Source organism: Mobula hypostoma, chromosome 7 (genome assembly GCF_963921235.1).
Source record: "Mobula hypostoma chromosome 7, sMobHyp1.1, whole genome shotgun sequence".
NCBI lineage: Eukaryota > Metazoa > Chordata > Chondrichthyes > Myliobatiformes > Myliobatidae > Mobula > Mobula hypostoma.
In genome coordinates this window covers 13503911-13575999 of record NC_086103.1, presented here as the reverse complement: position 1 = coordinate 13575999, position 72089 = coordinate 13503911, and the positions used below count along the sequence as shown (strand labels likewise).

The 72089-nt window shown below is 46.0% G+C and overlaps 1 protein-coding gene across 1 annotated transcript; it reads right to left on the bottom strand.

Annotated features, from left to right (window-relative positions):
- Positions 1–16670: 16670 nt before the first annotated feature.
- Positions 16671–46516, bottom strand: cd74b (CD74 molecule, major histocompatibility complex, class II invariant chain b). Its single transcript, XM_063053053.1, has 9 exons — positions 46344–46516; positions 35633–35811; positions 34764–34846; positions 33304–33363; positions 32131–32226; positions 29555–29657; positions 24763–24870; positions 20166–20363; positions 16671–17184 (listed from the first exon to the last, which is right to left on the bottom strand). Exons 1-9 carry the CDS (start codon positions 46454–46456, stop codon positions 17171–17173), a joined length of 954 nt encoding a protein of 317 aa, XP_062909123.1. The 5' UTR covers positions 46457–46516; the 3' UTR covers positions 16671–17170.
- Between the last annotated feature and the right edge of the window lie 25573 nt (positions 46517–72089).

Sequence of the window (72089 nt, the reverse complement as noted above, 5' to 3'; positions counted from 1 at the left end):
TTCCTCTGTCCACCATGGTACCAGTTTTCTATTCATTCTATTTTTACTCCTAGGTATAGATCCTTCTGCTGCCATGATAATTGCTGAAGTCACCTGACTGTTTAATTCATCTACATTTCCAGAAATATCAATCTTTGTCAACCCTTCTTCACTCAACTTCTGGAACTTACCCCAATCAGCTTTTTCAAACACCCACTTTGGGGTTCCGCCACCTGGTCTTACTTCAATTCTTTCACCCACTGAACACAAAACTGGGTAGTGATCACTGCCTACTGTTGAAGCAGTCCAAACTCCCCAGTTACTAATGCCAGCCAAGGTATTAGACACTAACGTAATATCTAACACTGACTCAGTTCCTGTTGTTATATCTATCCTTGTGCTGCTACCATCATTCATACACGCCAAATCCCTTTCTTCCATCAAATCTTCAATTACCTTTCCATTTGGATCTGTAATCTGATCCCCCCATATTGTGCTATGAGCATTGAAATCTGCACACCACACTACTTTATGTCTGTTTTGTCCTTGTATCGTTAATAGGCTGTCCAAATCCAAACTTTTACATGGATTGTAGTAGTTAATTATAACCACTCCCTCCCCTCTTTCCCACACTTCCACCACTATGTATTCCTGATCATCTCCTTTTTCCAGTACCCTATATGGTATACCTTGCTTGATTAACATAGCACAACCCCCTCCTCCCCCTAGATTTCTATCTTTCCTTATCATTGTATACCCATATACCACAAAGTCTAAAGTTGGTTTCAACCAAGTTTCCTGAATACACACTACATCCGGTTTTACAACCATTTCTTTAATAAAGTGCTTGAATTCCTGGCTATTGGCCAGTAAGCTCCTTGCATTCCATTGTAAAAGAATCACCATAATTTGTATTAACCAACACATGACACTTCCTGGCTTGACCTGATTACTGAGGTTCTCCCTCACTTCCTCCCATGTCAGTCCTACTAACCCTAAATGGTTTACTGCTGCTTTTACCACCAGCTGAATTTTGTCACTTTTTGACTTTACCTCAGCAGTACTATTAATCACTCCTGCAATGAATGTTACTAGAGCCTTTTTGTCTACATAAATCCTGTCATTTGTTCTTTGTTGCATCTCTCGTATCCCTATTGCTCCCTGTTCATTAGGAACATTATTCTGTTCTCTTGACATTCTTACAGCTTCTGCATAAGTGATCTTTCTTTTCACTCTTATTTCTTGAATTTTAGTCTCCCGTCTGAAAACCTCACACCCACCATATGCAACATTATGAGCTCCTCCACAATTGCAGCATTTTGGTTGAACTCCTGTTCCGCACCTTCCATATTCATGATCACCCCCACATCTAGCACATCTCCTCTGCCTTTTACAGTTTTTAGCCACGTGTCCAAACCTTTGACAATTATAGCACCTCAGTGGCTTTGGCACATACGCCCTTACTGGGTAACTAATGAAACCCAGGAACACCTTCCTTGGCACTCTTTCTTCTTCAAATTCAATCAATACTGATTCACTTTCCTTTTTCACTCCCTCCTTTGTTGTTTTCAGTGTTTGAACATTCATTACTTTCCCTCCTTTGATATTCCTCTTTATCTCCTCCATATTTATACTCATTGGTATCCCCGTGATCACTCCTTTACAACCACTGTTTTGTGCTCCCACCCTCCCTGTGTATTCCACCTTGCATTTTCCTATCTCTTTTAGCTTGAGTGCTTTCTCAAGTTGTTCCTCATTCACACATCTTACCAATAAATTGCCATCATTAAGGACTTTTGCAAATACTATTTCCCCTACCTTATTTGTCAGAATTGTTGTTAGCACAAACGGGTTAATTTTCTTCATATGTCCCTGAGCCTTCTCATTAAACCTAATTATGACAACACCTCCTCTCTGAGCTTGTTCATCTTCCTCACTTTCAGAGCTTTCTCCACTATCATTTCTTATTCTTTTATTCCATTTGTCTTGGTTTTTATTCATCCGACCCCTCACTACCTCCTCATTCCCTTTATTTCTCCCTTCACAATAATCCACCTCTCCCCAGCTGCCTACCTCTGGTCCCAAGTCTCTATCCCTCTCCTTCTCCACTTTCTTTCCCTCAACCCCGCCTCTTATCTTGTCCGCCATTACCGGACCCACATGACCCCCTCCCAGCAATTTCCGTTCCTTCCCCACTCTCTTTCCCTCAACAGGTTCCAAAACACACTCACACATCAAACAAAACACAGCCAGCTTCCAGTCCGTCGAGAGAGAAAAACCCACGATATGTGCTAAGGAACAACCACTTAAGTAGTACAGGTGATGCTGAATCGCCAAGCCTATCAAAGTAAACTGAACATGGTTAAACAATTAACAAAACTAGGTAAACATCAATTAACCAATTAAACTGCTCAAGAAACCCCAGAGCCAAATGCTCTCCTTGCACAAGCCCAGACAGCAAATTACAGATTCACTTTGGAAGGTTGAATTTGAGGCAGAGTACAGGGTTAACGGCAGGATTCTCAGCAGTGTGCAGGAACAGAGGGATCTGGGGGTTCACATCCAAAGTTCCCTCAAAGTTGACGCGCAAGTGATGGGGTTATTAAGGAAGGTGCAGCGTTCTGGCCTTCGGTAGTCAGGGGATTGAGTTCAAGAGCTGTGAGGTAATGTTACAGCTCCATAAAACCCTGGTTTGACCACACTTGGAGAATTGCATTCAGTTCTGGTCACCTCATTATAGGAAGAATCTGGAAGCTTTAGAGAGGGTGCAGAGGAGATTTTGCTGCCAGGATTAGAGGGCATGTCTTATGAGGACAGGTTGTGTGAGCTAGGGCTTTTCTCTTTGGAGTGAGGGAGGATGAGAGGTGACTCAATAGAGGTGTAAAGATGATAAAAGACATAGATCAAGTAAACAGCCAGAGACTTTTTCCCAGGGTGGAAATGGATTATACAAGGGAGCATAATTTTAAGGTGTTTGGAGGAAAGTATAAGGGGGATATCAGAGGCAGGTTTTTTACACAGAATGGTGGGTGTGTGCAACACGCTGCCAGGGTGGTGGTAGAGGCAGGTACATTCAGAATATTTAAGAGGCACACGGATGGTAGGAAAACGGAGGGTTAGGTGGGAGGGAAGGGTTAGATTGATTCTGAAGTAGTTTCAAAGTTTGGCACAACATTGTGGGCTGAAGGAGCGGTTCTCTGCTGAACCTTACCAAGTTTTAGAGAGTCAGCACGGTAATGGGCCCTTTCTGACCCAACGTGATGAGCCCGTGCTGCCCAATTACACACACATGACCAATTAAGCTACTGACCCGTCCGTCTTTGGACTCTGGGAGGAAACCAGAGCACCCAGAGGAAACCTGCATGGTGACGGGGAGAACGTACAAACTCCTTACAGACAGCAGTGGGAATTGAACCCCATTCACTGTCACAGTAACGACTACACAACCATGCAGCTTTATGTTCGATGTTCATTCCCATTCCCCCTGTAACATAGAAATTGTTCTGTTTCTAAAACCTCCTCAGTTCCCCTGTGGTTTTGTCTGCTTCCTGGTACACAGTTCCACATCATAACCAGCTTTGTCCGCACAGGTTCTCTGCACCTCTGTCGAACAGTTTAAACTTGTGTCTCCTTGATCCACTTCCTTCTACTGAGCTGCTGAAACCGGTTGTGGTCTTGTGTACCTCAGACTCACAGAGTCAAACTTGTGTACCTCACACTCACAGGGTCATACTTGTGGATCTCAAAGACTCACAGAGTCATACTTGTGTATTTCACACTCACAGGGTCATACTTGTGGATCTCAAAGACTCACAGAGTCATACTTGCGTATTTCACACTCACACAGTCATACTTGTGTATCTCATAGACTCACAGAGTCATACTTGTGTATTGCACACTCACACAGTCATACTTGTGTATCTCATAGACTCACAGAGTCATACTTGTGTATTTCACACTCACACAGTCATACTTGTGTATCTCATCGACTCACAGAGTCATACTTGTGTATCTCACACTCACAGAGCCATACTTGTTTATCTCATAGACTCACAGAGTCATACTTGTGTATCTCACACTCACAGAGCCATACTTGTGTATCTATTAGACTCACAGAGTCATACATATGTGTTTCACACTCACACAGTCATACTTGTGTACCTCACACTCACAGAGTCAAACTTGTGTACCTCACAGTCACAGGGTCATACTTGTGGATCTCATAGACTCACAGAGTCATACTTGGGTATTTCACACTCACACAGTCATACTTGTGTACCTCACACTCACAGAGTCATACTTGTGTCTCTCATAGACTCCCAGAGTCATACTTGTGTGTTTCACACTCACACAGTCATACTTGTGTTCCTCATACTCACAGAATCATACTTGTGTATCTCACACTCACAGAGTCATACTTGTGTATCGCACACTCACAGAGGCATACTTGTATATCTCAGACTCACAGAGTCACAGTTGTGTACCTCACACTCACAGAGTCATACTTGTGGATCTCATAGACTCACAGAGTCATACTTGTGTATTTCACACTCACAGAGTCATACCTGTGGATCTCATAGACTCACAGAGTCATACTTGTGTATCTCACTCTCACAGAGTCATATTTGTGTATCTCATAGACTCACAGAGTCATACATGTGTGTTTCACACTCACACAGTCATACTTGTGTACCTCACAGTCACAGGGTCATACTTGTGTACCACACACTCACAGTGTCATAATTGTGTACGTCAGTCTCACAGAGTCATACTTGTGTACCTCACACTCACAGAGTCATACAGGATGGAAGCAGGCCTTTCGGCCATTCTGCTCCATACCAGCCCAGAAGCCCAATCCACAGTATTCCTATCCACCAGTGAATGACCCTTACCCTTCTAAACCCTTCAAATTCATTGAACTATCCAACTCTCTTTTCGAATTTACTGTTGTACCTGCCTCAACTACTTCCTCCAGCAGCTCGTTCCACAGAGATTACATAATTTCTGCAAACAAGTTTCCTCTCAAGTTCCTCTTAAATCTTTCTCCTTTCAGTTTAAACCTGGGCCCCCTGGTTCCTCATTCCCAGCTCCGGGGAAAAGACTGAGTGCATTCGCCCTGTCTATGCTGCTCATGATCCAGAGGAGGTTCACGAGGATGATTCCAGGAGTGAAAGGGTTAACATATGAGGAGCATTTAATGGCTCTGGGCCATGTACTCTCTGGAGTTGAGAAGTATGAGGGGGATTCTTATTGAAACCTATCGCATATTGAAAGGCCTCGATAGAGTGGACGTGGAGAGGATGTTTCTAATAATGGAAGACTTGAGGACCTGAGTTACAGGGAAAGGTTGAACAGGTTGGGACTTTGTTCTCTGGAGTGTAGCAGAATGAGGGAGAATTGATTATGAGGGTAAATGCAAGCAGGCTTTTTCCATGGAAGTCGGGTGAAACTTGAAATCAGGATCAAGGGTTAAGGGTGAAAGGTGAAATACTTAAGGGGAACATGAGGGAGAACTTCTTCACTCAGAGGGTAGTGAGAGTGTGGAATGAGCTGCCAGTGTAAGTGGTGGATGTGAGTTTGATTTCAATGTTTTACAGAAATTTGGATAGGAACATGGATGGGAGAGGAATGGAGGGCATGGTCCGGGTGTAGGTCGATGGGACTCAGCAGATTAATGGTTCAGCACACACTAGATGGGCCAAATGGCCTGTTTCTGTGGTGCAGTGCTCTATGACTATCAATTTTCCATAAAGTGGGAGGGCACGCCTCCACCACAACATCTACAAGCCTGCAGATGACACCACTGTAGTATCTCTCGAGATCTCAAGCAACAATGAAATTGAGTACGGGAAGGAGATACCCAGGATATGCCCTCTTTAATCACTACCATCAAGGAGGAGCTACAGGAGCCTGAAGACACACACTTGACGATTCAGGAACGGCTTCTTCCCCTCCACCATCAGATTTCTGAATGGACAGTGAAGCTATGAAGACCACCTCAGTATTTTTCTGGCTCTCTTTTTGCATGACTGATTCAATTTAGTTTTGATTTGTGCGTACAACATATTTCACGATGTTTGCCAGAGATATTAACTCGATTCTGATTCTGAGATAGAAAGCCAAGAGACATGTAGACAGGTCAGCAAATCAAGGAGCTGGGCACTGGGCATTGACTTCAGGAACAGAGTAGAGTTCACACCTCTATTGTACTGAGGTGGAGAGGGTTGAGAGCTTTGAGTTTTTAGGGAGACTAAAATTTTAAATATAGTTAAACAATAAATTAAACAGTCATGAAGTCACCCTTCATTTTCCTACGTTCCAAGGAATAAAGACCTGGACTGGCCAGACACACCCCCCCACCATAACCCAGGCCCTCCGGTTTTTGCAATGTCCTTGTAAGTCCTGATGAAGGGTCTCAGCCCAAAACGTCGACTGTACTCTTTTTCCATGGATGCTACCTGGCCTGCTGAGTTCCTCCAGCATTTTGTGTGTTGCTCAGATTTCCAGCATCTGCAGATTTTCGCTTGTTTGTTATTGATTTGATTTAGTCTTTTTTTTGCTGTTCACTGCTCTTTATAGTATTTTTTGATCTTTAGAAACTTCTCATTTTATTATTCTTGAAAGCATCTTAGCTTTGCAGAATTTTTTTTACGTGTACCTAGACTTTTGCTTCACCACTTCAAGGAAATGTGCAGCTGCCTATTGTGCAGTCATAATCACTTGTCTGATCCCTCTTTTATCCACCCCTTCACTCCTTCATTCAAATACACTGAGGTTCACTCACCCCAACAATGAACTGTTCCCACAACCTATGAATCACTTTCACGGACTCTTCATCTCGTACTCAATGTTTATCGCTTATCTATGTATTGCCATTATTTCTCTTTCTTTTTCTATCTGTAGTTTGTTGTATTTTGCACATTGGCTGTCTGTCTTGTCGCATGCTGTCTTCCATTGATTCTATTAAGTATCTTTGTATTTACTGTGAATGCCTACAAGAAAATGAATCTCAGGGTAGTAAATGAAAACATATATGCCCTTTAGTAATAATTTTACTTTGAACTCTGATCATCCCGCCATCCTGGTAGAGACAATCCTAAATGGTTGCATCACTGCCTGGTACAGAAATGCCAATGGCCGTAAAACCACCAGAAATAAGAGGAGAATCTGGCCCATCAGGAAGGACCCTCAACACCCAGCACATGCCCTCTTCTTGTTACTACCACTGGTTCTTTCCCTCTGCCACAAAACAACAAATTTTACAACACACACTCGGTGGCCACTTTATTAGGAACACCTGCTCATTAATTCAAATATCTAATCAGCCAATCACATGGCAGCAACTCAATGTGTAAAAGCATGCAGACATGGTCAAGAGGTTCAGTTGTTGTTCAGACCAAACTTCAGAATGGGGAAGAAATGGTGTAAGTGACCTTGAATGATTGTTCGTGCCAGACGGGGTAGTTTTAGTATCTCAGAAACTGCTGATCTCCTGGGATTTTCACACACAATATTCTCTAGAGTTTACAGAGAATGGTGTGAAAGACAAAAAAAACATCCAGTGAGGGGCAGTTCTCTGGACGAAAACACCTTCTTAACGAGAGAGGTCAGAGGAGAATGGCCAGACTGTTTCAAGCTGACAGTAACTCAAGTAACAACTCATTACAACAGTGGTGTGAAGAAGAGCATCTCTGAATGCACGACACTTCCAACCTTGTGGCAGAAGACCATGAGCATAGAGAAGGTACCCAATAAAGTGGACACTGAGTGTATGTCAGTGATTATTAACCCGATTCGGATTCTGATCCTGAGTGTGATTATATCCCTCTTTGATCTGCACTATTTTAAAGAAAACCACGCATTGACAAAACCTTTGAAGTAAATAAGTAGGGTATATTTCACTTAGCCGAGGGGTCCGAGGGTTGTGGATACCTCCTCCTCCTGTGGCCACACCCAGAGTGCAGGCTGTTAGATGGGTAGATGGGTGACCACCAGGAGAGATGCAGGCAGTAAGAAGTCAATGCAGAGTTCTCCTGTGGCCTCTCCACTCAGCAACAAGTATACCGCTTTGGATACTGCAGGGGCAAGGGGGGTGAAGGGAAGACCCATTAGGGCACGATATCAGCTGCCAGACAAGTGGCACCATGGCCAGCTCTGAGGGTCTGCAGGGAAGGGTAAAGTCAGGCACAGCTGTGGTGAAAGGGGACTCAATAGTCAGGGGTACTTGGACAGGAGATTCTGTGGCCATGAAAGGGAAGCCAGGGTGCTGTGTTGCCTTGCAGGTGCTCGAGTCCAGGATGCGTCCGAGCAGCTGCAGAAGATTCTCAAGAGGGAGGGAGAGTAGCCAGAGGCCGTGTTGCACATTAGCGCTAATGACGCGGGTAGAAGGGGGAAAGAGGTCCTGCGCAGTGTGTATCGGAAGTTATGGCAACAGCTGAAGAGCAGGACCTCCGTGGTAGTAACTTCTGGATTACTCCCATTGTCATGTGCTAGTCAGGACAGGGATAGGATGATGGTACAGATGAATGAGTGGCTGAGAAAGTGGGGCAGGGGGCAGGGTTTCAGATTTCTGGATGATGGGGATCTCTTCTGGGGAAGATATGAACTGTATGAAAAGGATGGGTTACACCTGAACCCGAGGGGACCAATATCCTTGCGGGCAGGTTTGCTAGAGGTGCTGGGGTGGGTTTAAACTAAGTTGGCAGAGGGATGGGAACCAGAGTGATAGGGCTGAGGATGGGGCAGTCGGAATACAAGTCGATGCAGTGTGTAGTGAGACTGTGAGGAAGGACAGGTAATCCATCGGGCAAAATTTAGGTCAGTGGGTTGAGGTGAAGTGTTTCATGGGGGCAAAATCAAAAGAGTGATGAATACAGGACTGAAGGAGATAAATTTGAATGCATGCAGTACACGGAATAAGGCAGATGATCTTGTACTGTTATGACATTGTGGGCACCACTGAGCCGAGGCTGAAAGAAGATCATAGCTGGAAGCTTAACATTCAAGGATACACATTGTGTCAAAAGGACAGGCAGGTAGGCAGAGGGAGTGGGATGACTCCGTTGGTAAAAGGTGAAATCAAATCCTTTGAAAGAAGTGACATAGGATCAGAAGATGCAGAATCCTTGTGGGTAGAGTTAAGAAACTGCGAGGTAAAAAGACCCTGTGGGAGTTATATACAATCCCACAAATAATCGCCAAGATTTGGGATATAAATTTCAAAAAGAGATAGAACGGGCATGTAAAAAGCGCAATGTTATGATAGTCATGGTGAATTTCAATATGCAGGTGGATTGGAAATATCAGGTTGGCGCTGGAACCCAAGGAGCGAATTTATAGAATGTAAACAAGAATGTAGAGCAGTTTGTGGTTGAACACTCTGGGTTGGGTGTTGTATTATAAACCAGATTTGATTAGGGAGTTTAAGGTAAAGGAACCCTTGGGAGACAGTGATCATAACGTGACAGAGTTCACCCTGTAGTTTGAGAAGGAGAAAACAAAGTCCAATGTATCAGTATTGCAGTGGAGTAAAGAGAATTACAGAGGCGTGAGAAAAGATAGATAGATAGATAGATATACTTTATTAATGGAAACTGGCCAAAGTTCTTTGGAAGGGAACACTAGGAGTAATGGCAGTAGACCAGCAATGGCTGAAGTTTCTGGGGACAATTCGGAAGGAACAGGAAAGATTCACACAGCTACCTGGACTATTCTTCCCACCGTGCCATCCTCTTCTCACATGTCTTCCATCTCCACTGTATCTGCTCTCAGGATGAGGCTTTTCATTCCAGAACCACTGAGATGTCCTCCTTCTTCCTTTCCTTCACCACTAACACTGCCCTCACCCGTAACTGCCCTTCGTAACTTCCAGTCATGTATCTCTTTCATTTCTCGCGCGTCTGCCCACATCCTGTCCTTCTGCTGCCACACCAGGGATAGGCTCCCTCTTGTCCTCACATACCACCCCACCAGCCTCTGCATACAGCACATAATTCTATGTAACCTCTGCCAATTCCAACAGAATCCCACCACCAAGCACATCTTTCATTCCATGCGCCCCCCCCCCACTTTCCGCTTTCCACAGGGATCGCTCCCCACGTGACTCCCTTGTCCACTCGTACCTCCCCATTGATCTCCCTCCTGGTACTTACCCTTGCAAGCGAAACAGTGCAACATCTACACCTACTTCTACTCCCTCGCTACCATTCAGGGTTCCAAACAGTCCTTCAAAGCGAGGCGACCCTTCACCTGTGAGTCTGTTGGGGTCATCTACTGTATCTGGTGCTCCCAATGTGGCCTCCTGTATATTGGTGAGACCCGACGCTTATTGGGAGACCACATCAGTGAGCACCTATGCTCTGTCCACCAGAAAATGCGGGATCTCCCGATAGCCACCCACTTTCAATTCTACTTCTCATTCCTGTTCCTCCCCTACCGCCATGATGAGGCCACACACAGGCTGGAGGAGCAACACCTCATATTCCATCTGGGCAGCCTCCAACCTGATGGCATGAACATCAATTTCTTGAATTTCCGGTCATTGATTGCCTCCTCTCCCATTCCCATTTCCCACACTCACCTTATCTCCTTACCTGCACATCACCTTCCCCTAGTGTTCCTCCTCCTTCCTTTCTTCCATGGTCTTCTACCCTCTCCTATCAGATTCCCCCTTCTCCAGCCCTTTATCTTTTTCACCAATCTCTTTACTTCAGCCCTCTCCTCCTCCCAGTTTCACTTATCACCTGCACCTTGTACTCCTTCCTCCCCTCCCCCCACCTTCTTATCCCGACTTCTCCTCCTTTTCAGCCCTGACGAAGGGTCTCGGGCCGAAACGTCGACTGTACTCTTTTCCATGGATGCTGCCTGGCCTTCTGATTTCCTCCAGCCTCTTGTTGTTTTGGAATTTCCAGCATCTGCAGATTTTCTTGTGTTTACAGGATAGATACACCCTAAAGATGAAGAAGCTTCAAAAAACAGAGGGCAATGCGGTAGGCAGTTTCTAGAGTAGGTTACAAGACAACTGCGGCTGACAGCGGAAATCCAACACAGAATCAAAGCAAAAGAGAGGGCGCATAAAATAGCACAAAGTAGTGGGAAGTTAGAGGATTGGGAAGCTTTTAAAAACCAACAGAAGGCAATTAAAAAGAAAGAAGAGATAAAATATGAAGGTAAGCTAGCAAATAACATAAAATAGAATACAAACAGATTTTCAGGTGTATAAAGGCATGAGTAGATATCAGACCACTGGAAATGGGTAGTAATGGGGACAAAGAAGTGGCGGAGGAACTGAATTAGTACTTGTGTTAGTATTCGCTGTGGAAAACACTAGTATAATGCCAGAAATTCGCGAGTGTCGGGGGACAGGACTGAGTGCAGTTGCTATCACAAGGGAGACAGAGCTTGGGAAGCTGAAGAGCCTGAAGGTAGACAAGTCATCTGGTGCAGATGGACAACATGCCAAGGTTCTGAAAAAGGTAGCTGAAGAAATCTTGGAGGCATTAGTGATGATCTTTCAAGAATCACTAGATTCTGGAATGGTTTCCAGAAGGCTGGAAAATTGCAAATGTCACTCCACTCTTTAAGTAGGAACAATAACACTCATTTCTGCCCTCTGACATTCTCAAATTTCTGGCAAACAGCTAGTGTCTTCCACAGTGAAGACTGATTCAAAATACTTATGTAGTTCATCCACCATTCCCTGGTCCCCATTACTACTTCTACAGAGTCATTTTCCAGCATTCTGATATCCACTTTCACCTCTCTTTTACTCTTTATACATCTGAAAAAAACCTTTGGTATCCTCTTCGATATTATTGGCTAGCTTACCTTCATATTTCATCTTTTCCCTCATGGCTTTTTTAGTTGCCTTCTGTTCATTTTTAAAATCTTCCCAAACTTCTAACTTCCCACTAATTTTTGCTCTATTATATTCCCTCTCTTTTGCTTTTATGTTGGCTTTGACTTCCCTTGTCAGTCATGGTTGTCCCACCCTCCCTTTAGAATACTTCCTCCACTGGGATGTACCTGTCCTGTGCCTTCCAAATTTCTCCCTGAAACTCCAGCTATTGCTGCACTGCTGTCATCCCTGCTAGTGTCCCCTTCCAATCAACTTTGGTCAGCTCCTCTCTCATGCCTCTGTAAATCCCTTTACTCTTCTGTAATGCTGATACATTTGACTTTAGCTTCTCCCTCTCAAATTGCAGTGTAAAGTCTATCATATTATGATTACTGTCTCCTTGAGCTCCTTAATTAAATCCAGTTCATTACACAACATCCAATCAAGAATATTTGATCCCCTAGTGGGTTCAACCACAGTCTGCTCTAAAAAGCTGTCTGATAGGAATTCTACAAATTCTCTTTCTTGGGATCCAAATCAGCACCAACTTGATTTTCCCAATCTACCCTATTTCCTCAATGGATCTGGGGTTGAGAAGGTAAACAGCTTCAAGTTCCTCGGCATCTGCATCACCGAGGACCTCACGTGGTCTGTGTACACCAGCTGTGTGATGAAAAAAGCACAACAGCACCTCTTTCACCTCAATTGGTTGAGGAAGTTTGGTATGGGGCCCCCAAATCCTAAGAGCTTTCTACAGGAGCACAATTGAGAGCATCCTGACTGGCTGCATCACTGCCTGGTACGGGAACTGTATCTCTCTTAATCACAGGACTCTGCAGAGAGTGGTGCGGACAGCCCAGCGCATCTGTAGTTGTGAATTTCCCATGATTCAAGACATTTACAAGGACAGGTGTGTAAAAAGGGCCCGTAGGATCATTGGGGGCCCGAGTTACCCCAGCCACAATCTGTTCCAGCTGCTACCATCCGGGAAACGGTACCACAGCATAAAAGCCAGGACCAACAGGCTCCGGGACAGCTTCTTCCACCAGGCTATCAGACTGATGAACTCATGCTGACTTGAATGTACTCTGTATTACATTGACTGTTCTATTTATTATAAATTACTATAATTGTACATTGCACATTTAGATGGAGATGTAACGTAAAGATTTTTACTCCTCATGTATGTGAAGGGCGTAAAAAATAAAGTCAATTCATTCAAAACCTGCATAATGAAATCACCCATGACTATCATAACATTACCCTTTTGACACACATTTTCTATCTTGCATTGTAATTTGTAGACTACATCCTGCCTACTGTTTGGATGTCTGTATATATCTCCTGTACACCTTCAGTCCTGTATCCATTACCCTTGCAACTTTGTCTCCCTGTTAGACTGCAATTCATTCCACTGACTACGATTTTGTCTCATCATCTTCCCATTCTTGCTGACAGTCTCACTACACAGTGCATCAACTTGTAAACCAACTGCCCCATCTCCAGCCTTAAAACTACAGGTCCCATCCCCCTGCTAAATTAGTTTAAACCCTCCCCAACAGTTCTAGCACACCTGCCCACAAGGACACTGGACCCCCTTGGCTTCAGGTGTAAGCCGTCCCTTTTGTACAGGTCATACCTTCCCCAGAAGAGATCCCAATGATCCATACATCTGAACACCTGCCCCCTCCTACACCAGTTTCTCACCCTCACATTCAACTGCCAGATCATCCTATTCTTCCCCTCACTGGTGCATAGCACAGGCAGCAAGCCGGAGATTACTATCCTGGAGGTCTTGCTTTTCAGCTTTCTACCTCGCTGCCAAAATTCTCTCTTCAGGACCCCTTCCCTTTTGCAAGCTATGTCATTGGTGCCAGTACGCACCAAGACTCCTGGCTGCTCACAGTTCTGCTTTATAATGCCATGGACAGGATCCGAGACATCCCTGACCCTGGCCCTGGGAGGCAACGTGCTACATAAGGGTCTCTATCACATCTACAGAGTCTCGTGTCTACTCCTCTAGCTATGGAATCCCCTATCACTACTGCAGTCCACTTCTCCCTGTTCCTTTCTGAGCCACAGAGCTGGATCCAGTAGCAGAGACGCGGTCGCTGCAGCTTTCCCCTGGTTGGCCAGCACCCTCCACCACCACCAACAGTATTCAAAAGAGTCTACTTATAATTGAGGGGAATGGCCACAGGGCCACTCTGCACCAGCTGCCCATTTCCATTCACTTTCCTGACAGTCACCCAGGTACCTGCCTCCTGCAAATCCTGACTGCCCCCCTGAAGCTCCTATCTATCACCTGCTCAATTTCTCATCTGAGCCGAAGTTCATCGAGATACAGCTCCAGTTCCTTAACACGTTCTCAGAGCAGCTGCGGCTCGGTGCACCTGTGCAGATTGGTTATCTGGGAGGCTGGAGGTCTCCCAGAATCCCTACATCTCACACAAAGAACACAACACAGCCCTTGGAACCATTCTCACTGCTCTAACTATGCGCTAACAGTTAAAGAATGAAGAATGAAGAAGGAAAAAACTTCTTCTTGTACATCACCCGAGCCTGTTCTCACTGAAGCCTGATGAGCCAAAGCCTCCTCACTCTAACAGTGCTCCACTCCAATAATGGCCACTCCACTTGCTGCTGCCTGATTTTTATTTGCTCTTGGTAATAAATTGCTGTTTGATTGGGCCGCTGGAAATGCCAAAAACTCGCGAACACTCCTTTTTAAAATCTCACTCAGGGATTTGAGTGTTGCCTCCTATTTCTCTCTTGAATTGATTGAGTCACTACAAAAAAATAACTTGTTGCTCTGCTAAATGGCAGTTTATCTTTTTCTATCTGGGGCAGCCATTTAATTGGACCGAAATGTACCTGACCTGATCTGCTCCAATTAACCGGAATCCCCTGTATTTGAACAGACACTTGGATAGAAAAGGTTTGGACAGGCATCCCAACCTTTCATTTGCCATGGACCAATACCTTTAAGCAAGGGGTCCATAGTTGTCAGATTGGGAATCCCCAGTATAGAGGGATGTGGGACAAACATGAGCAAATGGGATTACCTTAACTAGGCATCTTGGTCAGCATGGGTGAGTTGGGCTGAAGGGCCTTTTTCTGAGACCGAATGACTCCTAACATCACTATGTTACTGTTTTAGAGCTCGTGAACTGCCATAGCATCTGACTCTAGAACAACCCGCATTCCCTACATGACAGCTCCTATTCTGGTGTTATCAGACTCTTGAGCAGAACTCTAAGATGGACTCTTAGCCTCACAGTCTACCTCGCCATGACCTTGCATCTTACTGTCTGCCTGCACTGCTCTTTCTCCATGACTGCCATACGTTATTCTGCATTGTTATTGTTTTACCTTGTACTGATCTGTGTGGATGGTATGAAAGGTCTTCACTCTACCCAGGTACATGTGGCAACAAGAAACCATTTACCACTCATGAGACCATAGGAACATAAGCCATGGGAGCAGAACTAGGCCATTCAGCCCATCAAATCACCCCCCCATTCCATCAAGGATGATTTATTATCCCTCTCAACACCATTCTCCTGTCTTTTTTCAATTACTTTTGACACCCTGATTAATCAAGAACCTACCAACTTCCTCTTTAAATATACTCAATGACTTGGCCTCCACAGCCATCTGTGGTAATGAATTCCACAGATTCACCACCCTCTGGCTAAAGAAATTCCTCCTCAACTCTGATCTAAATGGATGTCCCTCTATTCTAAGGCTTTGCCATCTGGTCCTAGACTCCTCCACTATCGGAAACATCCTCTCCGTGTCCACTCTGTCCAGGCCTTTCAATTAGTTTTGTGATTTGCACAATGGAATTATTTCTGCAGATTGCTCTACAAGGCACCATATAACTGCAGCTGAGATTTCCTTTGTCAGACATTGTTCATTTAAAAAAACAAGAACAAAAATGATTTTGTCCAATTTTATTTCACCATTTAGCCATTTGGATCATTTTAACTTCCCCGATATAAAGAGCCACCCTGATCTTTAACAGTGCAGGACTGAACAGTACTCCTGAAGATGAAGTCAACAATGGCCGGCTGCAGTCCTCGAAGTCTTATCATCGCACTCTTCACAGAGCCCTGCCCCCATCCCCCCAGCAACTGATTACACAACATGCTCACCCTTCAACTTATTGGTGGAAAAAATAGATGCCTAACTTCTGATTGGTTGACACTGGAGACACTGATTACACAACATGCTCACTCTTGACCCTATTGGTGGAAAAAAAGGGCTCCTAACTCCTGATTGGGTGACACTTGCACCAAAGAGCCATGACAGCAGGGATTTATTTTTGAGTTTGGCTGGTGATGCATGAAGTTATCAGCTCTGACCGTTGGAACTTGAGGTGAAATGCCAGGTCGCCCAATCTTGAAGCTGCGCGCATCTGTCCAAAGTAGACTTGTTCAATGCCACAGCATTTTGCCTTACACAGACACAAACACACACTCACACACACAACCTGTACATTTAACAACTGATGCCAAGTTTAATAGTCCTTTGTGATAAGCTGGATGTTCAATTCTCAGCCCATTTCAACTGTCTCCACAACCCAAAGAAAATCAAAATTAAAGCCATTTCCTTTATTGCAAAATAATCTCCCCAAGCGGTAGTTAGCGATTACCAGATATTAAATGAGATCTAGAAGCAATATTACTATTTAGCAAATTAATTATAGGTAGTTCTAACTTCAAACAAAATGGTAAGTAATAACACCGATGCAGTTGTTTTGCAGAGAATCTTAAACTGTTCCCCTATGATTTACTCTGCCCCTCATGAGAAGCCACCAAAGGGAGGTGATGAGCAGGTGAGGAAAAGAGAAGGGTGGGTGGGGGAAGGGGGGGTGAAGTAAGAAGCTGGGAGGTGATAGGTAGAAGAGGTAAAGAGCTGAAGAAGAAGGAATCTGATAGGAGAGGAGAGAGGACCATGTGACAAAGGGAGGGAAAAGGGGAACCAGAGGGAGATGATGGTCAGGGCATGTGAGGAGAAGGGAAGGGGTGAGAAGGAATCCAGTATGGGGAATGGAAAAAAACAGAAGGGGAAGCAGAGAGAAATCAATGGAATTTGGAGAAATCGATGTTCATGCCATCAGGTTGGAGGCATTTCAACCATTGAGGCACAGTCTGATTTTTCTACTTCTAAGAGAAAAAAATTCTTGTGGATGAATCTTAAGCAAATAAGGAAATGAATCTACTGGCTACAAGTCAGATATCAACAGTTATCAGTCAAATCTGATGTTAATAAAAGAATCAATCTATGCAATTAATGTTTGTCTGGGGAGTAAAGCTGGTCTAGATGACCCCATCCAACGCTGTGGCTTCCTTAAGCTTTAAAAACTGTAAGAGATGAGAAAAACACGTTTCAGTTTGGAAATTATCATGAGGAATTTGGTTCTACAATTCCTTTATCTTTGAATATTTGCAATACGGAGCTGGACAGGTTCTTAATAAGCAAAGAGCTCAGGAGGTTACTGGACACAGGCAAGAATTTTTTTAAGTTTAGATTTAGGTTATGCAGGGTGATTTGATCAGCCAGTATATCACAAGCACACAGAACAGGAGCAAGAGCCAGCCATTCGGCCCCACTGCCCTGCTCCTCTCCAGAGTGTTTGTTTAATCAATATCGGTTCTCCCTGCAACGCCACATCTGGAAGCAGCAGTGGTGAGAGGCAAGGAGCGCAGGCACACGTAACATTACGCTGGTGGATGTCTGTCAAACACTTAAGAGACTTTTGACAATCCATCCACGCTCAGGAGAGCAGCGAGCATGGAGAGCTTGCTGCTTTAAGCTCAAGAAACATTTGGCTGAGGAAGGACAGGCAAATTTAATTAGAGGATTAGGGAAGCGAGAGGCTGGGTAGTTTAGTCAGACAAAGCAGCTATTTCTGTACTGGACATCAAAGGACACTCCATGTTACTCATGTGTCCAAGCCTAAAGTGCTTGACTCACCTGGGTTTAGGAAGCCGAAAGGTGGAAAGAGAATCTAATTTAAGCTAAGAGACAGGAAAGAACACACTGAAGGATCCAATGACTTAGAAAACTGGTCCAGAATGAATGAATCGAGCTACGAGATGACACACGGAGAACCCTTCAGGTCAGAGGGAGGGAGGGGGTTTGTTTCGCTGCTGTTTTTTTTGTTGCTTGTTGTGTTCTCTGTTGTTCCGCCGAACGTTGTGGACTCGCCGTGTGGGTGCCGGAATGTGTGCTGACACTTGCCGGCTGCCCCCAGCACAGCGTTAGGTTGTGATGGTTGTTGGCACAAACCATAAGACACAGGAGCTGAATTAGGCCATTCGGCCTATCCACTACATCCTGGCTGATTTATCATCCCTCTGAACCCCACCCTCCTGCCTTCTCCCCGTAACCTTCGACACCCCGACTAATCAAATACCCATCAGCCTCTGCTTTAAAGATACCCAAATAACACAGCCGTCCATGGCAATGAATTCCACAGATTCACCCCCTCCAGGCTAAAGGAATTCCTCCTCACCCCTGCTCTGTGTGGATGTCTCTCTATCCCGAGGCTGTGCCCCCTAATGCCAGAATCTATTGATTCTTGAAAGATCATCGTTAATGCCTCTGCAATCTCTCCAGCTACTTCCTTCCGAACCCATCAGATCCAGGAGATGCATCCACCCTCAGACCATTAAGCTTCCTGAGCACCTTCTCAGTGGTAATTTTCACCGCACAAACTTCACTTCCCTGACACTCCTGAATGTCCGGTATACTGCAGATGTCTTCCATTGTGAAGACTGATGCAAAATACACATTCAGTTCCTCTGCCAACTCTGCATCTCTCATTACAATATCTCCAGCGTTATTTTGTATTGGTCCTATATCTACCCTTGACTCTCTTTTATATACTTAAAAAGGCTTTTAGTATCTTCTTTGATATTAGTCACCAGCTTCCTCTCATAATTCATCTTTTCCTTCCGAATGACCTTCTTAGTCTCCTTCTGCAAGTTTTTAAAAGCTCCCCAATCCTCTGTTTCCCACTAGCTTTGGCTTCCTTGTATGCCCTCTCTTTTGCTTTTACTTTGGCTCTGACTTCACTTGTCAGCCACGGTAGTGTCCTTCTTCCCTTTGAAAATTTCTTCTTATTTGGAATATATATTTTCAGCAGATACTCCAGCCATTGCTGCTCTGCTGTCTTTCCTGCAAATGTCCCTTTCCAGTCAGCTTAGGCCAGTTCCTCTCTCAAGCCATTGTCATTTCCTTTATTCCACTGAAATACCGACACATTGGATTTTATTTTTTCCCTCTCAAATTTCAATGTGAACTCGCTCATATTGTGATCAGTGTTCCCTAAGGGTTCCGTAACCTTAAGCTCTCTTATCACCTCCAGATCATTGCACAACACCCAGTCAAACACAGCTGATCCCCTAGTGGGCTCAACAACAAGCTGTTCTAAAAAAGCCATCCCTTAGACATTCTACAAATTCTCTCTCTTGAGATCCAGTACTGACCTGTCCATTTTCATGTTAAAATCCCCAGCGATTATCATGACATTGTCTTTCTGACACGCCTTTTCTATCTCCTGCTGTAATTTGTAATCCTCATCACGTGTATGTATAATTCTGGATTTCCAGCATCTGCATAATCTCTTGTGTTTATAAGTCTCTATAAGGTCACACCTTGGGCTCATACAGTCCAGGGTATTTGGTTTCTTCTTATAACTCAAAACCTTCCATCCAGATAACATCCCTGAGTGAAGGTTGGTGGTGTGGACAGTGTTGATACGGGACATTGATACAATGCAGAGCTGGACTGAAAAGTGGCAGATGGAGATCAGCCTAGAAAAAGTGTGTAGTGTTGGTTGTTGATGCAAACAACACATTTCACTCTATGTTTCGATGTCCGTGTGTTAAATAAATGAACCTGAATCTGAATCTGAAAGAATCTGATACATTTGGAGGTCAAAGATAATTTAAGTAGCGTTCCGCAGAGTGATATATGATAGGTCAATTGGGTGATGGTGAAGAGAGTCCATGGGCTATGGGAGGGATTCAGCTGGTAGGGAGAGGATTCAGTTGGTGGGGAATGTCCTGGGCTTAGGAAGGGGATTCAGTGGGTGGAGAGAGTCTGTGATGAGGAAGGGTTTCCATGGGATGTGGGAGGTGATTCAGTGGGTGGGGGGGGGGGAGAGTGTCTGTGGACTGTGGCAGGGGATGCAGTGGGTGGAAAGAGTCTGTGATGGGGAAGGGTTTCCATGGGCTGTGGGAGGGATTCAGTCACTGGGTTGAGGGTTGAAGGGTGAAGCAGGGTCTTGGGGACCACATCCATACTGAATAAGCAGATGAAGAAAGCTGAAGCCTACTTTTGCAACTATCTCGGGGATCTCGAGTTGCAGTTCCTTCAATCTTAGTCCCATTTGGATAGGTGCACCAGCAGAATCCTGTACTGGGCCAACACTGCTTCGGTTCAAAGTCCCCATCCTGGTCACAGCTGGGACGGAAACTGCCAGGAATCATCTTCTCCCTGCGCTGCCTCTCACAGTCGGTCTCTGGTCTTTTGGCTGCGCAGGGGGAAATAGCGATGGCATCAAAGAGCATCCTTTGTCAGGCAGCTCTGCCCGTACCTTTGCCACCCTCAGCATCTCAACCTCCTCAGCCTCCTTCCTAACAGTCAGAAGAACAGACAGCAGATTCCACGGACATGAATGGGATACCTGAATGATATGCTGTCTCCCAGGTGCCAGGGTCAGGGATGTCTCGGATCACATCCACAGCATTTTGGCGGGGGTAGGAAAGCAGCCAGATGCCTTGGTACATACTGGTACCAATGACATACGAAGGAAAAGCAATGAGGTCCTGAAGAGAGAATTTAGAGAGCGAGGAAGAAAGCTGAGAAGCAGGACCTCCAGGGTAGTGATTTCTGGATTGCTGCCTGTGCCACATGCCAGTGAGGGTAGAAACAGGATGGTTTGGCAGATTAATGCATGGCTGAGAAGCTGGTGCAGGGGGCATGGCTTCATGTTCTTGGATCATTGGGATCTTTCCTAGGGGAGGTAGGACCTGTTCAAAAGGGACGGGTTGCATCTGAACCCGAGGGGGACCAATATTCCTCTGCACAGGTTTGTTAGAGCTGTTGGGAAGGTTTTAAACTAATTTGGCAGGGGGTTGGGAACCGGAGTGAAGGGACTCAGGATAGGACGGATGGTAAAAAAGCAAAGATAGCATGCAACCAGACTGTCAGGAAGGGCAGGCATATGATAGAACAAAACTGCAGTCAGCAGGGTATCAGTGTGTTAAGGATGCAGAATCAAAAAGGATAGCAAATACGCTACTTGAAGTGTTATAACTCAATGCCCGGAGAATAAGAAATAAAGTGGATGATCTTCTCGCACTTTCACAGATTGCCAGGTATGATGTTGGGGCCATCACTGAATCACGGCTGAAGGATGGTTGTAGTTGGGAGTTGAATGTCCAAGGTTACATGATACATTGGAGGCATAGGAAGGTAGGCAGAGGTAGTGGTGTGGCTCTGCTAGTAAAGAATGGCGTCAAATCATTAGAAAGATGTGACATAGAATCGGAAGATGTTGAATCCTTGTGGTTGGGTTAAGAAACTGTAAGGGTAAAAGGACCCTGATGGTAGTTATATACAGGCATCCCAACAGTAGATTGGATGTGAACCAGAAATTACAATAGCAAATAGAAAAGGTGTGTCAAAAGGGCAAGGTTATGATAGTCATGGAAGATTGTAACATGCAGGTCGATTAGGAAAATTAGGCTGGTAATGAATTTCAAGAGAGTGAATTTGTTCAATGCCTATGAGGTGGCTTTTTAGAGCAGTTTGTTGATGAGCCAACTAGGGGATCAGCTATACTGGATTGGGTGTTATGCAATGAACCAGAGGTGATTTGGGAGCTGAAGGTAAAGGAAGCCTTAGGAGGCAGTGATCACAATAAGATTAAATTCAATTTGAAATTTGATAGGGAGAAGGCAAAGTCTGATGTAGCAGTATTTCAGTGGAGTAAAGGACATTACAGTGGTATGAGACAGGAGTTGGCCAAAGTAAAATGGAGGGAGATGCTGGCAGGGATGACAGCAGAGCAGCAATGGTGTGAGTTTCTGGGAAAAATGAGGAAGGTGCAAGATAGATGTATTCCAAAAACAAAGAAATACTCAATTGGCAAAATAGTACAACTGTGGCTGACAAGGGAAGTCAAAGCCAATGTAAAAGCAAAAGAGAGGCAATACAACAATGCAAAAATTAGTGGGAAGATAGAGGATTGGGAAGCTTTTAAAACCCTACAGAAAGGAACTAAAAGAATCATTAGGAGGGAAAAGATGAAATACGAAAGCAAGCAATAGCAAACAAAAACAAGGTGGATCAAAAAAGCTTTATCAAAAAATAAAAGAGACATGAGAGTGGATATAGGACCGCTAGAAAATGAGGCAGGAGAAATAATAACAGGGGACAAGAAGATGGCTGGTGAACTAAATGAGTATTTTGCATCAGTCTTCACTGTGGAAGATACTAGCAGTGTGACAGGTGTTGAAGGGTGTGAGGGAAGAGAAGTGGGTGCAGTTACTATCACAAGGGAAAAGGTGATCAAAAAGCTGAAAGACCTAAAGATACGTAAGTCACCTGGACTAGATGAACTGTACCCTAGGGTTTTGAAATAGGTAATGGTAGAGATTGTGGAGGCATTAGTAATGATCTTTCAAGAATCATTGGACTCTGGCATGGTTCCAGAGGATTGAAAAAATTGCAAAGATCACTCCACTCTTTAAGAAAGGATGGAGGCAGCAGAAAGGAAATTATAGACCAGTTATCCTGACCTCAGTGGTTGGGAAGATGCTGGAGTCAATTTTTAAGGATTAGATTATGGAGTACCTAGTGACACAGGACAAGATAGGAAAAGTCAGCATGGTTTCTTTAAGGGAAAATCTTGCCTGACAAAACCGTTGTAATTCTTTGAGAAGATTACAAGTAGGATAGATAAAGGGGATACAGTGGATGTTGTATATTTGGATTTTCAGAAGGCCTTTGACAAGGTGCCACACATGAGGCTGCTTGCCAAGTTATGAGCCCATGGTATTACAGGAAAGTGACTAGTATGGTTAGAGTATTGGCTGATTGGTAAGAGGTAATGAGTGGGATTAAAATGATCCTTTTCTGGTTGGTTTTCTGGAATTTGTTACCACAAGCAGTGTGGAGGACAAATCATTGGGAGCATTTAAGGCGGAGATTGAAAATTTCTTTATTGGCCACAGCATCAAAGGTTACAAGGAGAAGGCTGAGGAGGGAAAATAATGAATCAGCTATGACTGAATGGTACAGCAGACTTGATGGGCCAAATAGCATAATTCTGCTCCTATGTTATGGTCTTCTGGTCTAATCCCCCATCCAATGAACCATCGCCACCCAGCCTTGTGTTCTTTTCATTGCTACCATCAGGGAGGAGGTACAGGAGACCGAATTCACACACTCAGTGTTTTAGGAACAGCTTCTTCCCTTCTGCCATCAGAGTTCTGAATGGACAATAAACTCTGCATGACTAATTTTCTCTCCTTTACACTTCTTATTTTTTTATTTTTCTGATTGGAACTTATAGTAATTATTGTAATTATGGTAATGTATAATTGTGTTATGTATTGCACTGCACTGCTGCCCCAAATCCCCAAATTTCGCAACATATGTCAGTGATATTAAACCTGATTCTGATTCTGACACACGATCCTGCGAAGTAGGAGCAGAGGTCGAACACTAGGACCACAATACTCTAAGATACAGGAGCAGAATTAAGCCATTCGGCCCATTGCGTATGCTCTTCGGTTCCATTAGGCTGATTTATTATTCCTCACAACCCTTTTACCCTGCCTTCTCCCTGTAACCTCTGATGCCCCGATCAGATAAGAGTGAGGCTGAGTTGATTGTCACCCCAGTTCACCAATTCGGTACATCCATGGTAACCTTTCACCTCCTTGCTTATCAAGAATTTACCTACCTTCACCTTGCAAATATGCAAAGACTCTCTTTCCACTGCCCTTTGACAAAGGGAGCTCAAACGATTTGCAACACAGAGAAAGCATCTCTCCTCAATCCCTTCGACAGGCCAATCCTCATTAATTATATCTTCCCGTATCAAGCGTTTATTTATTTCTATTATTTATTTATTAGAGATACGACACGGAAAGGCCCCTCCAGCCCCATTCCCGCACAGCCCCCAACAACCCCAATTTAACCCTAACCTTATCACAGGACAATTTCAATGACCAATTAACCAACCCGGTACCGGTACATCTTTCGACTGTGGGAGGAAACCAGAGCACACAGGGACAACCCCACATTCCACTGGGAGGACGTACAGAGGACACCAGGACTGAACTCTGAACTCTGGCATGCTAACCACTATATTACCATTTCAATTCTAATCCAAGAATTTCTCACATCATTTCTTAATGCATATACCTCTTAGATTCCAGTTTCCCCTTTCCCAATCCCGTGGTTTCACAATGCCCTTCCCAATCCTTTTCCAAGTTGAATATGTGTTGCCATAGTATTGTGCTCTGGCTATTTAATTCTTAGATCAGACTGTTTAAATTATTTTCTTTGATATTTAACAATTAATTATGTGTTTGTATTTTTAGTTCTTGTAGTGGTTATACGGATACAAGTCTGGAAACTTCTCTCGGTACTACATTATTTGAATAAATATTATCTCATTGGTTAACTCTTATCTGCAAATTTGATTGGAATGTTCCTTATCTTTGGTTATAAAAACAGCTGACCACGAGGCCAGCACCATCTTCTTAATCTTAATCTCAGCATTTTAGACCTTAACTTCTGCTCCTGTCACTGCCCATTTCATATTTCCTTAATTCAACTACCGTGAAGATTTGTGTCTCATTCCTGACTTCTGAAAGAACCTTGAATGTAAAACATTACAATCCATCAATAGTTACCCCTTGTTACAGGCACCAGTTCGGGCATTTCGGCTGCCTTGGGTTGGTCTGCGGAGAGTGGCAGAACATGGAGCATTGGCCTCATCGCCATGCTGGACATCTTCCTACCTGTTGAAGCAAAAACAGTTTGATTACTTTCAAGACAGGTAACAATATCTCCTCGTAATACAGATCCGTTCATGTATTCACCATCCTCTGTGTGAAAAAATGTTGCCCCTTAGATCCCTTTTAAACGTTTCCATCTCATCCTAAATCCATTCTCCCAACCTTTGGTCTGTCCTGGAGTGGACTACCATTCTAAATTCACCTTTGCACCTTGTCCAGGGCAGAGAAGTGGGCAGAAAAATTATTGCAGACACTACCCACCCTGCACCCATCCACTGCCACCAAACCCATAGTTCCCTTACCCCACACTGCTCATTTCTACCTCCTACTTAAGATCCACAAACATGACTGTCCAGGTAAGCCCATTGTCTCTGCCTGATCCGGCCACACTGAACTTGTCTTCATACTCGACTCTACTTTATCCCCCTTGGTTCAGTCCGTTCCCAGCTACATCTGTGATACTTCTCATGTTCTCGATCTCCTCACTGTTTCTCAATTCCCTGACCCTGACCACCTCATTTTCACTCTGGACATCTAGTCCCTATACACTTCTATCCCCCAACAAGAAAGCGTTAAAGCTCTCTGCTTCTTTCTCAACAAAAGACTCATCCAGTTCTCCTCTTCCAACTGGCAGAACTGGTCCTCACTCGCAATAATTTCTCCTTCAGCTCCTCCCATTTTCTCCAGACTCGAGGGGTAGCCATGGGTACCCACATGGGCCACAGCTATGTCTGCCTTTTTATTGGCTATGTGGACCAGTCTGTGTTCCAAGCCTTCCCCAGTAATGTTCCCCATCTCTTCCTCCACTACATTGACAACTGCATTGGTGCTGCTTCTGGAACCCATGCTGAGCTCACCAATTTCATCAACTTTGCCTCCAACTTCCACCCTGCCCTTAAATTCATTTAGTCCATTTCTGATACTGTACCTGTCTTTGTTTTCTCTCAATCTCTCTATCTCCACCTCTGGAGACAAGCTGTCTACCAACATGTTTTCAAACATACCAATTCCCATGGTTATCTTGACTAAAGCTCTTCCACCCAATTGTTCCCTCTCTCAGTACCCTCATCTCTGCCATGTCGGTTACAAGGATGAGGTTTTCCTTTCCTGGACATCAGAGATGTCCTCTTTCCTCAAAGAGCAGGGTTTCCCTTCCTCCATGTCCTGAGCATCCATGCCCACCCCATCTTCCTGCCGCCTTAACAGTGATAGAGTTCCTCTTCTCCTTACCTACCACCCCACCAGCCTCTGCATCCAACACATCACTCTCCAAAACTTCCGCCACCTCCAAAGGGTTGCTACCACCAAACGTATCTTAATCACCTCCCTTCCACTTTCCACAGGGATCGCTTCCTCCATGATTCCCCTCGTCCATTTGTCCCTTCCCACTAATCTCTCCCCAGGCGCATACCCCTGCAAATGGCCAAATAAATTAACCTCTTCTATACCCTTCTACTTTCCTCACAAGGGAGCAGAATTGGGCCATTTGGCCCATCGTGTTTGCTCCGCCATTCCATCATGGATGATTTAATACTTCTCTCAACCGTATTCTCCTGCCTTCTTCCCGTAAACTGTGATACCCCGATTAATCAAGAACCTATCAACCTCCGATATTTAGGTATTAATCTTCCCCCTCAACTGAAGGATTTAGTAAAGGTAAATTTTGATCCATTATTGCAGAGAATTTCATGTGATGTGTAGACAGATGGTCATCGTTGTATTTGTCAATGTCGGGAAAAGTGAATGCCTTGAAGATGAATAACATTCCAAAGGTTAATTATCTGTTCCAGTTGTTACCAGTTCAAATCCCATTAACATATTTTGAGCAAATTGATAAAATAATTAAGGCTTTTATTGGGCATGGTAAATGTCCACACTTAAACTTTAACAAATTACAATTGCCAGTTGAAAGGGGGCGGCGGGGGGGGGGGGTTTAGGTTTGCCAAAGTTAATATACTATTACTATCCCAAAGTTACTACACTAGCACACTGGTCTCTCCCTCCGGAGAGAGCGTCTCCTTGGTATCGTATTTAGTGTTCTGCTCTTCCTCCCATCCCTCCATTACAATGTTTGTCTATCAAGTTACCTCCTGAGGCAAGGTTTCACCCAATTACATCGCATATGCACTTGTTTCGGAATAAACTAGCCAGATTATTTAAATTTAATCCATATTTGAATGAAGCCTCGAGTATGTGGATGAATCCAAAGTTGTGTATTGATAAGTCCCCTTTCTTCTGGAGGGAATGGCAAGGGAAAGGTGTAATTAAATTGGGAGACCTTTATAATGGTGACAGTTTAAAATCTTTTAATCAATTAACCCAACAGTACGATATCTCTATGTCACAATTTTGGAGATACCTTCAACTGCATCATTTACTATATACAACTTTTGGTTCTACACAGCAACCCCCACAAGTTGCTATGATACTGTCTACTGTACTGGCTGCATATGGTAAAGGTCACGAAGCCTCACCTTATTATTCAGCTTTAACACAAATCTCTGGGGACAAATTTCTGTTGGGTCTTAAAAGAGCATGGGAAAAAGACCTGAGTGTGACTTGTGTGACTTGTGTGACTTCTGTGACTTTTGAGACAAAGGAGTGGGACAAAATTTGCAAAAATGTCAAAACAACGTCAAGAGACCTGAGGGTGCGCCTTATTCAGTTTAAGATCCTACACCGTTTTTATTGGACTCCAGCAAGGTTACATAGATTAGGGTTGAAAAATACCCCTGATTGTTGGCGCTGAGAGGCAGATAAAGGGGTCTCAGTACATGCGCTCTGGTCCTGTCCCAGAATTCAAGAATTTTGGATTATGATACATAAGTATATTGGTGAAGTTTCGGGTATTCAACTCCCTTTCTGCCCCAGACTTTTTGTCTTGGGAGACACCCTTGGGTTACTTGGGGATAAACACTCAAAATTGGATCCAGACAAGTATAATGGTAGGAAGACAAATTATACTTAGAGGCTGGAGGACCTGGGGGGGGCCAATCATTTCAGGAGTGGGCCACAGAAATAGCCAAAGTGGCAGCTTTTGAACGCACATCTTACAAACAGTTTGATAGATTGGACATCCATACACAAAAATGGGGCAATTATTTAGGTTTCCTGGGGGGGGGGGAAATAGTGGTGAATGTGTGGTGAAGCATATTGCTGAATGGCAGTCTTTTCTGTTATTAGAGGTCTAAATAGACACACATGGTTATTATATTGATATTTATTTCTGCCATGTTTGTTTTTTATTTTATGGATAATTCTATGTTTTGTAAGCTATGATTTACATAATTTCAACACTGACTCAAGGGTTCGGGGAAAAATTTGCACAAGGACTCCCAAGTCTCTTTGCACCTTTGATTTTTTAAAAATGTTCTCCCCATTTGGAAACTAGTCTACACCTTCATTCCTTCAGCCGAAGTGCATGATCATACACTTCCGACACTGCATTCCCTTTGCCACTTCTTTGCCGATTCTCCAAGTCCTTCTGCAGACACTCTGCTGCCTCAAAATTGTTTGCCCCTCCACCTATCTTTGTATTGTCCACAAACTTGGCCACAAAGGCACCAATTCCTTCATCTAAATCATTGACATATAACGTGAAAAGAAGTGGTCCCAACACAGTCCCCTGTGGAACACCGCTAGTCACTGGAAGCCAACCAGAAAAGGCTCCCTTTATTCCCACTCTCTGCCTCCTGCCAGTCAGCCGATCTTCTACCTATACTAGTATCTGTCCTGTAATACCATGGGCTGTATCCTGTACCTATCTAAACATCTGTTAAAAGTCTCTAATGTATCTGCCTCTACCCCCACCCCAATCTGCACATTCCAGGCACCCACCACTCTCTGTGTAAAAAAAACTTTCCCTTCAGTCCTCCTTTGAGATTACCCCCTCTCACCTTCAATGCATTCCCTCTGGTATTAGACATTTCAACCCTTGGAAAAAAATATTGTCTTTCTACTCCATCTGCGTCTCATAATCTTATAAACTTCTATCAGATCTCCCCTCAGCCTCCACCGGGCCAGAGAAAACAACCCACGTTTGTCCAGCCGCTCAAGGGAGTGTGATAGTACTATACTCTCAATACATTGTTTTTTGACCGGAAGTTGGTGAGGCCTGTGTGCAGTTTTGGTCGCCTACTTACAGGAGAGACGTAAATAAGATTGAAAGAGTGCAGAGAAAATTTACAACAATGTTGTAACCTGAGCCGTAGGGAGAGGTTGAAAGAGTTAGAACTTTATTCTCTAGAACATAGAAGACTGAGAGGAGAGCTGATTAGAGGTGTACAGATAGGGTTAATGCAAGCAAGTTTTTCCCACTGAGGTTGAGTGAGACTAGAACTGGGTTAAAGGTGAAAAGTTTAAAGGGAATGTGAGGGAAAACTTCTTCACTCAGAGGGTGGTGAGAGTGTGAAATGAGCTGCCAGTGGAAGTGGTGAATGCAGATTCAATCGCAATATTTAACAGAAATTTGGATAATTACTTGGATGGGAGGGCTATGGTCTGGGTGCAGGCTGGTGGGACTAGACAGATTAATGGTTTGCCATAGACTAGACGGGCTGAAAGGGTCTGACTCTCGTTACACCACAAACAAACTCTAGCTTCTAGAAGAGATGACGGAAGAGGTGGGCTGGAGTGGGAGGAATGGTCGAATATAGTGTCAATTAGACAGCCAACAACTGCTACATACCCTGAGGCTGGGGTTGGATCCTGGGTGCTCTGGTCGGAGCAGGTTTCTTCTCGCCCTGAACAAGTTGGAAGAGAAGCCAATTCTGAAGCCAAGATTCAAATTCCTGGAAAACACAAACGGGTGAGTAGTTAGGGGTTATTTCCAATAGTCCCAGTAATTCTCCTTTTTAGCTGCACGCACCAACCATTGCTCTGAGCAAGAAATTTTTACACGGCCAGAATACCAATGGCACTTTAAACGTTATTTTTTGTAATATGCATACTCTGAATAGTTAGAATGAAAATTGAAAAATCACATTTTTTTAAATTTTTATTTATTATTTGTAGGGTAAAATTAAGTACCTTGAATACAGTTTATGTTAAATGTATACTAAAAAATATAATTTCAAAATTATGTAACATTAGATAAAAGAAAATTCCAGCTGCAAGGCAACAAAGGCTATGTGCGTGGGAGCATTTCTGTTACTGTGCAGCCACGCACCTGCATAGCTTAGAGGGAACAGTGGTCTTGGCCCAAAAAGTCAACTGTTTATTCCCCTAAATAGATGTTGCCTGAGCTGCTGAGTTGGTCCAGAGTGGCTGGGGCCTCTTTTCCCAGGAATGATAGGGGCTGAGTGTTGCCCTTTATAAGGGGCGGGGGCAGAGAAAGTCACATTCGTAATCCCAGGGCAGGGGAGTCAAAGACGAGAGTGAATGGGTTCCAAGTGAGAGGGGAAAGAGTTAAAGCAGATCTGATGGGCAATGTTTTCCACTCACAGGCTGAAGGATATGTGGAAGTGGCAGAGGGCAGGATGGATACAGTTAAAGCTTTTGAGAAACTTGGGTGGGTACATGGATAGAAGGAGGTGCAAGGAATGAACTGGGCTTATTTTGCTGTTGATGTTTCTCAGTTTGTTGTCTCCTGTGTTCTTCTACTGAACATTATGGGCATGCTGTGTTGGTGCCGGAATGTGTGGCAACTCTTGCCAGCTGCCCCCTGCACACTTTTGGGTGTGTTGGTTGTTAACGTGAACGATGCATTTCATTGTAAGTACCGTACGTGTGATAAGTAAATCTGAACGGAGACAAGCCAACTGCAGGCAAATGGGATTAGCTCAGACAGGAACAGGCAGCACGATATCGTAGTGGTTAGCATTATGCTTTACACACCAGTGATCGGGGTTCAATTCCCATCGCTGTCTGCAAGGAGTTTGCGTGCTCTTCAGATAGGAATCTTAAATAGGAACACGTGGCACACGTTCTTCCGATTGAAATCTCAGATAGGAACACACGGCATGGTAGCGTAGAGGTCAATGTAATAATTTACAGCACAAGTAATAGGGGTTCAATTCTGCTGCTCTCTATAAGGAATTTGTACGTTCTCTCCGTAACCATGGGAGTTTCCTCCGGGTGCTCCAGTTTCCACCAACTTTACAAAAACATACCGTTTGGCTTAGTGAGTTATGGGCATTCTATGTTGGCACTGGAAGGGTGGCAACACTTGCGGGCTGCGCCCAGCACATCACTGGATTATGTTGGTCGTTGACACAAATGACACACTTCACTGTATGTTTAGATGTTTCGATGTACACTCGACAAATAATCCTTAATCTTGGTCAGCACGGGTGAGTTGGGCCAAAGGAGCCTGTTTTCATACTGTGACTGCATGGAGCACAAAGGCCAAATAGACCAGCTGGATTTTTCCTATAGTGTAGCTTGCAGAGGTAGTTATTTTAACGGAGTTGTGGCGCATAGAACACCCTGCTGGACTGTGGTGGTGGAGGCACGCACCTTGGGGACATTTAAAAGACTCTTAGGTGGGCATGTGGGTGATAGAAAAATGGAGGGCTATGTGGAAGGGAAGGGTTAGATTGATCTTAGAGCAGGGTAAAATGTCGGCACAACATTATGGACATAAGGGCCTGTACTGTGTTATAATGTTATATGTTCATGTTCTATATTCTGTGTTCTGAAGTCTGTGTTTTGTGATCCGTGTTCTGTGCTCTAAAACTCTACAATAGGTTTCAATAGGCACATTTAACGTCACAGAAATGTATACGATATACATCCTGAAATTATTTTTCTTCGCAAACATCCATGAAAACAGAGAAGTACCCCAATGAATGAATGACAGTTAAAATGTTAGAACCCCAAAGCCCCCCCTCAAGTCCCCCTCACACACCCAAGCAGCAACAAGGCAGTGACCACCCCTTACCCCCACCAGCAAAAAGGCATCAGCACCCTCCACCGAGCACTCAAGCGTGCAGCAGAGCATCAAAAAAACAAGGCACGTTAGGGCAGAATGGTAGTGGATTGGTTATCACAACACTTCACAGCCCCAGCGGCCCGTGTTCAATTCCTGCCGCTGTCTGTAAGAAGTTTGTACGTTCTACCCGTGACCGCGTGCCTTTCCTCCGGGTGTACTGGTTCCTCCCTCAGTCCACAGACGTATGGGTTGGTGGGCGCGTTTGTCACTGAACGGCATGTTCTTGCTGTGCCAGGAGGACCGGTTCCCTCAACAAATAAAACAGCTAAAGCACTACAGCTGGCAGGAAGAAACCCTCTCCACAATCAAGCGATTTTCCCGCCATCACACACCTGCCAGTCACCTTCCTTCAGGCTCTGTTTCAGAAGTTTCAGGTTGTTGGAGAAACCCTCCTTCAGTTCTGGCATCTCCACGCTCTTGTTTCCTTCCTGGAGTTGAACGGGAAAGAGAATATGACTGTCAAACCAACTCTCCTCCAAAGAAAACAGGTACTCAGCTTCTAGCCTTAAATCTCCTCAATAACGAGAGACACAAGGGAGCGTAGGTGCTAGAATTTGCAGTGACATACGGCTGCAGGAACTCAGCAGGTTGAACAGTGCCTATGGGGTGAGGGGAAGGAAGGAAGGAATTGTCGATGTTTTGTGTTGAAACCCTATCTCAGGACCGAGAATGGAGAGGGGAGGTGACTGGTATAGAGCAGGGAGAAGAGGAGAGGATTCCGTGCAGATTGGCGGACTGAGAAGGGGTGTGGGATGACAGGCCATGGTGACAGGTAGGGAAGTGGGGTTGGGAGACAGTATTAGCTGAGTGATAGATTGAGACAGACAGATGATTCTGGAAGCACAATGGCACAGTTTACTGAAAGCAGCCACAGGTAGGTGGAGAAGGCATTTAGCCCAGCGGAACAGTAGTGTAGCGGTTAGCGCAATCACTTTACATCACCAGTGATCACTGATCGGGGTTCAATTCCCACCGCTGTCTGTAAGGAGTTTGTACGTTCTCCCTGTGACGACATGGGTTTCCTCCAAATAATCTGGTTTCTTCCCACGTTCCAAAGATGTTCTGGTTAAGGTTAGTGAGCTGTGGCCTAGACTGAGTGGATGTGGAGAGATGTTTCCTATAGTGGGGGAGTCTAGGACCAGGGGGCACAGCCTCAGAATAGAGGGACGTCCCTTAGAAAACAGAGATGAGGAGGTATTTCTATAGCCAGAGGGTGGTAGATCTGTGGAATTCAGTGACACAGATGGCTGTGGAGGCCAAGCTATTGGGTATATTTAAAATGTAGGTTGATAGGTTCTTGATTAGTTAGGGCATTAAATGTTACGGGGAGAAGGCAGGAGAATGAGGTTGAGGGGAATAATAAATCAGCCATGATGGAATGGAGGAGCAGGCTCGATGGGCTGAATGGCCTAATGCTGCTCCTGTCTCTCATGGTGTACAATGGGCCAGATAGACTCTCTTTGTGCTCTGGGAATCAGTGGTTGGACAGCAGATCGGAGACACACCTTCAGTAGCTGTTGCACTTGTTCCAGCATGGTCATTGGCTGGGGAGTGGTTGCTGGATCCTGTGGAAAACACAAGGGTGAAGAAGATGACCATCCCAGTGTTCACAACCGTCATCGTCCACTTATTGTCAAACTACGTGTACGTCACCATAGCCCACCTTAAAGTTCATTTTCTTACAGCAAGTCACAGGAAAACTAAGAAATAGAATAGAATTTATAAAAAACAAGATATAAATAATGACAGACATTGTGCAAAAGAAGACAAACTGGGGAGAGGGGAGGGGGGAGAGGGAGGGAAGAGAGGGAGGGGAGAGGGAGGGGAGAGAGGGGGGGAGAGAGAGGGGGAGAGAGAGGGGGAGAGAGGGGGGAGAGAGGGGGGAGAGAGGGGGGAGAGAGGGGGAAGAGAGGGGGAAGAGAGGGGGAAGAGAGGGGGAAGAGAGGGGGAAGAGAGGGGAGAAGAGAGGGGAGAAGAGAGGGGGAAGAGAGGGGGGAGAGAGGGGGGAGAGAGGGGGAGAGAGGGAGAGAGGGGGGAGAGAGGGGGAGAGAGAGGGGGAGAGAGGGGGAGAGAGAGAGGGGGAGAGAGGGGGAGAGAGAGGGGGAGAGAGAGGGGGAGAGAGGGGGGGAGAGAGGGGGAGAGAGAGGGGGAGAGAGAGGGGGAGAGAGAGGGGGAGAGAGAGGGGGAGAGAGAGGGGGAGAGAGAGGGGGGGAGAGAGGGGGAGAGAGAGGGGGAGAGAGAGGGGGAGAGAGAGGGGGAGAGAGAGGGGGAGAAGAGAGGGGGAGAGAGAGGGGGAGAGAGAGGGGGAGAGAGGGGGAGAGAGAGGGGGAGAGAGAGGGGGGGAGAGAGGGGGGGAGAGAGGGGGGAGAGAGGGGGAGAGAGAGGGGGAGAGAGAGGGGGGAGAGAGAGGGGGAGAGAGAGGGGGAGAGAGAGGGGGAGAGAGAGGGGGAGAGAGAGGGGGAGAGAGAGGGGGAGAGAGAGGGGGGAGAGAGGGGGGAGAGAGGGGGGAGAGAGGGGGAGAGAGAGGGGGAGAGAGAGGGGGAGAGAGAGGGGGAGAGAGAGGGGGAGAGAGAGGGGGAGAGAGAGGGGGAGAGAGAGGGGGAGAGAGAGAGAGAGAAGGGGAGAGAGAGAGAGGGAGATGGAGATAGATAGAGATAGTTAAAGATAGATAGATAGAGTTCTATTCTGAACCAATGGAAGGTTCTTCAAGTCTCCACTGACCCCCAAGGACTGGCATCTGTTGAAACTAATTTGATGGACTGTGTCCATCAATGTCATCACAAAGTCACTCTCCCACCCAGTGAGATACTTCCACAGAGCAGTCTATGCACAGTTGTACCGGCAAAACATTCCCCCACCCACATGAAAACCAGCCAACAATTTGTCCCTCTAATTCATGTGCCTTCTCTCCCTTTCACTCATTCACTCTATCACAACTTCCTCATTGCCTCCGATGGAAGGTCACCTTTGGAGCCTCGGCCTTGGGGTCTATGTACGACATAGGAAGATCCATGATCATGGGCCGCATGTGCATGACTGGTTTCGGTCCTGAAGGGTAAAAAAAATTGGGATTGCTTTATCACTGTTACATGTATTGAGATACGGTGAAAAGTTTGTCTTGCACTCTGTTCACACAGATCAGATCATTACACTGTGCATTGAGGTAAACAAGGTAAAACAATAACAGAATGCAGAATAAAGTGTCACAGTTACAGAGAAAGTGCAGTGCAGATACCGATAAAGTGCAAGATCATAACGAGGTAGATTGTGGGGCCAAGAGTCCATCTTATTGTTCACCCAGAACAAGGGCATCACAGCAGTCTGGTAGTTACTATAACACTTTACATTGCCAGCTGTCTATAAGGAGTTTGCACGTTCTCCCGGTGACCACGTTGGGTTTCCTCTGGCTGCTCCAGCCTCACACTCCTTTCAAACCTCTCCCCGCTGACATTAAACTTCTCTCCTCTATTCTTACTTGGGGATATGGCACAATAACAGGCCCCTCCAGTCTGAAGAGTCCACCACACCCAATTACCCCAAAGTGACCAATTAACCTACTCGCCCTTACGCTTTTGGAATGTGGAGGAAAGCAGGGCACCCGGAGGAAACCCACGTGGTCACGAGGAGAACGTGCAAACTCCTTTCAGGGGACAGCAGGAATTGAACCCAAGTCACTGGGGCTGTAGAGTGTTGTACTAACCACCACATTTACCATCCATCTCACTTGTGTGAATCGTTTTGCAATCTGATCGGTATCCAGATGTTTGAATACGGAATCCGCACGGCCCATTTCAGTGGAATTAGATCCGAACGGAAGTCAGGGAGCGTGCTTACTGAATGGGCCGCTGCTTGGTTGGCGCTTGCGTTCAATCCGATCCGTCGTCTTCTGCAGGTTCGTTATCTTGTCCTGTTGTTTCAACAGGAACATGACACTGACCACCTGCCCAGCGATCAGCATGGCCACCAGGATCGACACGCCGCTGTAGAGGAAGACATGCTTCCAGCTGGTGCCCCTGAAAGCAGATCACACTGGTAAGGAGGAGAAAAAAGCTCAAGGAACGAGGCAATGCCAAACTTACCCAGTGTACGAGTGGACTTAGAGCCATGGATAGATACAACACAGAAGTAGGTCCTTTGGCCCATTTAATCCATGCTGAACAACACCAGCCGACCCACCAGCAAGGGCATATATACAGAAAGGTGCTGGAAAAGGGCCAGTAACATCATGAAGGATCCCACACACCTTGCTCATGGACTGTTTGTCCCACTCCCTACAGGGAAGAGGGTACATAGCATCCACAGCAGGACCACCGAACTCCAAAACAGTTACTTTCCCCAATCAGTAAGACTGATCAACACCCCCTCCACACCCCCAATCACAACTACTTTATTATTTCCTGTCAGAATCACCTTATGTACAGTCGCTCCTGTGCCTAGTATCACATACAGTCAATCTATAGGCTGTATTAATATTTATTGTGTATGTTGTCATTATTATGTTCTTTATCTTATTGTGCTTTTTTGTGCTGAATCAGATCTGGACTAACAATTATTCTGTTCTCCTTGTGTACTGGAAATGACATTAAACAATCTTCACTCAGCTACACTGAACTGTTCCCGCAACTTTGAATCTTGACTCTTGAACTACCCAAAAAAGTTCCATTAATCAGTGGAACTAATAGAATTTCATTAACATCTTCAGACTTATGAGCAACATATGGGAGTCAACCAAGTACAGCTTCCACACCAAGGTGAAGCTGAAGAAGAGCTGTTCTGTCCACACTCTTGTACGAGTCAGAATGCTGGCACATGACAGAGAGTGACCTTGACAAGCTGTCTTCATTCTCCTCCATGGGTCTCTGGAAGATCTTCTGTATTTTCTGGCCAAGAAAGATTTCCAACCAACCCTACTCCTTCAGTGTCACCAAGAGGACATTGCCACAGCCATCACGAGGAAATGCTGGAGATGTACTGAGGAGAGAGGCCGACTCCATCATCACTTCATTAGGCTCCTCAATGGTGGAGGAAACGTCGGAGACCAAAGACAACCTGCCACCATACCATACAGGCAGAAATGAGGACCCTGAACCACAGCTGGGGCATGATAGAGAAGATAGAAAGAACAGACAGAGATGGAAGACCTTCATTGTGATAAACAAAAAAAAAATCCAGTGGGCAGCAGTTCTGCAGGTGTTACACCTCTCTTGTTAATGAGAGAGGTCAGAGGAGAATGGCCAGACTGGTTCAAGCTGACAGGAAGGTGACAGTAACTCAAATACCATGTGTTACAGCAGGGGTGTGCAGAAGAACATTCCTGAATGCACAACATGCCAAACCTTGAAGCTAATGGGCTACAGCAGCAGAAGACCATGAGCGTACACTCAATGGCCACTTTACTGGATACAGGAGGAACCACCCGACTTCCAGCGCTGTCTGTGTGCGTTTTGCATGTTCTGTCTCTCAGCATGTGCCTTCCCTACATGCTGCAGTTTCCTCCTGCATCCCAGAGATGTGCAAGTCGAGTCAGGTGGAATATTAGGACTATTGAGATTGATGGAAAGGGAACGATTGACAGAGAAGAAGAGATAGAGAGAGAGATAGAGAGATAGAGAGACAGAGAGAGAGCGATATAGAGATAGAGAAAGATATATATATATATATAGAGAGAGAGAGAGAGAGAGAGAGAGAGAGAGAGAGGGAGAGAGGGAGGGAGGGAGGGAGAGAGGGAGAGAGGGAGAGAGGGAGAGAGGGAGAGAGGGAGAGAGGGAGAGAGGGAGAGAGGGAGAGAGGGAGAGAGAGAAAAATAACAGGAGAAAGGATTTCCTAATTAGATCGGTGTCAATTAATATTGAATTGTAACAGGAGGAATTCCCCTGAAACTGTTCAGGAAAAATTCCCTTGGTTGGCAAGACAAATAATAATGAAGGGAACTTCCAATCAGCATAAAAAACGCTTGCTAATTTCTCTCTGTCCAAAGTCTCAGTTCCTCACCAGATGGGAACACAACCCACCTCTCGCCAGCTACAGCACCTTTCAAAATGAGTTCAGTTCCTCAGCAGATGGGGAGCCCATCCCACCTCTCACCAGCTACAGCACCCACTTTTCAAAGGGAATTAGAGGGCAGAAGGCCTCTGGTGGCAATGTGCTAAAGAGAGAGATTTAAAATTAGTTTATTTATCGCACACACCATGAAATGTATTGTTTGTGTCAACAACCAACACAGCCCGAGCATGTGCTGGGGGCAGCCTGCGAGTGTCACCATAGCAAGCCCACAACGTATTAACCCAAACCGGTACATCTCTGGGGTCTGAGAGGAAACCAGGGCACCCTGAGGAAACACACACGCTCACAGGGAGAACGTACAAACTCGTTACAGACTGCTGGCGGAATTGAATCCTGGACACTAGCACTGTAATAGTGTTACACACTGTGCTACCACAAATACTCCGAACGTCCCTACCCTGGGTGGGGGTCACTGAGAAGTCCGCAGCAGCACCAACCGCGAATTAATCCTGAGATAGGGCTTCGACCCAAAACATCAAAAATTCTGTCCCCCACAGAAGCTGCTCAACCTGGCATAGCTCACCCAAAGACTTTTTCCCAGAGTAGAAGTGGTGAATATGAGGGGGCATAATTTTAAGGTGATTAGAGGGAAGTATAGGGGTCAGAGGTTGGTGTTCTTTTTTAAAACAGAGAGAGTGGTGGGTGTGTGGAATACCCTGCCAGGGGTGATGGTAGAGGCAGGTACATTAGGGACATTTAGAAACTGTTAGATGGGCACATGGAAGTCTATGTGGGAGGGAAGGATTAGATTGATCTTAGAGTAGGTTTAAAGGTCAGCACAACACGGTGGACTGTGTTGTACTGTTCAGTGTTCTGAGGTACAATGAAAATCTTGTCTTGCCACTGTGCTTACAGATCAGATTATTACCCTGTGCATTGAGGTAGAACAAGTTCTATGCTTTATGCCCCGTGTCCTATGAAATGGAGATTAAACCAGTGTCTTAGAGCAGGTAACTGTATCGGGAATAATCTACATAGCAGACCCCAGACTGGTGAAATCAGGAAGTTGATCAAAGTCAGAAACTGATCTTTCTCTTTGCTCATGGATCATCAGTGACCTCTGGTGGACGGTGTGTGTTGGTACAGAGAGTCACTCATGAGCGTAACAGACCCTTCTGCCCATTGTCTTCATGCTGACCACCTTCATTCCATTTTCCAGCGCTCTGTCAGTAACCTATGACAGGACTTTTCAAGTGAACTACATATTTTACAATTAACAATGACCAATTAACCTACTAACTGGTACATGTTTGGACTGTGGGAGGAAGCTGGAGCACCCGGTGGAGATCCACATATCCCATGGGGAGGACATACAAACTCCTTACAGAGGGGGCCAGGATTGAAATCCGAAGTCCGATGCCCCGGAGCTGTAATAACATCCAACTAACCACTATGCTGCTGTAGTGAAACGGTGTGCGAGACACAAGAGGTACAGAATTCTTTTATTTTTATTTGCACAGTTTGCCTTTTTCTGCACATTGGTTGTTTGTCAGTCTTTTTCATAAAATCTGTTGTATTCTTTAATTTTCCTGTAAATGCCCGAAAGAAAATGAATCTCAAGGTTGTACATGGCGGCATATACACGTTTGTACATACTTTCATAACAAATTTACTTTCTGACTTTGAGAAGCCTGAAGTCCAGCACCAGCAGGTTCAGGAACAGCTGCTTTCCTAGAATGAATCAGGTTCTCGATCGACCTGCACATCCTGATCGACCAGTCAGTGAATGTGGGCATGCAGGTACAGCAGGCGGTGAAAAAGGCCAATGGTATGCTGGCATTTATAGCGAGAGGATTCGAGTACAGGAGCAGGGAGGTACTACTGTAGTTGTACAAGGCCTTGGTGAGACCACACCTGGAGTATTGTGTGCAGTTTTGGTCCCCTAATCTGAGGAAAGACATCTTTGCCATAGAGGGAGTACAAAGAAGGTTCACCAGATTGATTCCTGGGATGGCAGGACTTTCATATGATGAAAGACTGGATCAACTAGGCTTATACTCTCTGGAATTTAGAAGATTGAGGGGGGATCTGATTGAAACATATAAAATTCTAAAGGGATTGGACAGGCTAGATGCAGGAAGATTGTTCCCGATGTTGGGGAAGTCCAGAACGAGGGGTCACAGTTTAAGGATAAAGGGGAAGCCTTTTAGGACCGAGATGAGGAAAAACTTCTTCACACAGGGAGTGGTGAATCTGTGGAATTCTCTGCCACAGGAAACAGTTGAGGCCAGTTCATTGGCTATATTTAAGAGGGAGTTGGATATGGCCCTTGTGGCTAAAGGGATCAGGGGGTATGGAGAGAAGGCAGGTACAGGGTTCTGAGTTGGATGATCAGCCATGGTCGTACTGAATGGCGGTGCAGGCTCGAAGGGCCGAATGGCCTACTCCTGTACCTATTTTCTATGTTTCTGTCCCTCATCCTCCCTCAACAGCAGAACACTAGAGACTACCTCTTCCCCTACCATCGACTGTGACATTTTTGCCCAGTCATTTTCTTCTCTCTTCACTGTCTTGGATAACTAAGGTGCCATGCTGGAGTAGCGGTTAGCACGATGCTATGAGAGCGTGGGGCGTCTGAGTTCAATTCCAACGTCGTCTGTAAGAAGTTTTATGTCCTTCCCATGAGCATGTGAGATTCCTCTCTCAGTCCGAGGAGTACCGGATAGTAGGTTAATCGGCCATGGTAAATTGCCCTGTGATTAGACTAGGGCTAAATCTGTGAATTGCTGGGCAGTGGGGCTCGTTGGGCCGGAAGGGCCTGTCCCACACTGCATCTCCAAATAAATAAATAATTTGTGTTTCATTTCTGTTCTGTGTGATGTTTGTACCTACGTGTCTGTGGCACTGCTGAAAGAGTGTGTTTCACTGTACCTGTACCTCTCTGTACTTGGAAACACGGCAATAAACTCGACTTCACTTGCTCTCACCACCCCCTTCAATTTCCAACACCCTCTGCTTCAGGAAAAAAGTCTTCCTCAGATCCCTCTAACTCAAATACTCCTCACCCCAAACCCCTGTCCATCTCACAGACCCTTCCGCCGAGGGGCGAGTCTCTAAATGTCGACATTACATTGGGTTACAGTATAAACGGACATTTTCCTTCATAATACCATAAGACATTCCAAGGTCAACGTAAATTTATTATCAAAGTACATAGATGTCACCATATACAACCCCGAGATTCTTTGTCTTGTGGGCATTTACAGCAGAACAAAAAATACAACAGAATTAATGAAAAAATATATACTGTGAAATAGAGAAAGAGAAAGAGAGTCATGGCAGAGACATAGATATAGAAATTTACAGCTCATTGCAGGCCTTTCGGCCCACAATGTTGTGCTGACCACGTAGCCTACTGCAGAAAATGCCTCGAATAAGACAGAGAGAGTAAGTAAGAGAACACAGGCGCCTGATGGTTGGTTGAGTATTAATAATAGACCAGGAGGAACTTCTTTACCAAAGAGTGGTGAGTCTGTGGAATTTGTTGCTGCAGTTGGTTGTGTAGGCCAAATATTGGGTATACTTAAAGCAGAAGGTTGATAGGTTCCTTATTGGTCAGGGCATACGGAGAGAAGGCAGGAGATCGGGGCTGAGAGGGAAAATGGATCGGCCAGGATGAAATGACAGAGCAGACTTGATGGGCCAAATGGCCTCATTCTGTTCCCATCTCCACTACCATCAGGCGGTGAGGGAGGCCCCCAGTGGAAGTCTCTTTACGCAGGGGTCTTTCCCCTGTACTTTGGGGGCCTGGGGTGGAGGGTGTCACAAAGGGCAGTTCTGTGCAACAGATTCCTGAGCAGGTTCACTGATACCCCATCCACCTGTCCATTCCGTGGTCAGGAGGGGTCAGTGTACCAGTCGGTATGGTACGTGACAGGTTGCAGGCCCTGTTGGAATACCTGAGGGGGTTGCTTCTCAAGTCCTGTCTGCACGTCAGCCCTGCGCTCCTGTACGTGGGCACCCAGTACGGAGGGGTGGATTGCTCAGAGGACGTCCACTTGGACTTGCTGCTGGCCTGCCCAAGATGGCTGTTTGCAGGTCTAGGCATCAGGCTGCTGAGGTCTATGCCCAGGCCAACTGCCTGCCCTTTTTCTGGACATTTGTCCCTAGGTGTCCTTAGGCAGGGAGCGTGCAGCCATTATGGGTTCAGTGGAGGATTTCTGTGAACTGCGGGCCCCCTGGGGAATTCAGTGTATTATAGATGGTAATAACTATTTTAATTTGAAGTTTTGTACGTTTATAAAAACAAGGGAGGGGGAGGGAGTTTCAGTGTTTAGAACTGTGGGCACACATGAAACAAGAGAGTGGGTCAGCAAGTTAAATCACACAGTTTCATTTCCCAAAACTCTCATCTGCTGAAAGAATCAACTGCAGCCCCAGGGAACAGAGATCTGTCATTGGGGGAAGATAAAAGATTAGAAGATTAGCTTTATTTGTCACATATACATTAAAACACGCAGTGGAATGTGTTGTTTGCTTCAACAGCCAACACAGTCTGAGACGCGCCCACAAGTGCAGCCACATTCCCAGCACCAACATGGCATATCCACAACCTGCTACCCCTAACCTGCATGCCTTTGGACAGCGAGAGGAAACCTGCGTGGTGACAGGGAGAACGTACAGACTCCTCACAGACAGCAGTGGGAATTGAACCCAGGTCACTAGCGCTATCATGTCTTATGCTAACCGCTAGGTTACCATGGCACCCGCACCATACTCCGGAGACACAAGAGTCTGCAGGTGCTGGAATCCGGAGTGACTCACCCAGTGCTGGAGGAACCCAGCAGGTCAGGCGGCATCCGCAGAGGGAAATGGAGAGCCAGCGTTTCGGGTCAAGACCCTTCATCGGGATTGAAACATCGACTATGGGCAGCACAGTGGCGTAATGCTATTACAGCGCCAATGACTGGATTCAATTACCGTCACTGTCTGTACATTCTCTCCATGACCGCGTGGGTTTCCTCCGGGTGCTCCGGTTTCCTCCCACATTCCAAAGATGTACGGATTAGGGTTGGTGAGCCGTGAGCATGCTGTGCTGGCCCGGAACCACGGCAACACTTGCAGGCTGAGTCTAGCATATCCTCGGACTGTGTTGGTCATCGATGCAAACGACAATTTTCTGTGTGTGTGTGTGTGTGAGACAAATAAAGAGAATCTGTTCCACCCAAATGAGATATTTAATCAGGAACACTGCGTATGCAGGGTCCTGAGAATTGTCAGTGATCCCTCCCATCCACCCCACAATCTCTTTGACCCCCTACCATCAGGCAGCCGGCATTAGGACACGGACTGTTAGGATGGAAAACAGGCTCTGGGATTAGTGAACTTCCTGCCACCACCCAGGTCCCATCATCCATAAAGTGCCATTGCTGTTGTACTCTTTACTTTTTAACTTGTGTTGTAAATGCTAAATGTCAATCTTCTGCAACATATTTTACTATTTGTTAATTTATTTGCGGTAATATTACTTTATGTTGTGTATGCACTTTGGTCTGGAGAGACGTTGTTTTATTTGGCAGTATACATGCGTGTGTTGAATGACAATAAACCTGAACTTTATCATCTTTCTCCCTCTACCTCCACAGAAGCCGCCTGGCCTGCTGACTTCCTCCAGCAGCATTTTGATTTTGACAATGCAGAGCCATCCCTGAGTATTTCAGAATTCCACTGCCCGGAATCAGAAAAGGCTGCGGAGGTTGTAAAGTCATCCGGCGCCATCACGGGCGCGAACCTCCGCAGCATGCAGGACAACTTCAACTGGTGACCCCTCAAAAAGGCGGCGTCCATCATTCAGGGCCCCCATCGCCCAGGACATGCCCCCTTCTCATTGAGGAGCTACAGGAGCCCGAAGACACACACTCAACGTTTCAGGAACAGCTTCTTCCCCTCCGCCATCAGATTTCTGAATGGACAATGAGCCCATGAACACTTCCTCAGTACTTTTCCCTCTTTTTGCACTACTTATAGTAATTCAATGTCTTTATTATCTCGAACTGCGCTGTACTGCAGCAGCAAAACAATACATTTCACGACAAGCATTCTGATTCGGATTCAAACAGGCAGTACTACTTGGGCACAACAACCAACCCGGATCTGGCTTCAAGCCCGACCGTGACCCTCAGATCGGCTTGTCCATCGGAAACTTTCACTTCCCAATGCACGTCTCCCCCCAGAAACTTCATAAATTTATCTCGCGGAGTGTGAGTCACATGGTCGCATGCATCAATGCACACAAGTCTATCTTTGGTCCCCCTCTGTCTTTTTTTATCTCAACGTGCGAGTGTGAGTGTGTTTCATAGAGTGTACTTTTTTAAAATTTATTTTTAATTGAATTTCATCATCAAACATTTCCACAAGATTAGAGAGTACTTTTCAAGGGTTGTGGCCCCTCCGTCAGTCGGGACCAACCACGGATGGCTAGCTATCTACATCAGAGAACCCAGTATGCAAGCCGGGGCAGTACAGTACAAGATGGAGAGCCAGCTGTTGCTACCCCTCACCACGCAATCGATGAATCCAAACGAACGGCAGGGATCGATTCTGCTTAGCACCAGCAGTGTTGCAGGAGTTGAACTCAACGTCGGGCTGCCTCAGGGGCTCCAGAGCTGGACCTTTCCTCCAGGTTTACCCCCGAAGCCTTCCCCATGTGTGGGTCTAGCCGTAAGGCAGCGGAGGTTTGAGATCAGAGTTTTCCTTCCAGACCAGCTGCCAGCCACGGCTGGCGAGCCCCATCTGCCCAATGCGACTGGTTTTAAGGCTTTGTCCCTTCTCCTGTCAGTAGAAACGGTTCAAGACACACCTGAAGGCCGGGAGCTGGACTTGGTTGCCAGAGGCTATTTGACACGCGTGCCATTGGGAGCGTTTAATAGGCAGTGGGAGCTTGTACCCAATACCCCACCTCCCCCGGCTATGACAACCTTAAGGAACCTTTTCAAAGGTAATACGAAAAAAAAAGAATTCTGCAAACACTCAGCAAGATCTGCGGAGAGTGAAACACGGTAAACGGTTCCTTCGACCCGATGACTGTTAACTGTTTCTATCTCCACAGACGCTGAGTGTGAATTCCCTCTCCACAGACGCTGCCTGACCCGCTGATTTCCTTCAATAATTTTTTTGTTTGCTCAGACAATGAAGAGTTGTTCCTGAATATTAAAACACTGGGTGGGTATCTCTCTTCCTCCCTCCCCACCAACTTCTTTTCCAAATTCAAGACAATTTATTGTAATTTCCAGTACACATCATACAGGGAAGCAAAATAATTGTTACTTCAGATCAGATGCAGCAGAAAACACACAATAATAAAAAAAAACACACACAATAAATATAAATACATAAGATAGCTTGTATGCCCATAAAGTGACGCTAGGCAGAGGAGTGTCTGTCTATACAAAATGACTGACTGGAAATGCTGAAGGAACGGTGGTTGGACTGGGGAGGGGTGGTCCTGAGGAAGGGTCTCGACGCGAAATATCGACTGTTTATTCCTCTCCGCAGATGCTGTCTGATCTGCGGAGCTCCTCCGGCATTAGCCAGCATTCCTCTGTTTTTATTTCGGATTTCCAATGAGGGTGTGGGGTGTGGTCAACGAATTCCCCTCCCGGGACGGTAATAAAATCTTTACGGGGGTCGACGGCCCTGCAACCTGATGCTTCCCATATTTGGCATCCCGGACGCCGGTGGGTGGGTGACCTGCTCTCCGAGGGCTCTGAGAGGAACGGTATCGATGCTCCTGACCTGCAGAGTTCCCCCAGTACAGTATTTTGTGTGAGTGTGAGTGAGTGTGTGTGTGTGTGTGTGTCTGTGTGTCTGTGCGCGTGTGTGTGTCTGTGTGTGTCTGTGTGTGTGTGTGTGTGTCTGTGTGTGTCTGTGTGTCTGTGTCTGTGTGTGTCTGTGTGTGTGTGTCTGTGTGTGTGTGTGTCTGTGTGTGTGTGCCTGTGTGTGTGTGCCTGTGTGTGTGTGCGTGTGAGTGTGTGTGTGTGAGTGTGTGTGCGTGTGTGTTTACTCTGGGTTTCCAGTATCTCTCGCGTTTCACGAGTTGAACACCTGCAGCTTAGAAGACATAGGAGCAGAATTAGGCCGTTCGGCCCATCGAGTCTTCTCCGCCATTTCAACCCCATTCTGCTGCCTTCTCCCTGTGATGCCCTTTCCAATCAAGAACATATCAATATCCAGTTTCAATCTATCCAATAAATTGGTTTCCACTGCACCCGTTTGTGTTCATCTGACTCTTTGCACGATCCCTCCTACGCTAAAGATCTTGATCTGCCAGTCTATCTCATATCAGCGTCTGCACTTTATAAGACCATAATTCACAGGAGCAGAGTTGGGCCATTCGGCCCATTGCGTCTGCTCCGCCATTCCATCAGGGCTGATTTATTTTCTCTCAGTCCCATTCTCCTGCCTTCTCCCTGCACCCTTTGACGCCCCGATGAATCAAGAACCCGCTTTACACACATCCAGTGATTTGGTCGTGGGGTCTCACCTCTGGGCAGTGACCTGGCTGGGAGCCATCGATCGGACCTCCACATCGCTGTGACTGACGATGTCCTGCTGAGAGTTCCTCAGCAAAGCGTTCTGCTGTTCGTCCACAGACATGGTGCCAACCCTCCGCTCACAACAGGTCCGGCTGCAGTGCAATCTATGGGCAGAGCAGAGATGGACACGATTTTTTTAATCTCAACGAGGAAGTTAAAACCTGCTTGGAAAGTCCCTACCGTACTTAAGCGAACATGAGCCCAACCCTGAATATAAGCACCTATAAAGTGGAAATATTTAAAGCGGAAGTTCTTGATTAGTCAGGGCGAGGTGGAGAGGATGTTTCCAACAGTGGGTGAGTCTAGGACCAGAGGAGACAGCCTCAGAATAGAGGGACGTCCATTTAGAATGGAGGTGATGATTTTTTTTATTTAGCCAGAGAGCGATGAATCTGTGGAATTCATTGCCACAGATAGTTGTGGCGGCCAAGTCATTGGGAGTGTATTTAAAGTGAAGGTTGACAAGTTCTTGATTAATCAGGGTGTCAAAGTTTACGGGGGGAAGGAAGGAGAATGGGATTGAGGGGGATAATAAATCAGACATGATAGAATGATGGAACAGGCTCAATGGGCTGAATGGCCTGATTCTGCTCCTATGTCATATGGCATTGTGGTCTAAAGTTCTCCTAGACTCACAGAGAACTGAAACACACCTACCATGTCCATCAAGTGCCTGTAACAAGCACAAGAGATTTTGCAGATGCTGGAAATCCAGAACAACACACACACGCAATGCTGGAGGAATTCAGCAGGTCAGGCAGCATCTATGGAGAGGAATAAACAGTTTGAGTTTCAGGGTAAAACCCTTCATCAAGATTAGAAAGGAAGGAGGAAGAAGCCAGAATAAGAAGGTGGGGTTGGAAGGAGGACTAGTTAGAAGATAATTGGTGAGACCAGGTGAGGGAGAAGGTGGGTAGGGAGGGGGATGAAGTGAGACACTGGGAGGTGATAGGTGAGACCAGGTGAGGGGGAAGGTGGGTGGGGGAGGGGGATGAAGTGAGACACTGGGAGATGATAGGTGAGACCAGGTGAGGGGGAAGGTGTGTGGGGGAGGCAGATGAAGTGAGACACTGCGAGGTGATAGGTGAGACCAGGTGAGGGGGAAGGTGTGTAGGGGAGGGGGGATGAAGTGAGACACTGCAAGGTCATAGGTGAGACCAGGTGAGGGGGAAGATGGGTGGGTGGGGAGTGGGGAGTGGGGAGAGGGGAGATGAGGTGATACAGTAGGAGGTGATAGGTGAGACCAGGTGAGGGGGAAGGTGGGTGGGTGGGAGAGGGGGATGAGGTCAGACACTGGGAGGTGATAGGTGAGACCAGGTGAGGGGGGAAGGTGGGTGGGGGAGGGGGATGAAGTGAGACACTGGGAGGTGATAGGTGAGACAAGGTGAGGGGGAAGGTGGGTGGGTGGGGAGGAGGGGGATGAAGTGAGACACTGGGAGGTGATAGGTGAGACCAGGTGAGGGGGAAGGTGGGTGGGTGGGGAGGGGGGATGAAGTGAGACACTGGGAGGTGATAGGTGAGACCAGGTGAGGGGGAAGGTGGGTGGGTGGGGAGGGGGGATGAAGTGAGACACTGGGAGGTGATAGGTGAGACCAGGTGAGGGGGAAGGTGGGTGGGTGGGGAGGGAGATGAAGTGAGACACTGGGAGGTGATAGGTGGAAAAGGTCAAGAGCTCGAGAAGAAGGAATCCGATAGGAGAGAAGAGTGGACCAAGGGAGAAAGGGAAGGATGAACTGGGGATGTGATAGACAGGTGAGAAGAAGAGAAGGGGTTAAAGAGGAGCCAGAATGGGGAATGGAAAAGGAAAGTTGGTGGGGGGGGAAGAAATTGCCAGAAGTGGCAGAATTCAATGTTCATGCCATTATGCAGAAAGGGAAGGAAGAGGAAGGTGGAAAACAGGTGAGGAGAAGAGGAGGGGCGAGAGGGGAATCAAAATGGGGAATTACGTTTCCCCTGTTAGGATGGGGAGAGAGAATGGAGTGCCCCTAGCCACATTAGTCCTTCCGCACCTTGCCGATCTACTCAATCAAACATGGAAGAATACAGCAGTGTGACATCCATGATGCTAATTAATGTTTGGACCCATAAGAGTTATACCACACGCAAACAGGCCCATCAGCCCATCCTCACCAGGTTGACCAAGATAGGTGCAGGAGTAGGCCATTCGGCCCCTCGAGCCTGCACCGCCATTTATTATGATCATGGCTGATCATCCAACTCAGAACCCTGCACCAGCCTTCCCTCCATACCCTCTGATCCCCGTAGCCACAAGGGCCATATCTAACTCCCTCTTAAATATAGACAATGAACTGGCCTCAACTGTTTCCTGTGGCAGAGAATTCCACAGATTCACCACTCACTGTGTGAAGAAGTTTTTCCTAATCTCGGTCCTAAAAGGCTTCCCCTTTATCCTCAAACCGTGACCCCTCGTTCTGGACTTCCCCAACATCGGGAACAATCTTCCTGCATCTAGCCTGTCCAATCCCTTTAGGATTTTATACATTTCAATCAGATCCCCCCTCAATCTTCTAAATTCCAACGAGTACAAGCCCAGTTCATCCAGTCTTTCTTCATATGAAAGTCCTGCCATCCCAGGAATCAATCTGGTGAACCTTCTTTGTACTCCCTCTATGGCAAGGATGTCTTTCCTCAGATTAGGGGACCAAAACTGCACACAATACTCCAGGTGTGGTCTCACCAAGGCCTTGTACAACTGCAGTAGTACCTCCCTGCTCCTGTACTCGAATCCTCTTGCTATAAATGCCAGCATACCATTTGCCTTTTTCACCGCCTGCTGTACCTGCATGCCCACTTTCAATGACTGGTGTATAATGACACCCAGGTCTCGTTGCACCTCCCCTTTTCCTAATCGGCCACCATTCAGATAATAATCTGTTTTCCTATTTTTGCCACCAAAGTGGATAACTTCACATTTATCCACATTAAATTGCATCTGCCATGAGTTTGCCCACTCACCCAACCTATCCAAGTCACTCTGCATTCTCTTAGCATCCTCCTCACACCTAACACTGCCGCCCAGCTTCGTGTCATCCGCAAACTTGGAGATGCTGCATTTAATTCCCTCATCCAAGTCATTAATATATATTGTAAACAACTGGGGTCCCAGCACTGAGCCTTGCGGTACCCCACTAGTCACTGCCTGCCATTCTGAAAAGGTCCCGTTTATTCCCAATCTTTGCTTCCTGTCTGCTAACCAATTCTCTATCCACATCAATACCTTACCTCCAATACCGTGTGCTTTAAGTTTGCACACTAATCTCCTGTGTGGGACCTTGTCAAAAGCCTTTTGAAAATCCAAATATACCACATCCACTGGTTCTCCCCTATCCACTCTACTAGTTACATCCTCAAAAAATTCTATGAGATTCGTCAGACATGACTTTCCTTTCACAAATCCATGCTGACTTTGTCCGATGATTTCACCGCTTTCCAAATGTGCTGTTATCACATCTTTGATAACTGACTCCAGCAGTTTCCCCACCACCGACGTTAGGCTAACTGGTCTATAATTCCCCGGTTTCTCTCTCCCTCCTTTTTTAAAAAGTGGGGTTACATTAGCCACCCTCCAATCCTCAGGAACTAGTCCAGAATCTAACAAGTTTTGAAAAATTATCACTAATGCATCCACTATTTCTTGGGCTATTCCTTAAGCACTCTGGGATGCAGACCATCTGGCCCGGGGGATTTATCTGCCTTTAATCCCTTCAATTTACCTAACACCACTTCCCTACTAACATGTATTTCCCTCAGTTCCTCCATCTCACTGGACCCTCTGTCCCCTACTATTTCTGGAAGATTATTTATGTCCTCCTTAGTGAAGACAGAACCAAAGTAATTATTCAATTGGTCTGCCATGTCCTTGTTCCCCATAATCAATTCACCTGTTTCTGTCTGTAGGGGACCTACATTTGTCTTTACCAGTCTTTTCCTTTTTACATATCTATAAAAGCTTTTACAGTCAGTTTTTATGTTCCCTGCCAGTTTTCTCTCATAATCTTTTTTCCCCTTTCCTAATTAAGCCCTTTGTCCTCCTCTGCTGAACTCTGAATTTCTCCCAGGCCTCAGGTGGGCCACTTTCTCTGGCTACCTGCATTGGGCCCATATCCCTCATTTCCTCTCAGACATTATAATTGTGCCCACCTTGACCACTTGCTCCGACAGCCTGTTTATACACCCACCACCCTTCAGTGTGGATAACTTCACTCAGCTACTTCCACCACCTACAGACTCTCTCTTATGGACACTACCACGCATGTTCTCAGTCTTATTGTATTCATAGTTTGTCTTCTTTTGCACGTTGATTCTTTGTCAGTCTTTGTTTTCGTATCATTTTTTATAAAATCTACAGTATTTCCTCATTTTCCTGTAAATGCCTGCAAGGATATGAATCTCAGCTTAGTATATGGTGACATATATGTACTTCGATAATAAATTTATTTTGACTTTGACCCAGTGGAGGGGTCACTGCACAGGATCAGAAAAAGCTGCAGAAAGCTGTAAACTCAGCCAGCTCCATGGACACCAGCCTCCCCAGCATACAGGACATCTTCAAAAGACAATGCTTCAAAAAGGCAGCATCCATCATTAAGGACCCCCATCACCCAGGACATGGCCTCTTCTCATCGCTACCATCAGGGAGGAGGTACAGGAGCCTGAAGACTCACGCTCAATGATTCAGGAACAGCTTCTTTAGGAATGCCATCAGATTTCTGAATGGACAATGAACCCATGAACAATATCTCACTATAATGTTCTCATTATGACCATCAGGAAGGAGGTACAGGAGCCTGAAGACTCACGCTCAATGATTCAGAAACAGCTTCTTCCCTCCGCTAAATGGACAATGAACCCATGCAAACCACATCACTATTTTGCTTTCTTTTTGCGGTAATTTTTCGATTTTATATTTTTTATTCTGTTTTCATGTCTTGCACTATAATGCTGCCACAAAACAACAAATTTTGTCACATATGATCCTGACCCTGGCTCTGATCCAGTCCCGGATTCGAATACAGATTCTGAATGGTAATTATATACTGATTAGTTAAGGTGTTGGGAAGCAAAGGACAAAACCAGTCAAACTGCTGTAGCAAATATTGATGCACCTTCTGAAAAATCACCTCCTGAAACAGCTTTCACCCAGAAACTGGTGACTCAGCAGCCAGAGGCCAATCAGGATCGTCTGCTCGCCGTCTCCCTCGGCCATCCCACCAATCCGTTGCTTCCTTTCGGGGGGAATTGGAGCCTAAGGCTGGCCGCTCCAGCAGGAATGGGTGCAAGGTGTTCCACCCTAACCCTGAGGACATGCTCCATCAGCACAGCAGAGCCGTACTGACCAACTACACTGGGCAGGGGGGAGACAGCCATCCTCGTGGTCAGAGAGCACACCAGCACAGAAACCGGCCCTTCAGCCCATCTTGTCCATGTTGAACTGTTATTCTGCCTAGTCCCATAGACATAACCAAAAATGTTGACTATTTATCCCGCTCCACAGATGCTGCCTGATCTGCTGAGCTTCTCCAGCGTTTTGTGTGGACATGCTGTGTTTGTGTGGCGACCCTTGCCGGCTACCCCCGGCACATCCTCGGACTGTGTTGGTTGTTGACGCATACGGCGCAGTTCACTGTATGTTTCGAGATAAATAAAGCTCTCAAATCTCCCTCTTATGATGTATCTTGTGGATGCTGCTTATCTGATGCAATGTGCCTGTGATGGTGCTGTAGGTAAGTTTTTAATTGCACCTATGCTCAAGGCGTGACAATGAAACTCGACTCTGATTTTGGAGTGAGCGCCGCGGCTGTTTAGCGGTAAATTACGGGTCTTGGTTTGAGTCTCCGAAACTCCGTCTCATCCACCAACCTCTGCCCAGCAACTGATGAGTCACCACTCAGCCAATGACTGGCGGCTCCCGGGAGGCTTCAACCAGTAGGAGCGAAAGCGTCCGACCCAAGCCAGGAATTAACTCTCGAGTAACACCCGCACACAAACTCAGCAGGTCAGGCAACATCAATGCAGAGGAATAAATTCAGCTTCAAGTTTATTGTCATTCAGTTATAATATACATGAACACAGCCAAATAAAGCAGTGTTCCTCTCCGGTCAAGGTGCAAAAGCAACAGTACCAAGTTACACACAACACATAGCACATACAGTTAGGAAACTGTCAAGATAATTATGGGGGATTTTAATATGAAAGTGGATTGGGAAAGTCAGGAAAGGTAATGGATCTCAGGAGAGGGAGTTTGTAGAATGCCTACAGGATGGCTTTTTGGAGCAGCTTGTCCAGAAGCCCACCGGGGGACCGGCTGTTTTGGATTGGGTGCTGTGTAACGAACCTGAGGCGATTCGGGAGACGGAGGTAACGGAACCCCTTGGAAGTGGTGATCATAATATGACTGAGTTCAGTTTCAAATTTGAAAAGGAGAAGCTGGTATCGGGTGTATCGATATTTCAGTGGAACAAAGGAAATTACAGTGGTATGAGAGAGGAACTGGCCCAAGTCGATTGGAAAAGTAAGGTAGCTGGAGGGACGGTAGAGCAGAATTGGATGAAATTCCTACAAGAAATAAGGAAAGTGCAGGAAAACTATACTCCAAGAAAAAAGAAAATCGTGAATGGAAAAATGGCACAAGTGTGGCTAATGAGAGAGGTTAAGGCTAAAATAAAAGCAGAAGAGACGGCGTACAAGGAAGCAAAAATTAGTGGGGAAACTGAGGATTGGACGACTTTTAAAAACTTACAGAAGGAAACTAAGAAAGTCATTAGGAAAGAAAAGATGAATTAATAAAGGAAGTTGGCAATTAACATAAAAAAGGATACTAAGAGTTTTTTCAAATAGGGTCCTCGTGCAGGATACCCTAAAGGTTAACCACCAGGTTGGATCGGCAGTAAGGAAAGCGAATGCTAGGTTGGCATTCATTTCAAGAGGAATAGTGTATAAGAGTAAGGAGGTGGTGATGAGGCTCTATGGGGCACCGGTGAGACCACATTTGGAATATTGTGTGCAGTTTTGGGCCCCCTATCTTAGAAGGGATGTACTGTGTTGGAGAGAGTTCAGAGAAGATTTACAAGGATAATTCCTGGAATGCTGGGGCTAACATATGAGAAGCATTTGTCGGCTCTTGGATTGTATTCATTACAGTAAAGAATGAGAGGGGATCTCATAGAAACATTTCGAATGTTGAAAGTGTTGGACAGAGTAGATGTGGAAAGGCTGTTTCCCTTGGTGGGTGAGTCCAGGGCAAGAGGCCATAGTCTTAGAATTAGAGGGTACCCATTTAAAACAGAGATGAGGAGAAATTTTTTTAGCCAGAGAGTCGAGGATTGATGGGATTTGTTGCCACATACAGCTGTGGAGGACAATCATTGAGAGTGTTTAAGGAGGAGATTGATAGCTATCTAATTAGTCAGGGTATCAAGGGGTATGGGGAAAAAGCCAGAAATTGGAACTAGATGGGAGAATAGTTTAGCTCATGGTGGAGTGGCGGAGCAGACTTGATGGGCTGAATGGCCTACTTCTGCTCCATTGTCTTGTGATCTTGTGATTGTGATGATAGCAGGAAACAACATACTGTCAGAAAATAAATAATAATACAGCCCAAGTTCCTGATTGGTATAAACAGTTGATGTTTCTCAGCCAAGACCCTTCATCAGCACTGGGTAGGGAGGGGGCGGCAGCCAGAATAAGCAGCGAGAAAGGAAAAGTACAGTTGCTCTCATCCCTCCCTCCCTTCTTCTATTCCCAAGTCTGGTTCTCCATCTCACCCCTTCTTTTCTCCTTACCAGCCGATCATCTCCATCTAGGGCCCCTCCTCCATCCCTTTCTCCCTTGGTCCACTCTCCTCTCTTATCAGATTCCCTCTTCTCCTGCCTTTTACCTTTTCCACCTATCACCTCCCAGCTTCTCACCTCATCCGTCTTCCCCACCCTCCCCCTCACCTGGTCTCACCTATCACCTCCCAGTGTCTCACTTCATCCCCCCTCCCCACCCACCTCCCCCTCACCTGGTCTCACCTATCACCACCCAGTGTCTCACTTCATCCCCCTCTCCCACCCACCCACCTTCCCCCTCACCTGGTCTCACCTATCACCTCCCAGTGTCTCACTTCATCCCCCCCCACCCACCCACCTTCCCCCTCACCTGGTCTCACCTATCACCTCCCAGTGTCTCACTTCATCCCCCCCCCCACCCACCCACCTTCCCCCTCACCTGGTCTCACCTATCACCTCCCAGTGTCTCACTTCATCCCCCCTCCCCACCCACCCACCTTCCCCCTCACCTGGTCTCACCTATCACCTCCCAGTGTCTCACTTCATCCCCCCTCCCCACCCACCTTCCTCCTCACCTGGTCTCACCTATCACCTCCCAGTGTCTCACTTCATCCCCCCCCCACCCACCCACCTTCCCCCTCACCTGGTCTCACCTATCACCTCCCAGTGTCTCACTTCATCCCCCCCCACGCACCCACCTTCCCCCTCACCTGGTCTCACCTATCACCTCCCAGTGTCTCACTTCATCCCCCCTCCCCACCCACCTCCCCCTCACCTGGTCTCACCTATCACCACCCAGTGTCTCACTTCATCCCCCTCTCCCACCCACCCACCTTCCCCCTCACCTGGTCTCACCTATCACCTCCCAGTGTCTCACTTCATCCCCCCTCCCCACCCACCTTCCTCCTCACCTGGTCTCACCTATCACCTCCCAGTGTCTCACTTCATCCCCCTCTCCCACCCACCCACCTTCCCCCTCACCTGGTCTCACCTATCACCTCCCAGTGTCTCACTTCATCCCCCCCCACCCACCCACCTTCCCCCTCACCTGGTCTCACCTATCACCTCCCAGTGTCTCACTTCATCCCCCCCACCCACCCACCTTCCCCCTCACCTGGTCTCACCTATCACCTCCCAGTGTCTCACTTCATCCCCCCTCCCCACCCACCTCCCCCTCACCTGGTCTCACCTATCACCACCCAGTGTCTCACTTCATCCCCCTCTCCCACCCACCCACCTTCCCCCTCACCTGGTCTCACCTATCACCTCCCAGTGTCTCACTTCATCCCCCCTCCCCACCCACCTTCCCCTCACCTGGTCTCACCTATCACCTCCCAGTGTCTCACTTCATCCCCCTCTCCCACCCACCCACCTTCCCCCTCACCTGGTCTCACCTATCACCTCCCAGTGTCTCACTTCATCCCCCCCCACCCACCCACCTTCCCCCTCACCTGGTCTCACCTATCACCTCCCAGTGTCTCACTTCATCCCCCCCCACCCACCCACCTTCCCCCTCACCTGGTCTCACCTATCACCTCCCAGTGTCTCACTTCATCCCCCTCTCCCACCCACCCATCTTCCCCCTCACCTGGTCTCACCTATCACCACCCAGTGTCTCACTTCATCCGCCTCCCCCACCCACCCATCTTCCCCCTCACCCGGTCTCACCTGTCCTTACCTTGTGTGACTTGCTCTGGATTTCCAGCACCTGCCGAATCTCTTGTGCTGAGAATTTAAGCCTGGCTCCAGCACTGATTTCTCTTTCCCGATGCAGGCTGGCTTTATCCAAACAGATCAGTTCAGGGTAAGAGGCCATTCAGCCCTTCGACTGCTATTCTGCCACTCAGTTGTCTGGAATTGGAATTCCAACTAGATTTGTGTTATTGTTGTCACACTATGGGGATATAGTGAAAGGCATCGTGTCGTAGAGCACTACAGCACAGATACAGGCCCTTCAGCCCATCTAGTCCATGCTAAACTGTCAATCTGCCTGGTCCCATTGACCTGCACTCAGACCACTCCCTTCCCATCCATGTACTGATCTAATTTTCTCTTAAACCTTGCAGTCAAAGCCATGTCCACCGTTCTTTAAAGCCCCCATCACCCAGGAGGTGCCCTCTTCTCATCGCTACCACCAGGGAGGAGGTACAGGAGCCTGAAGACCCACACTCAATGTTTCGGTTACAGTTCGTCGCCATCAGATTTCTGAATGGACAATGAACCTATAAGCTCTGCCCCAGCTTTTTCCCTCACTTTTTGTGCTACTTATTTAATTAAATTTCCAATATATATTTTTATTGTGATTTTCAGATATTTTATTATGTACTGCTGCCCCAAAACAACAAGTTTCACAACATATGCCAGTGATATTAAGCCTGGTTCTGATTCGGATTCAGATTCCACTGGCCGTTCGTTCCATACTCTCACCACCCTCTGCGTGAAGGAGATCCCCCTCCGCCTCCCCCTAAACATTTCACCCTTCACCCTTAACCCATGACCTCGAGTTCTCGTCTCACCTCTCACCAGTTCAGGTGAAAAGTCACATCAGTAGGTGCCTGGTGTTGAATCGGCTTGGTGGCAGGAAGAAGAGCTCTGAGACACAAGGCTTGTAGAGTTGTGGCAGCATGAAAGCAGGCCACTCAGCCCATCTAGTGCATGGCAAACTACTCCCATCAGCCTGCACCCAGAACATAGCCCACCACACCCCTCTTCTCCATGTACCTATCTAAATTTCTCTCAAATATTCATACCGTTCACACTGATTGAATCACATCAATTCATGACAGTCAGATGGACTCAGCGGGAGGCCTTGACTCTATGAATCAAAATCAGCTTTAATATCACCGACATGTCATGAGGCCCATCGCCTCCCTCTGGTGCTCCTCCCCCCTTTCTTCCATGGTCTTCTGTCCTCTTCTATTAGACTCTCCCTTCTCCAGCCCTGTATCTCCTTTCATATCAACTTCCCAGCTCTCTACTTCATCCCTCCCCCTCCCGGTTTCACCTATCACCTTGTGTTTCCCTCTCCCCTCCTTTTAAATCTACCCCTCAGCTTTTTTTTCTCCAGTCCTGCCCAAGGCTTTTGGCCTGAAACATCGACTGTACTCTTTCCACAGATGCTGCCTGGCCTGCTGAGTTCCTCTAGCATTTTGTTTGTGTTGCTCGGACTTCCAGCATCTGCAGGTTTTCTCTTGTTTGGCATACGTCGTGAAATTTGTTGTTTTGCGGCAGCAGTACATTGGAATACATAATTTGAAAACTATAAATTACAATGAGTACTGTATATGTGCTGTACAAATGCACAAGGCATGTGTCAACACCTGGAATTATGATATTGTAGCCATTACTGAGACTCGGTTGCAAGAGGGGCAGGACTGACTCTATATTTCAGGGTTCCGTTGTTTTAGACAAAACAGTGGGAAGGATTAAAGGAGGAGGGGGTGGTGTTACTTGTCCGGGAAAATGTCACGGCAGTGCTCCATCAGGACAGACTGGAAAACTCATTTAGTGAGGCGTTATGGGTCGAAATGAGGAATAAGAAAGGTATGACCATGTTGATGGGGCTCTATTACAGACCACCCAACAGTCAGAGAGACTTAGAGGAACAACTTTGTAGAGAGATTGCAGACTGTTGCAAGGAACATAAGGTTGTGATAGTAGGTGATTTTAACTTTCCATGTATTGACTGTGACTCCCACATTGTAAAAGGACTAGAGTTTGTCAAACGTGTTCAGGGAAGTTACCTTAAACAGTACATAGAAGTCCCAACAAGATGCTGGATCTGCTGTTAGGGAACGAGACAGGGCAGGTGACACAAGTCTGTGTAGGGAACACTTTGCATCTAATGATTATGATGGCATTAGTTTCAATGTAATTATGGAAAAGGAAACGTCTGGTCCTTTGGTTGAAGTTCTAAATTGGACAAAAGGCCAATTCTGATGGTATCAGAAAGGATCTGGCAAGTGTGGATTGGGACGAGCTGTTTTCTGGCAAAGGTGTACTTGGTAAGTGGGAGGCCATCAAAAGAGGAATTTTGAGAATACAAAGCTCGTATGTGCCTGTCAGGCAAGGATAGGTTTAGGTAACCTTGGTTTTCAAGAGATATTGAAGCCCCTGGTTAAGAAAAAAAAACAGATGTATAGCAGGTATAGGCATGTAAGGACAAAGGTGGTACTTGAAGAGCATAAGAAATGCAAGAGAACACGTAAGAATGAAATCAGGAGGCTACAAGAAGGCATGAGGTTGCCCTAGCAGACAAGGTGAAGGAGAAACTGAGGAACTGTAAGAGCAACAGGATTGCAAGGGACCAAATTGGTCATCTGGAAGATCAGCATGGTAATCTCTGCATGAAGCCAAAAAGATGGAGGAGATCTTAAATGTATTTTTTGCATCTGTGTTTACTTGCTGATGACATCGTACTAATAGCTGACTCAGAAACAAAACTTCAAGGACTACTCACTATAGTGGCAGCAGAAAGTAATCGCAGAGGCCTCTCAATCAACACCAAGAAGACAGAAAGCATGGTCATCTCCAGAAAGACAAACATCCCGCAATGTGTGATCAAGATCGGAAATACAAACATCAAACAAGTCAACAAATTCAAATATCTTGACAGCCTGATAACAAGTGATGGCAGGTGTGACACAGATATCAAATACAGAATAGCAATGGCAAAAGAAGCTTTCCAAAAAATGAAGAGCATATTAACAGACAGAAAGATGAGCACGTACACTAAGAACAGAATACTGCAGTGCTACATTTATTCTATCCTGACTTATGGAAGTGAATGCTGGACCATTTTCCCAGCAATGGAAAAGAGACTAGAAGCAGCTGAATTATGGTTCTACAGGAGATTGTTAAAAATATCATGGACCACACACACATCAAATGAAGAAGTTCTCAGAAGAACCCAAGCAGTTTGATCACTCATACCAACAATAAGAGAAAGACAACTCAGATTCCTAGGACACATCATGCGGAAAGATGAACTAGAAAAACTCATACTCTCTGGAAAGATTGAGGGGAGCAAACCTAGAGGAAGACCTCGGCTTATGTACATCAAAAGCATAGCCAGGTGGCTACACATCGAGGAAATGGAAGTCATCCAAAAAATGAAGGATAGCTCTATATGGAAAACCATGGTCACCAACGTCCTCATCGGATATGGTACCTAGACAGACAGACATTTACTTGTGAAACAGACGCAGAGTCTACAGAAGTGAGGCAAAGCAGCAGTGAGGTCATGGACCCGATACAGATTACAGGGGAGGACGTGTTTGCTGTCTTGAGGCAAATTAGGGTGGAAAAATCCCCAGGCCCTGACAAGGTTTTCCCTTGGACCCTGTGGGAGACAAGAAATTGCCAAAGCCCAGCAGAGATACTCAAACAACACACATCAAAGTTGCTGGTGAACGCAGCAGGCCAGGCAGCATCTATAGGAAGAAGTACAGTCGACGTTTCAGGCCAAGACCCTTCGTCAGGACTAACGGAAGGAAGAGCTAGCAAGAGATTTGATGGGGAGCAGTGAGAGATGGTTTCACTGAACTCCTGTCGAAGAGAAGATTTAAACTTCTTCAGTGTAGGCATCACGGAAGAGGCTTCGCAGTAGAGAATTTAAAAACGCAAACACAAGGAATTCTGCAGATGCTGGAAATTCAATCAACACACATCAAAGTTGCTGGTGAACGCAGCAGGCCAGGCTATTCAAATCATGCTTAGTGACAGGTGAGGTACCAGAGGATTGGAGGATAGCTAATGTTGTTCCACTGTTTAAGAAAGACTCTAAGAATAAACCAGGAACTTATAGGCCGGTGAGTCTGACATTAGTAGTGGGAAAGTTATTGGAAGGTATTCTAAGGGACTGGATATATCAGTGTTTGGATAGGCATGGACTGATTAGGGATAATCAGCATGGCTTTGTGCTTGGTGCATTGTGTCTAACCATTCTTATAGTGTTTTTCAAGGAAGCTACCAAGAAAGTGGATGAAGGCAAGGCAGTGAATGTTATCTACATGGACTTCATTAAGACACTTGACAAGGTCCTACATGGGAGGCTGGTCAAGAAGGTTCAGTCATTTCACATTCAAGATGAAGTAGTAAATTGGATTAGACATTGGTTTGTGGGAGTAGCCAGAGAGTGCTAGTTGAGGGTTATCTCTCTGACTGGAGACCTGTAACTAGTGAAGTGCCGTAGGGATCGGTGCTGGGTCCTTTGTTGTTTGTCATCTGTATTAACGATCTGGATGACAATGTGATTAACTGGATCAGCAGATATGGGGATGACACCAAGACTATGGGAATAGTGGAAAGAGAGAACGATTTTCAAAGTTTGCAGCAGGATCGAGACCTGCTGTAAAAATGGGCTGAAAATGGGAGATGGAATTCAATGCAGACGAGTGTGAAGTGTTGCACTTCACAGCCAGGGTAGGTCTTCCACAGTGAATGGTAGGGCACTGAGGAGTGTGGTAGAACAAATGGATCTGGGGATACAGGTCTATGATTCATTGAAAGCGGCATCACGCGTAGATAAGGGTGTGAAGAAAGCTTTTGACACATTGTGTTTCTTAAATCAAAGTACTGAATACAAGAAGTTGTAGTTGTATAAGATGTTGAAGTTGTATAAGATGTTAGTCAGGCTTAATTTGGAGTATTGTGAGTAGTTCTGGTCACCTACCTACAGGAAAGATGGAAATAATGTTGAAAGAGTACAGAGAAAATTTACAAAGATGTTGCCAGGACTGGAGGACCTGAGGATATAAGGAAAGTTTAAATGGATTAGGACTTCATTCCTTAGAACATCAAAGATTGAGGAGAAATTTGATAGAGGTGCACAAAATTATGAGGGATATAGATAGGGTAAATGCAAGAAGTTTTATCTCTAAGATTGGGTGAGACTACAACTAGATGTAATGGGTTAAGGAGGAAAGGTGAAATGTTGAAGGGGAACATGAGGGGAAACTTTCTAGTGGCCCAAATCAGCAGCAGGAGCAGGCCACAGCGATGAGGCTTTTGTAGATTGGCAACACTTGTTTAAAAGGCCAGTGGCGAGAGTAGGAGTGTCAGGATTTGGCTCACAGGAAGTTTTAGCTCAAAAGAGACGTTGGCTCTGGGTAAGCATTTATTAAGGTTCCCTTTTCTTTTCTCTCTTACTGTACCTGGTGTAGTAAATGGCCGTCGTGTGTTCTTCATGCCAGATGTTGGAGTCCTGAGAGTCGTGGAGTCTCCCGGGGAACTACATTTGTGTCAGGTGCATCCAGCTGCAGTTCTTTGTAGACCGTGTTAGGGATCTGGAGCAACAGCTGGATGATCTGCGGCTTGTATAGGACAGTGAGGAGATCATCGATCAGAGTTACAGGGAAGTAGACAACCGAGGTTGCAGGAGGCGAGTAGCTGGGTGACTATCAGGAGAACTGGAAACAGAGTACCCCTGTAGCCTCTCAATAATAAGTACACTGTTGTAGGGGATGACCTCCCAGGGAATGCCACGAAGACCGGGTTACTGGCACTGAGCATAGGTACGTGGTGCAGAAGAGAAGAGGGGAGAGGAGGAGAGGAGTAGTGGTAGAGGACTCAGTAGTCAGTGAAACAGACAGGACATTCTATGCATGTGAACAGGACACCCAAATGGTATGTTGTCTCCCAGGTATCAGGGTCCGGGATGTCTTGGACTGTGTCACAGCATTTTGGAGAGGGAGGGGGAGCAGCCAGATGTCTTGGTACATATTGGTACCAATGACACAGGAAGGAAAAGCAAAGAGGTCCTGAAAAGAGAATTTAGAGAGCTAGGTAGAAAGCTGAGAAGCAGGACCTCCCAGGTAGTAATTTCTGGATTGCTGCTTGTGCCACGCTCCAGTGAGAGTAGAAACAGGATGATCTGGCAGATGAATGCCTGGCTGAGAAGCTGGCGCAGGGACAGGGCTTCAGGTTCTCGGATCATTGGCATCTCTTCCAAGGGACGTATAACCCGATCAAAAGTGACGGCTGCACCTGGACCGAGGGGCAGCAATATTCTTGTGGACAAGTCTGTTAGAGTTGTTGGGGAGGGTTTAAACTAGTTTGGCAGGGGGTGGGAACTGGTGAAGGGACTCAGGGTAGGACGGATGATAAAAAAACCAAAGATAGCGCGCAGTCAGACTGTCAGGAAGGGCAGACAGATGATAGGACAAAATTGCAGCCAGCAAGGTGAGTATCGGTACATTAGGGATGCAGAAGCAAAAAGGGTAGCAAATACGGCACTCAAAGAAATAACGTGGTTGATCTTGTTGCAGTATTACAGATTGACAGATGTGATATTAAGGCCATCACTGAATTGTGGCTGAAGGATGGAGCTGAATGTTCAAGGTTACACGTTGTATCGGAGGGATAGGAAGGTACGCGGAAGGGGTGGTGTGGCTCTGCTGGTAAAGAATGGCATCATATCAGTAGAAAGATGTGACATAGGATCAGAAGATGTTGAACCCTTGTGGGTTGAGTTTAGAAACTGCAAGGGTAAAAGGACCCTGATGGCAGTTATATACAGGCCTCCCAACAGTGGCTGGGAGGTGGACCACAGATTACAGCAGGAAATAGAAAAGTCATGTAAAAAGGGCAATGTTATGATTGTCATGGGAGATTTTAACATGCAGGTTGATTGGGAAAATCAGGTTGGTAATGAATTGAATTGAATTGACTTTATTTCTTACATCCTTCACATACATGAGGAGTAAAAATTTTATGTTATGTCTCTGTTTAAATGTGCAATGTGCAATCATAGTAATTTATAATAATTTATAATAAATAGAACAGTCAACATAATATAGAGTAGACTCAAATCAGCGTGAGTTGATCAGTCTGATGGCCTGGTGGAAGAAGCTGTCTCGGAGCCTGTTGGTCCTGGCTTTTATGCTGTGGTACTATTTCCCAGATGGTAGCAGCTGGAATAGATTGTGGTTGGAGTGATTCGGGTCCCCAGTGATCCTTCGGGCCCTTGTTACACACCTGTCTTTGTAAATGTCCTGAATAGTGGAAAGTCCACATCTACAGATGCGGTGGGCTGTCCACACCACTCTCTGCAGAGTCCTACGATTGAGGGAAGTACAGTTCCCATACCAGGCAGTGATGCAGCCAATCAGGATGCTCTCAATTGTGCCCCTGTAGAATGTTCTTAGGATTTGGGGGCTCATACCAAACTTCTTCAACTGTCTGAGGTGAAAGAGACGCTGTTGTGCCTTTTTCACCACACAGCTGGTGCGTACAGACCACATGAGGTCCTCGGTGATGTTTATGCAGAGGAACTTAAAGCTGCTTACCCTCTCAACCCCAGATCCATTGATGTCAATAGGGGTTAGTCCGTCTCCATTTCTCCTGTAATCCACAACCAGCTCCTTTGTTTGTACGACATTGAGAGAGAGGTTGTTTTCTTGACACCACTGTGACAGAGAGATGACCGTCCCTGAAGCTAACCTCATTATTGTTTGAGATTAGGCCAATCAATGTAGTATCATCAGCAAATTTAATTAGCAGATTAGAGCCATGGGTGGCAACACAGTCATGGATCTCAAGAGAGTGAGTTTGTTGAATGCCTATGAGATGGTTTTTTTAGAGCAGTTTGTCATTGAGCCTACTAGGAGATCAGCTGTACTGGATTGGGTGTTATGTAATGAATCAAAGGTGATTAGGGAGCTTAAGGTAAAAGAACCCTTAGGAGACAGTGATCACAATATGATTGCGTTCAACTTGAAATCTGATAGGGAGAAAGTAAAGTCTGATGTAGCAGCACTTCTGTGGAGTAAAGGAAAATAGTATAGGCAGTGGTATGAGAGAGGAGTTGGCCAAAGTAAATTGGAAGGAGCTACTGGCAGGGATGTCAGCAGAGCAGCAATGGTGTGAGTTTCTGGAGAAAATGAGGAAGGTGCAGGACATGTGTATTCCAAAAACAGAGAAATACTTAAATCCCAAAATAGTACAACCATGGCTGACAAGGGAAGTCAAAGTTAATGTGAAAGCAAAAGAGTGGGCATACAACAACGCAAAAATTAGTGGTAGGATAAAGAATTGGGAAGCTTTTAAAAACCTACAGAGAGCAACTAAGAGAATCATTACATGGCAAAAGATGAAATATAAAAGCAATCTTCAATCAATATGAAGGTGAATAGAAAAAGCTTTTTCAAGTATATAAAATATAGAAAGAGAAATGAGTGGTATCGGACCACTAGAAAATGAGTCTGGAGAAATAATAACGGGGACAAGGAGATGGCTGATGAACTAAGTGAGTATATTGTATGTCTTCACTGTGGAAAACATTAGCAGTGTGCCAGATGTTGAGGGGTGGGAGGGAAGAGAAGTGGGTGCAGTTACTATTACAAGAGAGAAAGTGCTCCAAAAACCGAAAAGCCTAAGTCACCCGAACTGCAACCTAGGGTAGCAGTAGAGATTGCGGTGGCATTAGTAATGATCGTTCGAAAATCATTGGACTTTAGCACGGTGCCAAAGGACTGGAAAAGAGCAAATGTCACTCCACTCCTTAAGAAAGGAGGAAGGCAGTAGAAAGGAAATTATGGACAGTTAGCCTGACCTCAGTGGTTGGGAAAATATTGGAGTCAATTGCTAAGGATGAAGTTATGGAGTACTTGGTGACACAGGACAAGATAGGACAAAGTCAGCACGGTTTCCATAAAGGAAAATCCTGCCTGACAAACCTGTTGGAATTCTTTGAAGAGATTACAAGTAGGATAGATAAAGGGGATGCAGTGGATGTTGTATATTTGGACTTTCAGAAGGCCTTTGTCCAGGTGCCACAAATGAGGCTGCTTACCAAGTTAAGAGTCCATGGTATTACAGGAAAGTTACTAACATGGTTAGAGCATTGGCTGATTGGTAGGAGGCAGTTAGTGTGAATAAAAGGATCTTTTTCTGGTTGGCTGCGAGTGATTAGTGGTGTTCCACAGGGGTCAATGTTGGGACCACTTCTTTTTATGCTGCATATCAATGATTTAGATGATGGAATAGATGGCTTTGTTGCCAAGTTTGCAGATGATACGAAGATTGGTGGAGGGGCAGGTTGTGTTGAGGAAACAGGTAGGCTGCAGAAGGACTTAGACAGATTTGGAGAATGGGCAAGAAAGTGAAATACAATGTTGGAAAATGCATGGTCATGCACTTTGATAGAAGAAATAAATGTGCAGACTATTTTCTAAATTGGGAGAAAATCCAAAAATCTGAAATGCAAAGGGACTTGGGAGTCCTTGTACAGAACACCCTGAAGTTTAACTTGCAGGTAGAGTCGGTGGTTAGGAAGGGAAATTCAGCATTAGCATTCATTTCAAGAGGTCTAGAATACAAGAGCAGGAATGTGATGCTGAGGCTTCATAAGGCACTGGTAAGGCTTCACCTTGATTATTGTAAACAGGTTTGGGCTCCTCATCTAAGAAAAGATGGTCTGGAATTGCAGAGGGTTCAGAAGAGGTTCACAAGGATGATTCCAGGAATGAAAGGGTTATCATATGAGGAACATTTGATAGCTCAGGGTCTGTACTCACTGGAATTTAGAAGGATTGTGGGGGGCGGGGGGCAGATAGAAACATAGAAACATAGAAAATAGGTGCAGGAGTAGGCCATTCGGCCCTTCGAGCCTGCACCGCCATTTATTATGATCATGGCTGATCATCCAACTCAGAACCCTGCACCAGCCTTCCCTCCATACCCCCTGATCCCTGTAGCCACAAGGGCCATATCTAACTCCCTCTTAAATATAGCCAATGAACTGGCCTCAACTGTTTCCTGTGGCAGAGAATTCCACAGATTCACCACTCTCTGTGTGAAGAAGTTTTTCCTAATCTCGGTCCTAAAAGGCTTCCCCTTTATCCTCAAACTGTGACCCCTCGTTCTGGACTTCCCCAACATCGGGAACAATCTTCCTGCATCTAGCCTGTCCAATCCCTTTAGGATCTTATACGTTTCAATCAGATCCCCCCTCAATCTTCTAAATTCCAACGAGTACAAGCCCAGTTCATCCAGTCTTTCTTCATATGAAAGTCCTGCCATCCCAGGAATCGATCTGGTGAACCTTCTTTGTACTCCCTCTATGGCAAGGATGTCTTTCCTCAGATTAGGGGACCAAAACTGCACACAATACTCCAGGTGTGGTCTCACCAAGGCCTTGTACAACTGCAGTAGTACCTCCCTGCTCCTGTACTCAAATCCTCTCGCTATAAATGCCAGCATACCATTTGCCTTTTTCACCGCCTGCTGTACCTGCATGCCCACTTTCAATGACTGGTGTATAATGACACCCAGGTCTCGTTGCACCTCCCCTTTTCCTAATCGGCCACCATTCAGATAATAATCTGTTTTCCTATTTTTGCCACCAAAGTGGATAACTTCACATTTATCCACATTAAATTGCATCTGCCATGAATTTGCCCACTCACCCAACCTATCCAAGTCATTCTGCATCTTCTTAGCATCCTCCTCACAGCTAACACTGCCACCCAGCTTCGTGTCATCCCCAAACTTGGAGATGCTGCATTTAATTCCCTCATCCAAGTCATTAATATATATTGTAAACAACTGGGGTCCCAGCACTGAGCCTTGCGGTACCCCACTAATCACTGCCTGCCATTCTGAAAAGGTCCCATTTATTCCCACTCTTTGCTTCCTGTCTGCTAACCAATTCTCTATCCACATCAATACCTTACTCCCAATACCGTGTGCTTTAAGTTTGCACACTAATCTCCTGTGTGGGACCTTGTCAAAAGCCTTTTGAAAATCCAAATATACCAGATCCACTGGCTCTCCCCTATCCACTCTACTAGTTACATCCTCAAAAAATTCTATGAGATTCGTCAGACATGATTTTCCTTTCACAAGTCCATGCTGACTTTGTCCGATGATTTCACCGCTTTCCAAATGTGCTGTTATAACATCTTTGATAACTGACTCCAGCAGTTTCCCCACCACCGACGTTAGGCTAACCGGTCTATAATTCCCCGGTTTCTCTCTCCCTCCTTTTTTAAAAAGTGGGGTTACATTAGCCACCCTCCAATCCTCAGGAACTAGTCCAGAATCTAACGAGTTTTGAAAAATTATCACTAATGCATCCACTATTTCTTGGGCTACTTCCTTAAGCACTCTGGGATGCAGACCATCTGGCCCTGGGGATTTATCTGCCTTCAATCCCTTCAATTTACCTAACACCACTTCCCTACTAACATGTATTTCCCTCAGTTCCTCCATCTCACTGGACCCTCTGTCCCCTACTATTTCTGGAAGATTATTTATGTCCTCCTTAGTGAAGACAGAACCAAAGTAATTATTCAATTGGTCTGCCATGTCCTTGCTCCCCATAATCAATTCACCTGTTTCTGTCTGTAGGGGACCTACATTTATCTTTACAAGTCTTTTCCTTTTTACATATCTATAAAAGCTTTTACAATCAGTTTTTATGTTCCCTGCCAGTTTTCTCTCATAATCTTTTTTCCCCTTCCTAATTAAGCCCTTTGTCCTCCTCTGCTGAACTCTGAATTTCTCCCAGTCCTCAGGTGAGCCACTTTCTCTGGCTAATTTGTATGCTTCTTCTTTGGAATTGATACTATCCCTAATTTCTCTTGTCAGCCACGGGTGCACTACCTTCCTTGATTTATTCTTTTGCCAAACTGGGATGAACAATTGTTGTAGTTCATCCATGCAATCTTTAAATGCTTGCCATTGCATATCCACCATCAATTCTTTAAGTGTCATTTGCCAGTCTATCTCATTGAAATCTTTCTTGTATTGAAAGGTCTAGACAGAGTAGATGCAGAGAAGATGTTTCCCGTGGTGGGGGAGTCTAGGACAAGAGGGAACAGCCTCAGGATAGAGTCCATTTAAAACAGATATGGGGAAATTTCTTTAGCCAGTGGGTGGTGGATTTGTGGAATTTATTACCACAGGCAGCTGTGGAGGCCAGGCTATTGGGTGTATTTAAGGCAGAGACTGATTTGTTCTTGATTGGACACGGCATCAAAGGTTATGAGAAAAAGGCCGAGAAGTGGGGCTGAGGAGGGGAAAGAAAGAAACCGCCATACTTGAATGGCAGAGCAGACTCGATGGGCCAAAGGGCCTAATTCTACTCCTATGTCTTACGGTCTTATGGGAAGTTCTTCACCCTGTGGGTGGTGTGATTGTGAATGGGATGCCAGCGAAAGTGGTGAACGCAGGCTCTATTTCAACATTTAAGATCGGTGTATGGATGAGAGGGGCATGAAGGGCTGTCGTCCCAGTGCAGGTCAATGAGAGTGGGCTGTTTAAATGGATCGGCATGGACTAGATGGGCCGAGGAGCCTGCTTCTGCACTGCAGTTTTCCATGACTTTATATAAAATTAAATAAATTAAATAAGTAGCGCAAAAAAGCAGATTAAAAAAGTAATGAAGAAGTGTTCATGGATTCATTGTTCATTCAGAAACTTGACAGTGGACGGTTCCCAAAACATTGAGTGTGTGTCTTTAGGCTCCTGCACCTCCTCCCTGATGGTAGCAATGAGAAGAGGACATGTCCTGGGTGATGGGGTCCTTAGTGATGGATGCTGCCTTTTTGAGGTATCGTCTTTTGAAGGTGCCCTTAATGCTGGGGAGGCTAGTGCGCATAGAAACATAGAAACATAGAAAATAGGTGCAGGAGTAGGCCATTCGGCCCTTCGAGCCTGCACCGCCATTCAGTATGATCATGGCTGATCATCCAACTCAGAACCCTGTACCAGCCTTCCCTCCATACCCCCTGATCCCTTTAGCCACAAGGGCCATATCTAACTCCCTCTTAAATATAGCCAATGAACTGGCCTCAAATGTTTCCTGTGGCAGAGAATTCCACAGATTCACCACTCTCTGTGTGAAGAAGTTTTTCCTAATCTCGGTCCTAAAAGGCTTCCCCTTTATCCTCAAACTGTGACCCCTCGTTCTGGACTTCCCCAACATCGGGAACAATCTTCCTGCATCTAGCCTGTCCAATCCCTTTAGGATTTTATACGATTCAATCAGATCCCCCCTCAATCTTCTAAATTCCAACGAGTATAAGCCTAGTTCATCCAGTCTTTCTTCATATGAAAGTCCTGCCATCCCAGGAATCAATCTGGTGAACCTTCTTTGTACTCCCTCTATAGCAAGGATGTCTTTCCTCAGATTAGGGGACCAAAACTGCACACAACACTCCAGGTGTGGTCTCACCAAGGCCTTGTACAACTGCAGTAGTACCTCCCTGCTCCTGTACTCGAACCCTCTTGCTATGAATGCCAGCATACCATTCGCCTTTTTCACCGCCTGCTGTACCTGCATGCCCACTTTCAATGACTGGTGTATAATGACACCCAGGTCTCGTTGCACCTCCCCTTTTCCTAATCGGCCACCATTCAGATAATAATCTGTTTTCCTGTTTTTGCCACCATGATGGAGTTGGTTCAGTAGACATGGTGAACAATGCACCCAGTGTCATATCTTGCTGTGGAGTGCCTCTTTAGACCAATGTGTAACCCAGCAACACCCCTCCATCCCCATCCTGTGACGGACCGCACCCTCACCAATCTCCCCGCGTCCTCCCACGGGAACGGATGTCCACCCTCTGCCACCCCGGCGTCGCAGGAAGAATCACCAACCAACTCCCCTTATCTTCATCCCAGTTTCAGTCCACTCGGTGGCCAGACATGTGATCTAAGTAGCTTTGACCGTGGAATGATTGTTGGGCGGTTTCAGTATCTCAGAAACCACAAATCTCCTGGGATTTTTATTCATAACAGCCTAGAGTTTACAGAGAATGGTGCAAAAAAACAAGAAAACATCCAGTGAATGGCAGTTCTGTAGACAAAAATACCTGGTTAATGGGAGAGGTCAGTGGAGAATGGCCAGACTGGTTCAAGCTGACGGGAAGGTGACAGTAAGTCAGATAACCTCACAGTACAGTAGTGGTGTGCAGAAAGGCCTCTCATATTGAACCTTGAGGTGGAGGAGCTACAGCAGCAGAAAACCACGAACATACGGTCAGTGGACATTTTATTAAGTACAGGAGGTAGCCAAGTAGTTAAGGCATTGGACTAGCGACCTGAAGGTTGTGAGGTTGAGCCCCAGCCGAGGGAATGTGTTGTGTCCTTGAGCAAGGCACTTAACCACACATTGCTCTGCGACGACACCGGTGCCAAGCTGTATGGGTCCTAATGCCCTTCCCTTGGACAACACTGGTGTCATGGAGAGGGGAGACTTGCAGCATGGGCAACTGCTGGTCTTCCATACAACCTTGCCCAGGCCTGCGCCCTGGAGAGTGAGAGCAGATCCATGGTCTCGCAAGACTAACGGATGCCTTTTATGGAGGTGGCCCCTGAGTGTAGCTGCTGAATAGCCACAGCCATGTGTACGAGGAGGTCCCTGCTGCATCCAGGCAGCCTCAGAGTTGACTTATAGATGCAGGAAAACAGACACCAATGGGATCACCGCACAGCACAGGAGTCAGCGAATTCAATCACCTAAAGGGGAACTTGGGTTCCAACCGAAGTTTCACATCCGCAGAATGACCTAGAGACGTCTGTGCCAGCGGAAGTGGTCTCCAGAGAGCAGAGAGCTTCTCTGATTCACTAGGGAAGGTACTACAACAAGACGGAAGATTGTTTAAAGCAATTTCTAGTTCACAAGTGTAAAGGGGAATGGATGAATTGTTACTCTGGGTCCAACACAGTACAAAAGAAGACAATAATAAAAGAAACAGAATAAATATAAATTCAGAAAATAGCTTATATACTCTGATTGATTTATGTCCATAGAGTGGCGGTGGTGTAGTGGCATCAGCATTGGACTTCGGGGCAGATGGTCCTGAGTTCGAATCCGGCCAGGTCCCAACCCGGCAGCATCAGTACCTGTGTGGAAGAAAGGGCTGGCAATCTACTTCTGTATCTTGCCATGAAAACCCTACGGACAACTGCCCATAACTCACAACAGAGTGACTCCGAGGCACAGGAGGGTCTGTACATATGGAAATGATAAAGTAGTGGTGTGTGGAGGGGTGGGTTAGTGGGTGGAGGTGTTGATCAACCTCACTGCTTGGGGAAAGGAACTGTTTTTGAGTCTGGTGGTCCTGGTGTGGAGGTGTGGAGGCAGGCAATAGTACCATGCTTCAGTACATTAACGTTGGGGATGGAGGCAAATACAATACAGAGTGGTTTGTACCTCCAGAGAGGAGGGAGTTACTGATTCACCAGAGAAGGTGCTACAACAACTTGCATTTATGTAGTGCCTTCTCTCAGTATGTCAGGAGGCCCAAGCTTCAGTCACAGGATTTAAACTGGGGCGTAGAACAGGAAGGAGAGGCATGTGACTATGCTGGTAAAATGATTTGTTATTGTCACATGTACTGAGGGACAGAAAAAAACCTTTGTTTTGCATATCATCCACACAGATCACTACATTACACAGTATGTTGAGGCAGTGAACTTCGTTCAAGAGCCGCGAAGTAATGTTGCAGCTCTATAAGACCTTGGTTAGATCACACTTAGAATATTGTGTTCAGTTTTGTCCATCTCATTTTAGGAAGGATGTGAAAACTTTAGAGAGGGTGCAGAGGAGATTTACCAGGTTGCTGCCTGGATTAGAGAGCGTCTTATGAGGACAGGTTGAGTGAGGTAGGGCTTTTCTCCCTGGAGTGAAGGAGGATGAGAGCTGACTTGATAGAGGTGTACAAGACGATAAGAGGCACAGATAGAGTGGATAGCCAGAGACTTTTTCCGGGGTGGAAATATCTCATGGAGGGAGCATAATTGTAAAGTGTTTGGAGGAAAGTACAGGGGAGACGTTAGAGGTAGGTTTTTCACACAGAGTGGTGGGTGTATGGAATGCCATGCCAGGGTTGTTGTCGAGGCAGATACGTTAGGGACATTTAAGAGACTCTTAGATGTGCACACGGATGATAGAAA

What these genes read in the sequence shown, in the direction of transcription:
- cd74b (XM_063053053.1), bottom strand. Translation starts at nt 46,456, where the DNA reads ATGTCTGTGGACGAACAGCAGAACGCTTTGCTGAGGAACTCTCAGCAG. An exon ending in AGCCAGGTCACTGCCCAGAG is followed by an intron (nt 35,812 to 46,343) that starts GTGAGACCCCAC and finishes ATCTGCTTTCAG; the next exon opens with GGGCACCAGCTGGAAGCATG. An exon ending in ACTGGTGCCTGTAACAAGGG is followed by an intron (nt 20,364 to 24,762) that starts GTAACTATTGAT and finishes CCCCCTGCGCAG; the next exon opens with CCAAAAGACCAGAGACCGAC.